General features: G+C 39.3%; 1 protein-coding gene across 1 annotated transcript; it reads left to right on the top strand.

The window, feature by feature from the left end:
- The first annotated feature begins 23,981 nt into the window (after positions 1-23,981).
- On the top strand, positions 23,982-52,697 carry LOC126184533 (hepatoma-derived growth factor-related protein 2-like). Its single transcript, XM_049926938.1, has 3 exons — positions 23,982-24,136; positions 34,768-35,716; positions 51,025-52,697. The coding sequence occupies exons 2-3, from the start codon at positions 34,772-34,774 to the stop codon at positions 51,517-51,519; spliced, it is 1,440 nt and encodes a 479-aa protein (XP_049782895.1). The 5' UTR covers positions 23,982-24,136; positions 34,768-34,771; the 3' UTR covers positions 51,520-52,697.
- The last annotated feature ends 19,392 nt before the right edge of the window (positions 52,698-72,089 follow it).

Genomic DNA, 72,089 nt, shown 5'->3' with positions numbered 1-72,089 from the left:
AGGGAACATTTTGTAAAGGTTATTCTTGCTGCAGGGAGACAGAATGAATCGGAGGTTGTAATTAGATTCTGAAAGCTCACAAAGAGATTGTTAACTTAAATAGTATCATGTGTGAGTGAGTTCAGGTTAGTTTAATGATTAAAATTGTTGTAATATCTTGGGCATTTAATTGCGGAGCACTCCAACTCTGATTGTAAAGAATAAATTGCTCCATATTTGGCTCACATGTCCGGGCCATATTTAGAGAGTGAATGTCTGTGTGAATCGGTGTTTGGAAGGGGCTCCCTGGGTATGGATGTGTGATGTGAGTGTTAGTGTTCCATATTAAGAAGGTGAAGTTGGCTACATCATAAATAATCCTCCCTCTATGAGCTGCATTTTTCAGTTGCAGTGATTTTCTTTATAGAGTGCGGCATGTGCAGCCAGTTTGCGAGATTGTTCTTGGGCGATTGACTCACTACCTTGCTCCTAAGTGAGCCAACCGCTCACCAATTACAATCTAAAATGGCGTAGGGGCTATGAGAGGTGGCATGAGCCCCCTCTCATATTTCTATCTTACGATTCTCCTCTCTAATTGCATGCGGTGGAAAGTTGCTATTCCTTCACACGCGGACTTCCCACGCAGCGTCTCTCGTCACCCGGGTGGTCCAGTGACAGGCGGGCTCTGTTGACTTTGAAAGGGTAAGCCGACAGGTGTGAGGGAGTCGAGTGAATGCTTTCCAGACGCCGACATTGTCAAGAGGCACGCCCGCAGGGCCTGAAGTAGCGGCTGGGCTAGAGGTTCCGTTACTTCGCAGAAACTTAGCGAAAACACTTTCTGGCGTTCTACCAGCGAGGCGTGGGAATGACTTGTGTACCCAGGCAGCTGTGGCGGGAAAATTCCCGCGCTTTCTGCAAAATAGTAACTGTGATTGGCTTGCTCAGGGCATAGCTCCGTGACGTAGCAAGATCGGCGCAGAAATTGGCGCCAAGAATCTCCATTGGTGGAATGGTAGCGTTCCGGCAATAGAGTTGAATTTTCCGCCGGTTTTCGAGTTGCTGATTGGAACGTTTAACCACGGCCACTGTCGTGGGGGCGGGAATGTTCTGTGTTCGGTTTTGTACGGGTGCTCTTGTGGGTAGTCGGCTCTCGCCTTTCGGTCGAGGACGTCGAAGCAACCAGCCATTGGCTCCGGTACGCCAGATCGTTTTCTGGCAGTTAAGAAGACAGTTTGGTAAGGTATGTCCGCAGCACTGGCAGACAGGGATTTTCCTAGGTGATAATCAGAGCTCAGCAGAGCGCGCCTGTTCGTCTTTTTCTAACTTTGTTCTGTCTTGGGTAGCAGGAATTAATGTTGGGTTGGCTATGTGTTTTCTCTAAGATTTGAGTTGCAGGGAATTGGCTGCACATACCACTTCGTCATAATCCTCACAATCTAGTTTAGGGACAACTTCACATTCACAGCGTTTGTTTGAGTCTCCAATTTGAGCCAATTTGATGTATTATAAATGTTTCATGTGTTTTTGTTTATTATTTTGTGTTTAGTCTTAATAAATCATATTGTTATTTTGGACAGAACTTTCATTCTGTTAATCGGTAGAGCAACCCCATCATTCCTCACTATGTTAATGAAACCTTCGTTTATTGAACTTATTTATCAAATTAAATTATTGCAGGTGCCAAACTCTCTTCTACTCCACTGGCAGGGTTGATTAGAGTCAGTTCGCGTATTTTTTTTATCCTTGTGCAACAGCAAAAGTTGGAGTTAGAATAGGGGGGCCTTAGAGCATCATGTACATATGTAGATTCTAGAAGAATTGAGTGTTAAATACACTGCTAGCCCCGGCACCTCGCAAGTTATGGTGCACTTGACCGCGAACATGGTGCTTAATCGACTGCAAAAGTCGCCGGTAAGCGAGGGCCACTGTGCAGTGTGTGGAGCTCGTAAATGCGATAGCCAAGTAACGAAGGGTGGTACTGACTGGGAGTGGGGTTGGCACCATAACCGGAAGGCCACGTCCAATGTGCATCAGAGTCGATTTGCGGACATTAAGAATGTTACCCGAAATACGTCCATGCTGGTGGATCCATTGGATGGTGTCATTGAGTTCTGTGGAGGAGCATAAAGTGAGGCCCTACAGTCTAGAGGTAAGACCAGTGGTGAGGGGCTCAAGTGCAATGGTATATAGTAAAGTAGACATAGGGCATCCTCAACACACAGAGCGGCGTATTGGAATCGGTGCTACAAGCCTCCCATTGACTTGTACCATCAAAACCATGAGAAGTAGTAACCGGCGAATGGTATCGACAAAGAGTAATGGGAAACCCATACGTGTCGCCACCATGAGGAGGAATGGGTGTCGAACACGATCAAAGGCACTCGTGAAATCGATGGATACCAGTGCTGCACGAAGGCGACAAACTGAAGCCAGTGCGATGAGGTCACGGCATTCTCCTAGGGCTGTTTGTAGGGTGGCCCCACGACCACATGCAGTCTGCTCCAGTGAAAGAACCGTAGGTAAGACAATGCGTATGGGCGCTGCCAAGAGGCGTGCATAGATTTTATAGTCTGCATTCATTAATGTTAGGGGGCGATATTCAGAGACATGGGACTCTCCCTTTGGCTTAGGCGCAGGTAGAAGAATGCCAGTGACGAATTCATGTGGAATTGGGAAGGACGGAGTAAAGAGTTCCTGAATCATTTCCGTCCAGAGAGGAAGCATTAACGTGGTGAGCGCCCGGTAAAACTCCACGGGGAGACCATCCGGTCCTGGTGAATTGTTCTTGGCCCCCTAGTTAATCGCATCTACCACCTCTTCTGCGGTGATTGCAGACATCACGGACGTTGACTCCGCTACGGTGAAGGTCCAATCAGGGGATGATGGAGATCATCAGGAATTGGCGTTGCCATCGGTTCGTCGCCATAAAATTGTCGATAATATTCAGCAACGGCAGACACCACTGCCGCTTGTGTTGTGTGGTGAACACCATCGGAGGTAGCGATGTTGGGGACGAAAAGTCGACGACGACGACGACGACGATGGTCGGATGCGGCATGGATTATGGATGGCGCTTCGTCATGGAGGAAATCCAGTCGTCGGGAACGCACCACGACACCATACAGTCGTGAATGTTGGAGAGAGAGTAGACGAACTTTAGTACGCTGTCGTTCCCTATGAGTGTCAGGTGATGGAGGGAGCGCATCGAGCTCACGGAGGACGGCGTAGTGAAAATTTGTGATGTCTCGATGCCATGCTGCTGCTTCCTTGCCACACTGCATGACGACCTTTCTGATCGCAGGTTTGGTACATTTGAACCACGAATGGAATGTGGATGTATACTGCAGGAGGCGTCGTTCGCAAGACGCCCATGTAGTGGCAATACATTGTCGGCAGTGTGGATCATTAAGGAGGGAGGCATTAAGCTTCCAGTAACCTCTGCTGCGCCATACTGACTGATGTGGCAAAGCCAAGGGAACAAATGACGGTGCAATGGTCCGAAAATTCAAGGGGCCATCGCTCTGCTTGGAAGAATTCGTTGCCAAGGTGGGCAGAGTCATAAAACCGGTCCAGTCTGCTCGCAGAATGTGCTGTATAATGGGTAAAACCGGAGGTATTGCCATGAATTTTCTACCAAACATCCACTAGATGAAAATCTACGATTAAGGTGAACAGCGCCGAGCATGGCGAATAACCAGGCATTTGGTCTTGTGGATGGAGGACGCAGTTGAAATCGCCTCCCATGATAAGGCGATCATTGCGTCCAGAAATCAGGGGCGCCACGTCATGTCCGAAAAAGTGGACCGCTGCCGACGGTACGTGGAGCCAGACGGAGCATAGATATTGATGACGCGCGTGTCGACGATGGTAACAGCCATGCCCCTACCAGAGGGAAGGATTGTTGTGTCCGTGAGTGGGATTTCTTCGCGTATGTAGAAAGCCACTCCACGCCCTGTTTGATCACATGTGGACGTGTATGAGTCGCAGCCGTAGATCTTCCTAAAGAAGTGCGACGTCGACATCAGAGACTCGAAGCATGTCACATAGGAGCTGCAGCTTGGGTGCAGTGCCGATCATGTTGGTGTTCAATGTAGCGAACCGGTACATCTGTTTCAGTGGTGGTGGACGCGCATCTACCATCACCAGGGGAGTATGAGGAGGGCACCGACAGGAAGTCCCGTCCCAGCTGTTGCAGTGCCTCGCTTTTGATGTTAACAGGCAGCCTCGTCCAGGGGAGACAACTCATCCAGAGGAGGGGGCGTACCTTCCTCAACGTCGTTGGCCCATACTCCTGAGCCGTGGGTCTGTCCAGTGTCCATGGGAATGGCATCATGGTGAGAGAGATCTGGAGTTGTCAGTGGGGAGACAAGCGTCTCAACCTGCACACCGATCGTTTCATTGTGTGTGGCAACCTCCATGGTGGTCCCGTCCTGCAAAATGTCTTGTTCATCGCGAAAGCTGTCCTCTGACCTCTGCGTGGAAATGCCAGCTGGTGGGGTGTCGTCTTCGTCGTCTGGGGTGGCGACGCATTGAGAGCCTGTGGGTGAACGGCGGCGGCGTCTGCGCCTACGTGGCGAGCGTTGTTTATGCACGTGTTCCTCAGTGTCGGACGACGACAAGGAGGAGCGTGGACCTGGCTCGAAGGCGTCGGTGGGTAGAATGAAATTGTCAAACAGGTGTTGTGAAGAAGTACTGGTCTCCTCAGCGTCCGATGCAGGAGCCTGTTCAGCGACAAGGTTGTCCGGTGGGACGTCTGCACCGTCCGTATGTGAATGGGATGGTGGGACGTGCCGATCGGAGGGACCGGGCGATGGGCTGGACGAAACTGTAGATGTGGCGAGAGCGGCTGCGTAAGTGACTGGTAGGGAGGTCATCATAGGTGTGATGGACGCTTCCGACAACGGGAGCTGTGCGACACGTCGTTGAATGCTTTCAGACCGAAAATGACCTCCTTTCTCGCAACTGGAACAGGTGTGAGGTTGGCCGTCTTACATTATAATGGCACGGCAGCCGCTGGTACATAGATAAGAAGGAACGTGTTTCTGCAACTCGATGCGGACCTGTCTGACACCGTTTAATACGGGATAGGTTTGAAATTGTACCCATCGTTCGGCGATATGTTCCAGAATATTGCCATAGAGACAGAGCGCCGCGATGACGACGTCTGCAGGTAGGTCGAACGGCAGCTCGAAGATCCTTATCGTTCGTGTGCCGAAACCTGCGTGATCGACGGTAAAGTGCCCGACGTTGCCGTCGGAATGACAGAAACGCAGTCCTCGTTTTGCCTCTTGAAGCATATTGTCACAGGCCGCATCGTTGATCATTTTGGCGTATACAGTACTGCTAACTATGGGCAGGTGGTTACTAATGAGATCCGTTGGTGGCATTTTAATTTCGTCACGAATAAAACGTTCTACCTCCAGGGCTCCGGGTCGGGCGAAGTCTGAACAAATGCCGAAATTTATTGTCTAGTTGTACGCCATGGTGGTCTAGAAGGAAAACGGCACTTACAGAGGCCGAAGTAAACACAAACACACGGTGCGCGCCTCGCCTGCAGCGCTCTGGTGACCACGTCACAGCACTGCCGGCGGCAGACTGCTTACTAGGCAGATGCGCTAACCACAACACCACCACGTCACTGTGGCTACCAAACTTGCAAGGAATACCCTAGTCCATTACCCTCCCTTACTGAAACTTCAGTTCACATCTTCAACCCATTTTCCCCTTCTTAAATCCCCAGTATTGCCAAGGCTATCCGATATCGGAACAGCACCCCCTCTTTGTACATAATGGCGCACCTGCCTGTACCTCAGCCTTAGACACTCTATTTATCTGATGGAATTACAATTTAAGAAGGAGGAAATGGGCCTAAAGCATAAACTGAAGTTTGGTTTAGGGAGGACAATGGACTAGAGTAGTCCATACAGCTGTGGCAGGCACAGTGCCATGTTGGTGTAGTGGTCAACACATCTACCTGGCAAACAGGAAATCGAGGTTCAAGTTCTGGCCTTGGCCCAGATTGTAATTCTTTACTTCAGCCTCTATACTTATTGGTTCATCAGATAAATATATCATCTATATCTACGGTCAGGCAGGCTTTCCCCATTACATATAAATTATTTTTTTGTTGATTAACAATTTTGTCCTTACAGAGCTGTTTAATATACATATAGTGGGTTTTTTCACAAAGCAATATTTTTCTTATATACCTTAATTTCCAGTTTTTTGGCGTATTACACATATATATTCATTACTTACAAAGTTTTTCTTCTGAATACTTACAACTAGCAGGTACAATAACTTAATTCCTTTATTTCCCATTTTGGTCCTATATAAACTTTGATACAATGTTTATATCTGCTTTCTAATTTACTTCTTTAAATATTCACATTTCTTAATCAGCTCTTTCCATTTACAATATATACAATTCTCCCAATACAATCAGTATTTAATCAATCATTTTGGTCTATATACATAGGAACTGGGGACTAGCAGCAGCAGATGAAGAAATAACCACATATGCACACCTATATATATATATATACAAGCACACATTGTGTGCAGCAAATATATTTGCACATATAGCACACAATAAAACATTCATACACACATACACACAGACAAAACTATGAGAAATGGCTGATCAAACTATTCCATGCATACACATCAACTATTTGCACAGCCACACACTCAATCACTTCAGAGAATAGTGTGAGTGCGGGAGAGTCCCAAACCTGACCCCACAGATGAACCATCAGTAATCATGATGGGACAGCCCTACTTTCAGTTGCAGTGCAGTACAGATCTCAGGGCCTCTCGTAACAAAGATTACCTGGTGGGCTCGAGAAGGCACCTCTTGTAATTCTCGATCACAAGAGCCTTTGAGGCTGAACAGTGCATAATTTTTGCTCATGTCTGGGTGGCACCTACATCGATATGGCAGGTGTACATCTTGGATCCAAGTCTCACAAAGTCTACAATCTGCAAACCATTCACCTTCTCTTTCATCAGGTCGATAACCTTTTTGTTCTCAAGTGTTATCCCAGGAGGTTTATTGGCTGCATAACCAGACATATTGAATTCTTTGCGATTGTACCTAATTACTTCATACTGACTGCAGCCTTTCACCCAACAGATGAAAATGTCTGTAACAACGAGCAGTAAGTGGGTATGTTGTGTGCACTAAGAGATTATTTCATGATCAAACATACCCACCCAGAAAAATAAGATATAAACAATTAAATCAATATACAATTTATTCAAGCAATGAACTCCAGATCAAAAAATTCGTTTTCATTATTTTTTGCTCTCTTCATTCCTTTATACTTTACATTATTATCATTTTCGAAAAAGTCCCAGTTACTTATTATTTCATTAAACCTATCTGGCAAAATAATTTTAAATTTATTATCAAGTTCCATACAAATTTTCCCTCTACATCTGTTTTTAAAAGTTTACAGCTTGTAATGTAAGACAATTTATTTACTTCTAGCTCACTAATATTTCAAACAAATTAGAATTGTTTGCACTATTTAGCTTCTTCAGTAAAGTATCCATTTATATAGAATAAAAGAATAATAGTATTAAAAATTCTAATTCTATATAAATAAGACCAATGTGTGGGACGAATTTCAATTTGATACTTTTGTTGACAGAAACAATAAACCAAGAGAGATGCAAGTTCAATGTAATATTTGCAAATAATATTTTATATATGTAATTACAGAAGATTTGAGAAGTGAAGTCCATACTGGAACTATTAATATATTAAAGCAAATTTATGAAGAAGAATATGAAATGAGATTTAATAGTTATGATGAAACTGATACAGAAATATGAGAGGAAACAGGAAACTCAGATTATCTCTTTTTTATGACTCTAAAAAAAGTAGTGTATTATAATTTACCAATAAGTAATTTACCAAAAATAATACAAAAATATATTAAATCGTATGCATTATTTTCAATCGCTTCTCACTCAATAATTAGAGATTGAGAATCTAGATAATACAATGTAAATCAACTAACAAATTTATATTACTGGTATGAGATGTGGTATGAATTTTATTTTTACATTAGCAGATATAGATAAAATATTTTAATGTTATTAAAATTTATTAAATATTACATAATTTTTAATATTTATAAGGCACTGTATCATAATTTCCTAGAACTACTCTTTTATCATACTGAAATGAGAATTCTTTCTTATCCTGTTTGTTGACTAGATTTTTAGTATAAACATCTCTAGTGATTAGTCTGTATTCTAATTGTATGTTTTCCTTTACTTCACTCTCAATTAATCTTACTGTAGATTCGCCATTCAGGTTTTGAATATTCTTATAGTTTAAAGTGAATCCCTTTACTTTCATCTCTGTTTTTTTATCATTTTTCTTATAATAATAGCTTTTCTGGCCAGTTGAAGCCCAATCCATTTATTTCCTAATTCATCAGTCCACTCGCCTAACATACAGCCTGTTTCCACAGTATTTTCACCATCATCAATATGTACTACAGAATCAGTATAAAATATATAACAGATTCTCCTCTTTTATGTAACATGTAATACAATTTAAGCCTTGCATTTGATGTAGTGAATGCGGCTCTAAAAATATTTGTAGCTGTATTATTTTCCACATAATAATCCTTGAAATTGAATTTCATCTGAAACATATTGTCATTAAGAAAATTTATATCTATATTATATAATCGATTACCCAACAGTATCTCATAAAATTGCTGCAAATCTGTTACATATTCTGTTTGACTCATATTTTGCTTTGTCCAAATTTCCCCCCTAATGTATTAAGACATATCTTAGTAACAGCTCGTTTTCCTGGATTTTCCTTTATGCTATCAGGATCTAAGTCAACATCTCATTTCTCTTTAACTATTTTGGCATACAGTATTCAACAATTTCTTTCTTCATATTGAACACATAATTTTCTCTAACTCTTGAGCTCTGCCACTTGAGAAACACTTCTCAATCTTTTGACTTCATAATGTTAACACAATAATGTCGAGTATCTGGAATAGGTCCTATGAAATTTTCATTTTCTTGTGTATTGAACAAATGTGGGAAGTATCCCTTCTTCAATTCTTTCAAATCAAATGTTTTTGGAAAACTACTAAGAGGGCCTTCTACAAAATAACTGCCATCTATAATTTTTAGTTCTAAATGCTTTATCTCCAACAGCATCAATTTAGTTCCTGTATAGATGGTATACGGCTTAATTGTATTTTCAGCATAGTACTTCAAAATGAATTGTGAATCATAACCCTTAGGGTAATGATCCATGAATTTCTAATTCCTGTTTTTATCAGATATCAGCCACATACAGAATTCTTCATTTGACTTAAATTTATAAACAGTATCTCCATTAAAATTGTAAACTATTATGAGATTTGGAATACGTATACCAGCTTCTTGTTGAGCTTCATAATCAAACCACATGTATCTTTCAGTATAAGTGCAATTCACTCTCTTAGGGAATCCATCTTCATAGCATTTAAACTGTTTACCAGCAACTATTTTACAGCATATGAAATATAAAAATCTTTGAATTCTCCATTAATATAACAACCATCTTCATTACAATTTGGGCAACCTTGCACTTTAAAATCCTCAGCAAATTTCCTTTCACAAATAGCTCCTTTTTGCAATCTGTATTGCATATAACATTTTCGCTACTAGTTTACAATTTCTGCAAAGTTCAAAGGCTCGTTTATGTTCTTTAGATCTCAAACAAATCTTTTTACATCATTTACATTTATATGCTGTATGCCTCTGTACTTATTTGGGTCCATTGGGTCTCCTATACCTTTGTAGAGAACTTTTATTGTCGAATGTCCCCATTGTGTCGGAATTCTTCCAAGTTCCAGGCATTTGTTAAATAGTTTGATCTATATGTGTTGGACGGCCTCTTTTGCATCTTTTATATGTTCATTATATATATTATCGGGTCCTGCTGCTTTCTTGTTCTTCAGTGCTTTTATTACATCTTCTTCATTTAGAGGTTCCCATATATTGTCTTTTTCCTTAGTTTGATGTTGTTTCTCGTTCTTTGGGGTGTTTTGATTCCTCAATTGTTCAGTATCTTACTGAAGAGGTCTTCTTATTCCTTCATGTCTATATTTCCTGTATGAGCCAATTTTCTTGGTCTTGCAGCTATGTATGGGTCTCTCTCTGCTTCATCCACTCCTCTTTTTGCCTCTCTTTCTATGTATTCTTTTTTCTTCTCTTCTATTAGTTTTTTGTAGATTCTCCTCTCTTCTGTGTACAGTTTGTATGGTTCCTCATCGTGCTGGTTTCTTAAACGGTGGAGTGTTCTTAGAGCAGTGTTCCTTTTGCTGTAGCATTCAGTATCGAACCATCTTTTGCTGTCCTTGTTTTTGGGTTTGTTTGTATCACTGAATTTGTTAGGAAGTTTTCTATTTGGTCTGTTGCTTTTTCAAGGTCTCCTTCGTCTATTAAAGTTTGTATTTGTGTTGTTTATTCTTGCTGGTTTGTTAATTTTTCTATATCAATTTTTCTTTGTGTGATTTGGTGGGTCTTTCTTGCTGGCGGTGACATGAGGATATTTATTTTTATCTTCATTGTAATGTGCTTTCGTATAGGAGTAATGAAGTCATGCCATATTGGTTGAATACTTCCTTCTATTTCTCCTCTTGTTAGTGTGATATCAATGGTGCTTTTCCCATTGTGGCATATGTATGTAGGTATCTGTCTATCGTTCAGTAGGGTGAAATCATCTTCTTCTAGAGTTTCAATGACTAGTTTTGTTTTATATTTCTCCGTGTCTATTCTGCAATTGAGACTGCCTGTAATAATGGTGAGTTTGCTGTCGTATTGTTTGATGAGTGTGACTATCTCATCAATTATTTCTACAGCATTTGTGTGCAGTTTAAAATAGGCTGCAATTATATTTATGCTTGCTGCTTCTACTAGCATACTATTTTCTTGTTTTATGTTTTTTTGTGGGCATCATCCAGGGTTTCAGTAGCATAGATATTCCTCTCATGGTTCGTCCTCTTCCTCCCTTCTTTGCCATTAGATGATAATTGTAGAAATACTTATGTTGCCAGTTGTCTATCAGGAAGGTTTCTGTTACAACTGCAAGAACTATCTGGAAGATCAACACTTACGGCAGTCAGGCTTCTTCTAAACAACATCGACGAAGTGCTACAAAAGAAACTAATGTTCTACACAGTGTTCATAGACTTTACCAAAGCCTTTGACCTACTGGAAAGAGATCTCATAGTCTGAAAACTGGAAAACACAACTGGAGAAGATAGTGAATGCGCAAGAATAATCAAGTCAATCCTCGAATACAACTTAATCACAGTATCAGATAACCTCTCTTTTTCGAACCTCATTCTGCAATTGAACGGAGTCTTACAGGGTGACCCAGTGAGCCCTTTGCTGTAGATTCTTGCCACTGAAGAAGTACTCCAAACTGGAGAAAATGAATACGATGTATATGTATATGCATACGCTAATGCCATAGCCGTAGGTTCAACAGATCTACAGAAGCTGCAGAAAATCATTGAGAAAATAGACAAATGGTGCAGTGAATGCAAACTACCCATAAACATAACAAAGACAGACAAAGACAGACAAGGAGGCAAAACACACAAGAATGTGGAAATCAGCATCAGAGGACAAAAAATAAAAATCTCATCAGACTTTAAATACCTAGGGGTGGCATTGCAACCAGCAGCCAAATGCTTCACAAAACATACAACAGAACATACAGCACAAGCAGCAATAGCAATACAGGACATCAAAAACATTCACCTACTCAATCTAGAAACAGCTATGAAATTATTGAATGCACAAATCTTGCCAGTCTTGGCCTATAAGATGGGGGTTATATGGGACCACCTGGAAGAAAAAAATCTAGAAACGCTAGAAAAGGTGAAATCGACTTATCTAAAAAGAGCACTAGGTCTCTCAAAGACAACAAGATATAGACTAGTGTACCTGCTAGCGAGAGAGACATTGCTAATTGACGTAATCAAACTTCGATATATGATGCCACATACCAGGGCTTCCAGAAAGCAACTGAAGATCATGGAGGGCAAACGAGAAAAAATATGGCCGGAGTTCTACGGCCGGAGTTCTATGGCACGAACCGCTCATGGACAGCGCCAAACTTCGAGCTGCGGCATGTTGTAACTAGACTTTCTGTTCACGGCTTCATCATCTAACTTGCAAAAACAAAACTTATCACGACCCAACCACAACATGTGTATGTGAACTGTGTAACGAAGCCTGTGAACGATATCACATAGAACTTTGCAGTAAAAGAGTGAAATCGATGAATGAATATGGAAAAATGTAATTTTATTAAATAAATAAAAAGTGAGAAGTCTTGTTAAAGTAGTAATTAATTAAATTAGACCTTCAGTTAATTCTATATGTTGGGTGACTGTAAATGTCTTTTGGGAGCATTTGTATTCATTTCATTTCCACATTTACACACCATTTTTCTTTTTAGCTTATCTTCTCGTTGGCAAACCTTACATTTACTTGAGAGATTGATCCTCGATGAACAGTTAAAATGAAAACAACTAAAATCTTTAATTTCTTGACAGCCAATTCATTTTTTAAAATTAGGGCAGGTGGCTTCAGCTGAAACTGCAATAGTTTCTTTTTTCAACATTTTAGTATACTCATCACTTGGAATATGTTTTTAAAAATTCTTATAATTTCAGGTATAATTTTTAGAAACAAGTTTCTTATTTTTAAACATATTTCTTTTATAAATTTTTCACATTCTTTGCAAATATGCGAATGCTTATCCTTTGTATTCATGTGTGAATAAAAATTATCAAGCTGATTCTCTTCTTCGTATTTTTTACACTTCTTGAACATCTCCATTTATAAAGACCATTTTTTCATTAGATTAATTCAAATTATTCCTTAATAAATAAACATGCTTCCATGTTGCTGAGGTATAGATAGTTCTTAGATAAAGTATTTACACTCGTAATTTTCTTCGTATCACTAGCATTTTTACTGTGTGTTTTTTATCTCATTTATGAGTTTGCAGCGCAATACACATTTCATGAAAAAGAAATTGTAGTCCATAATGACACATTATTAAGAAAATTACAGAACTAAATTTTAGATGGAGTACCAGGTGCCAAAGATCTGACGCCTGAAAAAGTTAGCAGAGTGCTATAGAATTTTATTATATTTTTATTCTATATAAATGGAGTTGATTACAGCGACATCAAATACATCCACTACTGTTGCTGAATTATCTATCATGAATATATTTGAATTTATTAACCACAATAGCTATCAGCTAAATTAGGACTCTTGGTTTAAAGGTATTTGGGTTCCATTATTCGAAGACAAAAATATATTGATAACAAACGAAATTATGTGTTTTCTATATGGAATTCCAGAGTCCAAATATTAGGACCCTGCAACTTTAAGAAGATATAAGGTCCATTAACTCGAATTTCTCAAATAAAATGATATCCCACATACAGAGTGCTATAGAGTTTTAATTTATCTACTATATATATATATTCTGTATATATATAAGTTTTCCATTACTTAATAAAAAAGATGTTTTGATTATGAATCACATTTTTTATTTCATGAAGTATGGAATTTCAGTGGCTTCTTAGAGGATCTACTACAGATATGATAATTAGAATTTAGTTAAATATTTAAATAATTATAACTTAGAATATACAGAAATTGAACACAATGAGCCTTTATCATTAGAATACGAATACATCCAAAATGAATAAAAATATAATATCAAATAATTTAAGTAAAAAAACTTGGATTTTATTACCAGTAACAAATTAAAAAAAAACTTATAATGAATTTGAGAACTAAAGTATCTAATGATATTAAAGATTACTATATTGCCCTTGAAGAAATATTTCATGATTATGGTGACTATGGAAAAGATAATAAAGCCATTTAATCTAAAAAATTATTGATAACAGGCTAAAGAATTAAAAGAAAAGGAAAAAGAATGCCTTCACTTGAAAGATGGAGTATCTGATGTAGTAGAGATGAAGAAAGAACAAATTATTTACATTGTCACATCTACACTGTATGCCAAAAAAACTATTTCAGAGTTGGTGGTGTATTATCTGCAAATCATCTATCCAGGAGAGTATCCAATTATAATAATAGTAGACCTAAAGATGGTAAAATACTTTATGTCATAAGATACAAATCTACAGATTACAATTTAGTAGAGAATATGCTTAACACTTTGTGTACACAGAGGTGACAAAACAAAACAAATGTATAATATGCAGTTCAATAATATATCTTATTTTGTTGATAAATTATGTGGCCAGTCCAATGATGAAATAAAGAGAAGAGAAAAAATATTTATGAAGAAATTTTGAACTTGCCCACTGTAGAGCTTTAAAATATTGATGAAGAAGATAAAAAATATTGGAGAATTTAAATGCATTCAATTTGTACATATTAAAAGGCAATGAAAAATCCTTTGATGATGCTATATTTTTGTAAACCACTCCTGTTCGTTCGCTTAACAAAAATTCAGCTTTTTCCATGGTCGATTTTTTAATCATTGTGGAATTACAAAGATGGAAAGTTCACCCACTAGAGGAATCTGATTATTCTCGTGGAGATATGAACTAAACATCACTTACCATTTATAAAATAAAATTATCATTACTTACCCAACTCTTGTGCAAGTTATCGAAATCCAACAACTTAACATAAACTTTATCTCCTCTCTTTCTCAAAACTTTTTCAACTAGATAAACATTTGGAAAATTTGTTTTCATTAGTTTTAGTTCATGCAAATTTACGTCAATATCTTTAAATTTATATGTGACTGGATTGGAGAGAATAACATTTTCAATTTCGTAAATATCTGTTGACCAATTGACAGTATATCCTTTCAGAAAAAGTCCTTTCATTTTGCTTATTCTCACTTTGTCACCTATTTCAAATTAGCACTCATAATCTAGCAAATTTGTTACATCAACAGTTTTCAATGTGATCTTTTCAGCATCTTTATTTACAGCTTTTGGAGCCACTTTTATAGATGATTGTCTCATTATATTGTATTCCTCAACTAATTTAGAGACTGATTCAACTGATTTCTAATTTCCTTGAAAAGCAAATTTTTTCCACATTTTTTGTTTAAGTGTTCTGTTAAATCGTTCAACAACAGATGGTTTTAATTCAGTAAAAGTTGAATAATGATTAATGTTATATTTTTTCATCAGCTCATGAAACTCGTTATTATAGAATTCTTCACCATTATGTACCTGTAAATTTTTTAGAGTTCTTTCTCTAAATATTTTATCAAAAACCCTTGTTACATTCTTACCTGTTTTATCTTCAACTGGAATAGCCCAAGATAATTTTGAGAAGACATCAATAACACTTAATAAATATTTATATCCTTTATTTATTGTTTAATTTCCTTTCAGAATACCTGAGTCCATTTCATTAGCTCCCCATAAATCATCTATACCAAGAGAAATAACATTTCCTCTTTTATAATTTTCCCTTATTGGGATATGTATTTCATTAATAATTTGTTCACGAATATAAAGGGGTTCTAGTGTCCCCCCTTCACCAATATAAGTTTTTTAACTAATTTACTCTTTTGGTTTTACATACTGTAGAAAGAAATTCAATTCTTTGCCTCCCAATTCTATTTGTTAATCAGTGACAAGTATGTGTTTCTGTAAACTTTTTACACTTCAAACTGTAGATGTGATTAAGACTATCCATTCACATAGAGCAAAAAGTTATTTAACTTTTAATTTATTTCACCAAATATAGATCAACTGGAACTGTTTTCACAAATTCTTTTAATCTTATGGTACGAAAATTTGATTTGTTTACCATTATTGATTGATTACTATTATTCATTTAGTATAGTTTATCCGAGACACTTACAGTGATGTTGAAGTTATCAGATTTTAAAACTCTGTTTATATTATTGCTAACAACAATAATTCTTTTAAGCCTGAAAGCATATTCAAAACTGTGCACTTTTTGTTCACCTCCTGCCATAAATGTGAATACCATATTCGTTTATCATATACTTTCTCTTGAAGATTACTTAAATCATTCAAGTATGGAGAGTAATCTGATTTTGAAAAAATTCCTTTAAAATTTGCTCGATATCTTTATTGTAATAATAATTTAGATACATAGTTAGGAACTTTACATATCGTCGTTTAGGTCCTAAAAGCCAATTTTTCAAAATATCTTTTGGTAACTGCATCCAAATCATCTAGTGGAGCCTTGGTATTAACAATTATTCAGTTTTTAATATCACTATAACATACAGCTACTTTAAAAATTCTATTTAATTCTTTGTGAAACTGTTTAACTAAATTTACAATTTTTGGATCTATTGATGACTGAAAATCTTTTACTTTTGATTGAAAATATTCAAATTTTGAAATTAATTCATTATTATTGTTTGGTTCAAAATCTAAATCGTTACTGATCTAATTTCCAAAAATGTCCATCTAATGTCAAAATATCATTAAACTTGTAATTATCTGACAGCAGTTTCAAAGCAAATAGACATAAATGTCGACAAATTACCTCATTAAAATTTTGCATTCTCTGAGCATTGTAATACAGACCTTTTTCCCAAAAAGTTAACTAGTTTAATTTGTATATTACCGACAAATGAACTAAAAACAAATTTTATATCTTTATTCTTAGAATAATAAATCCAATGAGAACTAACATGATAAGATGTATCTAAATTAACTATTCCAAATTCGTATTCTCTAGGATGATTAGGAATATCATCAATCATAAAAACGCTACGAAAATCTTTAATTTTTAAATCTTTAACTAATTTTTCTATATCAAAATTTCTTAACGCAGTAGGATAGAAATAAGTTATTATTTGAATTTTTTTCTAGATCTAGTGCCTTTCTTTTCCACTGCTTGATTACATCTTTTCTCTTCTTCCAACTTTTTTTTCTTATTTATTACTGTATTTGCAATTGCTGCAGATCCACCAGCATGTGAATAAATAGTTGCAAAATAAGTTAATGCAGCCAAAAGTACTGATAAGAATCCACCTTCATGTTTTGTTAGTCCTTTTCCTTCCTTCTTTTTTGTTAAATATGCAACAATCTTTTCACAACAGGAATACCTATTGTAATGAGTAAATTACCCCCAGTCTTTTTCTCTTTCTTCCTTTTTTGTACAGCAATTGAAGATGATTCAATACTATGTAATTGTTCATTATTTTATTTTATTTTAATTGATTTAGGTTTAGTTTTGTCACTTGGTATCAAAGTATAATCAATAGTAAAGTTATTCATTTATATAGATATAGGATTTATATTTTTTACACTCCCCACCCATTGCCATCCACACCTAAACCACCATCAGTTGAAGTAGGCTACAGACTGCATCACATTCCTAATTTTCTCTTTCCATGCATAATTCCTTGAATTACAGTAGCTGCTAATTTTTCTCCTAATGAAGCATCACCTGGATTCACTCTTTCTTTTGCAGCTAATTGAAGTTTTTTTTATCAATTTTATGTCTAGAATATAAATCTTTATGACCACGATAGGCGATGTCTTGTTATTTGCACGCTTCATCTAATTTACTTATTCCTGGAACACCTTGTGTTAATTTATCTTCTAGTTTAGTAAAAGGCCCGCAGTACAAATATCCTGGTAGATGCATTTCTGGCATTGGTAAAGTATTTAAGGCCCAGATTACTAATCCTTTACCATGGTTTTCACTTTCCCAAAATGTGTGAGGAAGATTATTCAAAATTCTGATCAAATATGGAATTCCTTTTGGATTGTTGACGACGAAATCACTAAATTTATTTCTCAACATTTGCATTATTTCCACTTTTTGATTGTGGTAATTTTCATTTCCACCTAATTCTTCTTCATGTATTACAGCTAATCTATCAAATAACTGATGGATATCATTCATTCAGAAATATTCGACTGGTTTTTCTGAATACTTTTTTACCAAGCCTTATCCAACTTATTCTCCACCACTTTGCAATGAACAATATAATTTTTTTGTCTCAGTGCTGTAAAAAGTCATCAACAATTGCCTTTATCAAATATTTATATTTATTTCCTCTACTCGAATTTATTTTATTTGGATTATTATCAGAATATAATGCTCCCAAATTGTATAATATATCTGCATAATTAGATAAATCAGAACCTGTAAATAATGTATTCATGTCTTCCATAGTTATCTGTTTTTCACTTAAAAGACTCATTAATACATCTGTACCTTCATATGTTGTGTCACCAATAGTTACTTTATCTCCATCAAATTTTACTGTAAATTTACCAACGAATTTAAATGATCCAACACGTCTTAATCCAAAAAATTGATCTTCACTATGATTAATATATTTTAACATTGTGTCACTTAGATTGACTTTTTTGTCATTTTTATCCTTTTTTCTCTCTTCTCCATACTTCGTTAATAAATCTTGTATTTCTGATTCACTTTAAGTATAGTCACACTGTGGACTTTTGTATTGTTTAATTGGTGGTATATCATTAAATTCTTCTAACTGATAAGGAAAATAAGGATCCATCTGCTTTTCAGCTTCTCTGTTTTCTTCAATAGCTTTCAAAACGTTATCGCCTAATCCTTTGATACCTTGTTTAAGTATTTCAATTGCATCGATAACTGGTTGACCTTCGTTTTTAAATTTTTCATATTCTTTTCTTGGTTATTTTTCCGTTTTTTCAACTCTTCTCTTAACTGTTCTTTTACTCTTCTATTTCGTTTAGCTTTTTTAACATTTTCTGGGTCGTATCTTGAAAACATTTATTAGAGATGAAAAAAACAATAATTTAACATTTTTAACATTTGTGTTGAACGTTTTATGTTTATGTTGAACATCGTATGTGTATATTGAATGTTTTATGTTTATGTTGAACGTTTTAGCTGAATGTGTTTAGCTTTTATGTTAAACGTCAAAAAGGAACGATTTATTACACTTATGTTGTAAAGAAATCATTTATTTGACTGTATATTGTCCTTTGTTCGCTTTTCTAGTCATGTCTATCGTAAAAAATCCGGACTAATCATTCCAACATTTACTACACATATCATTAAAATCATCAAACTTTAAATCACCTCAATGAACTCATGGTAAATGTGATTGTGTCATCTTGTCTAAAGATATTTTAAAAAAGTTTCATCCCAAATTGAGACACTGCTGGAGTTTTCTGTTACGTATAACATAAAGATGTTTGTCCCCATTGTTGTCAGCAACTTTGGGATGCAACTGTTGCATGGGACTAGGTGCTCCTGATACAGAGGCAATCCATTGTGCTCATCTTGCAGATCGATGGGGTATTCTATCTCTACCTCCAGAACATATCTCTCACCAGCATCTTCAGACACATCAAGGGTCTCTCCTTCCCTGAATCTGTCGATTTCTGTTTGGACAGCCATCAGAACTCTGTGCATGCACTGGGAAAGTCCCCCACCAACCCTCATTCAAAGAAGAGCAGCATGTCAACATTGGTCACAAGTTTGATGTTGACATGTGTCTTCCTTAGCACTGCATCCCACATAAGCCTAGTGTGGTGAAATAGAAGACAGGTTCTAGAAAATATGTTACCAGTCATACACTATGGATTCTCAAAGATGTCCAAGAGCAAGTGGACATCAGTGTTCATGTATACTCTGGCATATTCAATTAAATGTGTTATATAAAACTCCTGCCAAATTTTCTCTGCATCCTCATATCCCACATTCGATATGGCAGTGCCTGTTAGTTTACTGATGACTGCATATATGTCGAATAAGGTTGTTTCTTTGAGTGTCTCCACTGAATCCAGGCATTTGTGTGGAAAGACACGCTTCCTCATCACAAGTTGAAACTAATTGGGATATGCGGCTCTGGTGATATGCATATCCTCTGGACACATTGTCTTAGTAAGCTCCTGAAGACACACATGCATGAAGCAAATCAAATCCAGGAAATGGAGCATTATTCTTGGCGTGATTTCCTATGAGAATGAGATGCACTTCTCAATGGTATCACAAATGACACTGACATTATCATCCTTCAACCCAAGATCACCCAAGTGTTGAACTAGAATGAGGGCATCACCTACTTAAATTAAATGGAAGGTTTACTTAAATCAGAGGAGATAATGCAATTTAGAGTTGAGATTTACAGCAACATAAAGGTAATATACTATAGAAAAAGAAGAGGAACTAAATATGATTATTACAAAAATAAGGTAGGCATATAAGCTAAGGACTGGTTGGCCACACAGATATACTGCAACAAAAAGATGTGCAAAAACGCAAGAGTAAACCTTATATGCAGAAAAATATGGTTATAATAGAAGGAAACATTCCATGAAGGAAAAATATACCTAAAAACAAAGATGATGTGACTTACCAAATGAAAGTGCTGGCAGGTCGACAGACACACAAACGAACACAAACATACACACAAAATTCAAGCTTTCGCAACAAACTGATGCCTCATCAGGAAAGAGGGAAGGAGAGGGAAAGACGAAAGGATGTGGGTTTTAAGGGAGAGGGTAAGGAGTCATTCCAGTCCCGGGAGCGGAAAGACTTACCTTATGGGGAAAAAAGGATGGGTATACACTCGCACACACACACATATCCATCCACACATATACAGACACAAGCAGACATATTTAAAGACAAAGAGTTTGGGCAGAGATGTCAGTCGAGGCAGAAGTGCAGAGGCAAAGATGTTGTTGAATGACAGGTGAGGTATGAGTGGCGGCAACTTGAAATTAGCGGAGATTGAGGCCTGGTGGATAACGGGAAGAGAGGATATGTTGAAGAGCAAGTTCCCATCTCCGGAGTTCGGATAGGTTGGTGTTAGTAGGAAGTATCCAGATAACCCGGACGGTGTAACACTGCGCCAAGATGTGCTGGTCGTGCACCAAGGCATGTTTAGCCACAGGGTGATCCTCATTACCAACAAACACTGTCTGCCTGTGTCCATTCATGCGAATGGACAGTTTGTTGCTGGTCATTCCCACATAGAATGCATCACAGTGTAGGCAGGTCAGTTGGTAGATCACGTGGGTGCTTTCACACGTGGCTCTGCCTTTGATTGTGTACACCTTCCGGGTTACAGGACTGGAGTAGGTGGTGGTGGGAGGGTGCATGGGACAGGTTTTACACCGGGGGCGGTTACAAGGGTAGGAGCCAGAGGGTAGGGAAGGTGGTTTGGGGATTTCATAGGGATGTACTAAGAGGTTACGAAGGTTAGGTGGACGGCGGAAAGACACTCTTGGTGGAGTGGGGAGGATTTCATGAAGGATGGATCTCATTTCAGGGCAGGATTTGAGGAAGTCGTATCCCTGCTGGAGAGCCACATTCAGAATCTGATCCAGTCCCGGAAAGTATCCTGTCACAAGTGGGGCACTTTTGTGGTTCTTCTGTGGGAGGTTCTGGGTTTGAGAGGATGAGGAAGTGGCTCTGTTTATTTGCTTCTGTACCAGGTCGGGAGGGTAGTTGCGGGATGCGAAAGCTGTTGTCAGGTTGTTGGTGTAATGCTTCAGGGATTCCGGACTGGAGCAGATTCGTTTGCCACGAAGACCTAGGCTGTAGGGAAGGGACCGTTTGATGTGGAATGGGTGGCAGCTGTCGTAATGGAGGTACTGTTGCTTGTTGGTGGGTTTGATGTGGACAGACGTGTGAAGCTGGCCATTGGACAGGTGAAGGTCAACATCAAGGAAAGTGGCATGGGATTTGGAGTAGGACCAGGTGAATCTGATGGAACCAAAGGAGTTGAGGTTGGAGAGGAAATTCTGGAGTTCTTCTTCACTGTGAGTCCAGATCATGAAGATGTCATCAATAAATCTGTACCAAACTTTGGGTTGGCAGGCCTGGGTAACCAAGAAGGCTTCCTCTAAGCGACCCATGAATAGGTTGGCATACGAGGGGGCCATCCTGGTACCCATGGCTGTTCCCTTTAATTGTTGGTATGTCTGGTTTTCAAAAGTGAAGAAGTTGTGGGTCAGGATGAAGCTGGCTAAGGTAATGAGGAAAGAGGTTTTAGGTAGGGTGGCAGGTGATCGGCGTGAAAGGAAGTGCTCCATCGCAGCGAGGCCCTGGACGTGCGGGATATTTGTGTATAAGGAAGTGGCATCAATGGTTACAAGGATGGTTTCTGGGGGTAACGGATTGGGTAAGGATTCCAGGCGTTCGAGAAAGTGGTTGGTGTCTTTGATGAAGGATGGGAGACTGCATGTAATGGGTTGAAGGTGTTGATCTACGTAGGCAGAGATACGTTCTGTGGGGGCTTGGTAACCAGCTACAATGGGGCGGCCGGGATGATTGGGTTTGTGAATTTTAGGAAGAAGGTAGAAGGTACGGGTGCAGGGTGTCGGTGGGGTCAGGAGGTTGATGGAGTCAGGTGAAAGGTTTTGTAGGGGGCCTAAGGTTCTGAGGATTCCTTGAAGCTCTGCCTGGACATCAGGAATGGGATTACCTTGGCAAACTTTGTATGTGGTGTTGTCTGAAAGCTGACGCAGTCCATCAGCCACATACTCCCGACGGTCAAGTACCACGGTCGTGGAACCCTTGTCCGCCGGAAGAATGACGATGGACCGGTCAGCCTTCAGATCACGGATAGCCTGGGCTTCAGCAGTGGTGATGTTGGGAGTAGGATTAAGGTTTTTTAAGAAGGATTGAGAGGCAAGGCTGGAAGTCAGAAATTCCTGGAAGGTTTGGAGAGGGTGATTTTGAGGAAGAGGAGGTGGGTCCCGCTGTGACGGAGGACGGAACTGTTCCAGGCAAGGTTCAATTTTGATAGTGTCTTGGGGAGTTGGATCATTAGGGGTAGGATTAGGATCATTTTTCTTCGTGGCAAAGTGGTACTTCCAGCAGAGAGTACGAGTGTAGGATAGTAAATCTTTGACGAGGGCTGTTTGGTTGAATCTGGGAGTGGGGCTGAAGGTGAGGCCTTTGGATAGGACAGAGGTTTCGGATTGGGAGAGAGGTTTGGAGGAAAGGTTAACTACTGAATTAGGGTGTTGTGGTGCCAGATTGTGTTGATCGGAATTTTGAGGTTTTGGAGGGAGTGGAGCTGGAAGTGGGAGATTGAGCAGATGGGAGAGACTGGGTTTGTGTGCAATGAGAGGTGGTTGAGGTTTGCTGGAAACTGAAATGTTGATGATTAACAGATCAGACAAATAAATAATAGAAGTCTTTGAAATGTGGTGCTAGAAGAATGCTAAAGTTTATATTGGCATACATATGTTTTTGGATAGTTCCGCCTTTAGAAAAACACAATTTTGTTTTCTAACCGAAACATGTTTCACTGCAGTTCCAGTGTCTTCATTGGGCTTTTATTTTATGGCTGTTAAAGATAAAGAATGTTCTTTACTGTTTGTATAGTTGTGACTATTAGTTTTTAAATCGTAATTGAATATATTCGAAATTGGATCGATTGGTAAGACAAAAAATTATAGAAGGAGAAATAGGCGTGAACGGGACAAGCATATTCAAATGAACGTGGGTTTCAGCAGTCATTCAGAGATGGAGTGGCTCGCACAGATTAGATTACCGTGTAGAGAGTTGCACCAAACCAGTCTTCGGACAGAAGACCACAACAACAAAAACAAATATATAGCTTCTCTTCTAGAAGAAATCGAATGGAAAACCAAATATAAAATAAAGGTTAAGAAGATGAAGAAAAACAATATCCACTACTACACCATGTGTAAGCGCGGCTAAAATAAGTTATAACTTGCAATGTTTGCATAAGACGACACCGCACCAACGTTTAAGTAAAAATTTTCTTTCCTAGAGAGTTTTTTATCTTCAAGTCCTATTCCGTTCTGTTCAGCTGGCGCCCTGTCTGAATGAAGCTATTTGAAATGTATTGTAGTATATTTTACGCTCCGTTGCGTCACGTTCCGTTCAGTCACATGTGAATCACCCGTTATTCTGTTCGATACGCACTAGAATTTCACTCGTTATGTCTTCCATCGATACTCATTGCAGACGCCAAGGAGTTGAAAAATACCCGCTAATGTTGTTCGCATAGGGTGTCTTGAGTTAAGACGCGCCATTGGTAGGGCGAATGTGAAGTGGTTTTCTGGAGGGTGTTTGAGATCGCAATTCTGTTGGCCTTTATTTCGGATATTTTGTAAAGGTAGGATTTTTTTTAAACTCTTATATAAGTAAAAAATGCTCTGTGGCATTTGAATATAGTAGCCCTTTAACCTATAAATTGTCAAGTGTTGGTGTTGTGTTTAAATTTTGTTTGGTGTTACAACTATTGAACGCTGGTTGGCAGCTAATTTGTTTGTTATTTTTCTGAAGTATTTGGAATGAGTAGTAGTTATGTATGTTTACATTAATATCGTCCGTACCGCGAAATTCACTTTTTAGTTTTATGCTGCACTCCTTATGGTAAACTGTGTTGTGGATGTATATATTTATAATACCATGTGATGCTTAATGCACAGAGAAAAATTCTTTGTATGTAGGTGGTATACTTTTGCAAGTTTGTTAAAGTTTCTTGCACGTTTATAGTTTAGGCGCGAACTTTGTGTCAAGGCTATACAATTCACCAAGGCAAATTAACTTTGATTTCCAACATTTTATTCATGAATAGATTCGTTGTGTTTGTTTATAATGTGTGTATTTCATATAAAGAAGATTGTTACGGGCCTAGTTACTACTGCAGGATTCTGAAACTGTGGACAATGGCGGCATCTTGTATTATTTAGGATGTTAGTATAGCTATATATATTTGTTGATTGCAGTGTTTATTGTTTACCCATTGAGCGTATTTGTTATTTTTGTTATTAATTTCATTATCATCCCACGGCCGATGTTAATGGTGATATCGCAATTTATTAGTGGTTATTACATTCTCTAGGGCAAATATCTTCATGTGGTAAATGTAAAGGACTAGTAAGATACTGTTGATTTCCATAGTATATTGTTTTTGATTGGGAGAAGTTGTACAAATTGTTTTTCATTATTTATTGGGGTGTTTGTGGAAGATTTCGGTTATTGTCGTATTAGTTTACCCCTTTTTGCTTGCAGTGTAGAATAACCTTCAGTATATAGAAACAAACTCCGAGAATCGTGACAACCCTCCTATGATATACTCAACCCAAACACATTCACCATAGTTGATATAGCTAACTATTTTTTATATTTGATGTAAGGAAGTGGGACACACAAGTTGATTTTTAATAGGTGGCTGCTGGTAATGTCTTATATAGAAAATAAGGTGCTCATGAGATTTATTCTTCTAGTAAGCTCATACACTCATCATAAACTTGTAATTAAGCTGAAAATTTGATTCTGGTCAGCTTGTCACATCATAACCAGTAAATTATTGAGTTGGAGCCACAGCAAATGGTAAACTACAACACTCTGTAAAAATACGTGTATTTGTTTTATACATGGATATGTTGGTCGAATTGGTGTAGCTTGTCTATATCAAAAATTTGGCGATTGTGTGTGCTGTGTGATCTTTCTCATTAACTGCATGGTGTGTGTGTTGGGGAAAAAAAAAAAAATTGACGAGTGTTAAGATTTGTGGACTAGGTAGTTTTTGATTATGTAGATTTGTATGGACAGTGTTTTATATACTAGAGATGAGTTGCAGTGGCAACATGATGTTTTAGTAACATATTTTTTTTCCTTTTTACTGGACTGGCTTAATGACAGGCAGGCGGTATTTTTTTATGGTGTGGAAGCTGAGTTACTTAATTGGTTCATGGCATTAGGAAAGGTGACTGCTGTTTTAAACTGAGTTTAGTCTGGTGGAGAACTCCCAGTGTCTCAGTTAATTAGGTATTGTATTCAGTCTTTCATCCATTTTGCAAGTTCTTTCTATACTTTTGACATGGAACATTGTGCTGCTGCAATTATAAATGTTAAGTTTTATGCAACAGGGTGCACTGCAAAACTTAGTAGATACAGCAATAGCCCTCACAAATAATTGCTTATAACAGCTTCATTTAGAATGTTAATACGCCAGCTTGCATTATGTCTGAGCAACTGTTTCTTAGCACAGCATATGTTTTCTAATGGGTATAGAACGAATTGTTTGGTAAAAGGCTTAGTGCTTGGTGTCTAACTGGCAGTACACACTTACGAATTGGAAAAGTTTTACTTGGTGTTTACAACAAACAAATACTCTGTATTGTACGAAAGTGGAATGCGATTCTTGGAGTGTAATACTTTTTATGGTGTTTTTAAATGTTTATCTCAAATCAGGTGTTTATTCCATGTTTTACACAGAGTTTTTCTTTCCTACTTAATGCGCAAATAAAATTTATTTCTACTTGTGGATATAAAATGATTTATTTTGAATATAATGCTGATATTTATGGTCTCTTAGCTATTTCCAAATGGTTATGCTTGGCACATTATTTTGAGTCTCAGTAAGACCACTTGTTACGAACTTTGTTAATTTTACTTTTATCAAATGAAAGCCTTGGACGCAGAAGGAAACGACTTAGCTTACAGATACCCAATACAGATTCCTTGACTTTATTACTCAAGGAAAACCTGTTACAATGCAAAATAATGAGCTTTTAGAACAAAGTACTAGTCAGCCGCAGTATTATCGCGGAGTACAGTGATTCAGAAAAACGCTTCACACTGTCAGTGCTTTCAGGCTTGTTGTGCATGTACTATCAACACTATGTCCTGAGTTGTGATATGCTACTGAAACTCCCTGACCTCAAGCTGTAACAATATTGCGGTCGAATTATAGTCACTTTGGACTGTATGGTAGATTGTTGCACATTATAAAGTGATGTGCAGTATCAGCAGAGAATTATTTCTACATTTATTTGTAAACTAGTCAGTCTTCAGAGTGTTTTGACACCTGCCAGTTTATTCAGAATTTCAACAAGCTGAAGTGCCTCTGCAGAGCAAAATAAATATCACACTGATGTCTCTCATCTCGGGTTACGGTGTCTTCATGGACATGTATCTCTACTTCACAATACCTCTACATTTTGTATATTATCTCCTCACATATTTTTTAATTTTCTTCAGTAGCAACACATTTTCATGTTTCTAGTTTTCCTCTGAATTTCCCTTTATCTTTCCTTCCGTATGTTGACATACTGTGCTCCTCGCTTACACTTTCATGAATTTCATTCTCAGTTTCATATTGGTGATGTATTTGGTAAAAGTTACGTTATGGAGCCCACTGTCATTTTTCGTAGTTCATGTATGATGAGTCTGCATAATTTGCATCAAAAGACTTGTCTGAGATTTGTCCATTGTGTAATACATGTTTTCTGAACTCAAAGTGCAGTTTTAGTTTTTATAGTGGAAAGTGGATTAAATATGGCACAAATGTAAAAATTAACTATACTATACATAAATCTGTCACCACAACCTCTGTGTTTAGCACTCATTTCCGTTAGTTACCTACTGGCACCCAAACTATAACTATTCGACCTAACAAAGACCTTGGGGCCACATTACAGATCAGCCTGTCATCTTAACAAAATTTCTGAGGGACGTAGGATAGAGAATCTCATTCTGCCTCAATATAGACCACTTTCACAAAAGAAATTTTTCTTCTTCTCTGCCCCTCTAGGCTTCCATTTTTTACACACTTGAGAGAATTCTACCCCCTTTTCTGTTAGTGGGATCATTGTCAGTTGCACTGTTTTCTTTCCACTACTCTGCATCACCTTCAACTTACTTCTGTTTACCCTTATCCCATAATCTGTGTGAAGCATGCTGTCTGTACCATTCAGTATGTCTTACTACAAGTTTTCCTTACTTTTTGCCAGGACCGTTACATCTACAGACCTTATCATTGCACATACATTACTCTCAAAAAATTTTCTTTGTTTTGTTTCCTCAATTGCTTTTTTTAATGTATAAGCTAAAAACTGATAAATTAAAATTTATTCTTGGACCCTGCTTAACCCGAACTTGCTTTCTTAATCTTTCACATTTATTTCTCTAACTGTTTGTAAGCATGTTGTACATCACTGTTTCACTGAACCCTTAATCATCTCAGGATAGTGAACATCGTATTTCACTGTTCACTTCGTAAGTATTTTTTAGGCAGAGACATAAGTTATTTGTTAATAGTATCTTCAGTGCCATCCCACTTGTTTGTCAAAAGGATTGTACCAGTTGTGACTGAGTATCTGGGAATACTTCACTGAGGGACTGTGTGCCCTGTGAACTCGATGTTTGTTGGTAATACTTGTTGTGACTGATCATGAGAGATTATGTTGGGGAACAGCTGATCGTGTAACCAATGATGCAAAGGCAAATACACACAGATGTGTGATAAATAATTTAACGCTGAGTTTTCATTTTCTACTTTTGCCACATCTTGGTGTTTTTGTTATTGACATGTATGCTGCATGACTCTGGACACAAGGAAACAGAAAATAACAGAGCGAAACTTAACCAGCTTTGAAACTAACATAGACATCCAGCTGCACTACAGATCAACCCGTATGTTAGACGTCAGACTGATTAGTTTGTGGCATATAATATCACAAATATTGCTGTGATTTTTCTTTTGCATCTTAATTGTGAATACTAAAAATAGTTTTGGATGATGTCCTGTTCCTTAATTGGTTGTCCCCATGTTGTGATTTTTGTCCTTGGACTTCTTAATTTGACTTCTGCAGACAGGTCAGATCTAAATATTTGTGTCAAATACGATTATAAGATTGAGCGATTGTCATAGGCTAATATGTGCCATCACCTGATTGGCCCCAGGCAGTAATAATAAATTGTCAACAGCACTGCATAGTGGAAGAGCCGCAGTACACCATAAGTGCACTTCAGCCATACTTTTCTAAAATGTAAAATGCTCTTGTACTTCTGTAATTCTCCAGTTTTTTCATTTCCCTGTACATGTAGTAAAATTTAACCAAAGATCCTGTTTCATACTTTTACATTTATTTATTTTGTTTTATATTAGTTCTTGGGCAACAGCAAGTAAATATTGACTGAAACTAGTGTGAATGTGTTAACATTAGGAGTACCACATGTCATTTTTTACCTACGGGAGTTTGTTAAAGGCCATAAACCCCCCCTCCCTGCTTCATAATCATCACTGGATCAAACACTCTACTGACTTTTAATCATGTATGGGGCTGTTCAACTCGTCAAACTTTCACCCCCTATAACCCACGGAGAAGAAAAATTTGTCAGTTACCACATGGATCACTGTTGACCGATATCAGTTTAATGCAATTTGATATCAATAATACCAGTTTTCAGACTCTAAAACAGTTTCTGAGCATGCCTCGACATTATTCATGAGATGATGGCATGTATTACAACAGTGTAGGACAAAAATAACCTGAAATGCAAAGAATTCAGGGTCAGACGAAGCATGGCTTTCAGGCCCCTATGGAGTGACAACATGTAGTCATGTTATGTTTGATTCTGTGTTATCAAGGAGACATTGCAATCAAATTGATAGATACTACCTTGCTTGAAAAATGTGAAATCAATTTACTGACAGTTGCACTGCATGCTAAAAGCAAGACGAGAACAGACTGTCGACTAGCAGTTGTATCCTTGAAAGTGCAGGTGCCCATTCATACAGTACATGCCTAGTAAACCTGATAAGTATGGGATACAATACTGGCTTTTGTGTGATGCTGACTAGCGCTACTTCCTGAATGGGTGCCATTGCCATGTCACCTGTGAAACTTGTTATCTAAGTCTGGGGTCACCATGTCATTATGAAGTTGGTGCAGCTATTCGTCAACTGTGGCCGTAACATCACAACTGACAACTTCACTTCCGTGAAACTGGCAGGAATTAAAAAGGAACAGGTGCAGTTGACACCCTTCAGAGAGCACTCAAAGACATCCCTCCCACGGTGTGAAGAGGAGACTTTTTGACGCATTGTATGCAACACTCTTGTACAAGTCGGGTGACAATCTTCTCACAGTGTACCAAGGGAAAAAGAAACACAATGCCCTTATTCTGTGTATGTGTGTCCTGGATGTCAGGACAATGAGAGTACTGACAAGGGAACATCCCCATCGCACCCCCCTCAGATTTAGTTATAAGTTGGCACAGTGGATAGGCCTTGAAAAACTGAACACAGATCAATCGAGAAAACAGGAAGAAGTTGTGTGGAACTATGAAAAAAATTAGTAAAACATACAAACTGAGTAGTCCATTTGAAGATAGGCAACAACAAGGAGAGTGGGAGTGACGTGGTCCCGTGGTTAGCGAGAGCAGCTACAGAACGAGAGGTCCTAGGTTCAAGTCTTCCCTCGAGTGAAAAAGTTTAATTTTTTATTTTCAGTTTATGTGACAAACTCTTATGTTTTCATCACTTTTTTGGGAGTGATTATCACATCCACAAGAAAACCTAAATCGGGCAAGGTAGAAGAATCTTTTTACCCATTCGCTAAGTGTACAAGTTAGGTGGGCCGACAACATATTCCTGTCATGTGACGCACATGGCGTCACCAGTGTTGTATAGAATATATCAGACGTGTTTTCCTGTGGAGGAATCGGTTGACCTATGACCTTGCGATCAAATGTTTTCGGTTCCCATTGGAGAGGCACGTCCTTTCATCTACTAATCGCACTGTTTTGCGGTGCGGTCGCAAAACACAGACACTAAACTTATTACAGTGAACAGAGACGTCAATGAACAAACGGACAGATCATAACTTTGCGAAAATAAAGTAAGTAAAATTTTTAGTCGAGGGAGGACTTGAACCAAGGACCTCTCGTTCTGCAGCTACTCACGCTAACCACAGGACCACGACGCTCCTGAGCTCACATTTTCCTTGATGTTGCCTATGTTGGCATGGACTACTCAGTTTGTATATTTTATTAATTTTTTTCATAGTTCCACACAACTTCTTCCTGTTTTCTCGATTGATCTGTGTTCAGTTTTTCAAGGCCTATCCACTGTACCAGCTTATAACTAAATGTGAGGGGGGTGCGATGGGGAGGTTCCCTTGTGAGAAGGATCATCCGGATACTCTGAAGTTTTATAATGAAACAAAGGGTTCAGTCAATATAGCTGACCAAATAACTAGGCTCTACAATGTTCAAACTGACACACCAATGGCCTGTATGTGTATTTTATAACTTTTTTTTATCTTGCCGTGATCAATGTTCACACAATTTTTAAGTTACTTACTCTTAAGATGATTCCATTTCAAGACTTTATCCTCAGAGTAGCAGATGAGCTTGCTGGCCCCTGCAAACAGCTGAGAGGCGCCATTGTCCTCTTGCATGCACTCAGCATAGGTGCTGGCCAACCTGGAAATAGAAAGCGGTGTTGAATTCAGGTTCCCTGCAAAGAACAAAAGGGGACTAAAACATCACACATATGTTTAAAGTGCAACGAGTATGTGTGCAACAGTTACCAAGCCCAAACTTTTGTCGAATGTGTGTGCACATCCCAGCTTAGACAATTCTGTCCACTGTGTTGTTCCTACATATTTCCAAATATTTATAATTCTAGAGTGAAATTGCTTGTTTGTTCTTATGTTTCCATTCCTTGATTACAATAAGCAAGAAAACATGCAGAGTCTTTTTAGTCACATCCTGCATTTTACAATCTTTTTGCGAACATTCCGATCTTGCGTTATATATCTGTAAAAGTAAAAATACTATTATTCATATAAACAGTATGTTTCACTCGTTTTTATAAGGAAAAACCATGTAACATTGGTTTGCTAACTTCTTTTAATGATGTTTGATGAAACACTGGGGAATTTATTCTGTAAAGTTTAAAATTAAAAAAAAAAAAAAAAAAAAAAAAAAAAACATTATTTCCGAAAATTTATTTCTTGCAGTGTACTATTCATTTTAGAGACCAAATTATCCTTTGATTACTCTTTAAGAGTATTCCTAAATGTACTGTTAACATGGAAACATCCAAAACACCGCCCAAATACCAATAAAGTGTTGGTTTCCTACAGTGAGTCAAAAATTTCCCACGTCGAGCTTGTACTGTTAAGTTTAACATTGGACCAAAAATACTTTGAAATCGAAGTGTAAACCACCAATATTTGATAGACAGTATTCTTCTACAAAGTGATTACTGTAGCATTCCCTTCTGTGGGAAGTGTGATATTTTAGCCAAATATGTCTCATTCTGAACAGTCTCCCATTCGTTTAGGTTGCTGCTTGCGTACTGTGTATTTTCTGCCACATGAACACACACAATTTTGTTTTATGTCAGCAGTGAAATGTGTTTATCGCATTTAGTATACTCCATGAGTAGAAAATAATCCTGTCTCACTCTTTGTGTGCCCCCCCCCCCCCCCCCCCCCCCCCCCCCCCGCCCGCCCTGGGATTGCTCTACAAACAAAGGTTTCAAATTCTCTTGTACAGTTTTGCCTGGAAAATGACATGGTGTGCATATGTCGGACTGTGTTAGTGATGACAACAGGCTGCATTCCTGTGATTTATTTGAACATTGTGTACACTGGAGGGAACCTGGGTCTCCCTTTCATAAAATAGTTTGTTCATATAAGTATTTGTATGTATTGTGAATCATCTGAGGAGTATGTTGCCATATGCTTGTTGTTGTCATGTGGCAAAAATATAAAATAGTGAGTAAATACAAATGAAATAAAAATTTCTATTTTTAAACTGTTAAGTAGTGATTTGTGTATCAAAGCCACACAGAGGTTTTTCTCATTGCAGTTGGTCTCCAAAGAACAGTTAAGATAACAAATCTTTGTTACAGACTTTAGGTAGCAGCTGTGTGAAATGTCATACTATATTTGATTAAAATAACTTGTTGAGATATGCCATATGGCACCACAGCATTGCCACATAGTATATAGCTGTGCCTCAGCCTAGTCTTTGATAACATGGAATGGTCTGCCAACAGGTGATACAGCTTGGTTTTGCCCACTTCTATAAACAACACTTGACTGAGCTGCCAAGCGGTGCCAAATAATGTATTACTCATGTACTCCACAGTGATCAAAAAATTTAAATCAATTCACTTTTTCTTTTTTTTCCTCAATTATTGGAAATTAGCCTGTTACATCCTTTTTTTCCAGTGCTTGTCTTGTTGGTTTGATTTCCCCACCTCTTGCTTTGTGTACAGATTGATCTTTTCCTCGTTGGTCAATAATTTATTACTATTTAGATGGTCTATTTACATTCCTTCTGGTGACATGGCCTCTCCATTTATTACTATACTGCTTAATCTTCTCATTTATGCTTTTAGCTTCTTATCTGATTATTGTACTCCTTGTCATATCATCTATACTACTGTATAAAGATAAGTTGTTTTACACTGTTACCAAAAACCTCAAAGTTCTTGACCAATTTACTTCAAGTTTTTGAGTGATACACGAATAAACATTCAGATGTGCATATGCTATACATTTTTTAAACAACAATGTGCAGATTTTCTATTGACTCCCACTGTGAGAAAGCAAATGCTGTGCTGTGAAATGCAGCTTAGTTTTCTTTCTTGCACTCAGTTTCAACTACGATAACAGGGCATGTAAGCCATTAGACAGATTGTTTCTTCCATATATATTAGGTCTCCCTATATCAAATAATGTAAAATCCTAGATGGAATAATTACAGTATTATAAAAAGATCAAAAATCTACCCACCAAGCAGCAGCAGAACAAACGCCCATAAAAGCCTGTTGTGATAGGCAAGCTTTCGAAGCAAGTTGCTCCTTCTTCAGCCAGAAGGGTTGAAGAGTGAAGTAAAAGGCTGGAGAGGTCTAGGGAAAGGGTAGATTTTGGGAAACCCTTCTGGCTGAAGGAGGAGCAACTTGCTTTGAGAGTTTGCCTATATCATAACAGTCTTTTTATGTGTGTGTGTCCTGCCGCTGCTTGGTGACTGGATATTTTTATCTATCCGATTAAATAATTTTATCAATAATTGAGTGTTCCAGTATTATGAAAAGGATAGACTGCTACTCACCATATAGAGGATATGTTGAGTCACATATAGGCACGCCGAAAAGACTGCTAAACATGTGAACTTTTTACCTAAAGGCCTTTTTCTAAAGTAGACAACACAAATATTCACCTAAGCACAACTTGCACAGACACGACTACTCTCTCTGGCCACGGAGGCCAGGCTGCCAGCAACTGTGCATGACGGGAGAAGCAATCTGGATCTTGGGGGTGGGAACTGTGAAGGGGAAGGGTGGCAAGGTAGTGATGGAAGACAGTAAAGTGCTGCTTGTGTGTGTGTGTGTGTGTGTGTGTGTGTGTGTGTGTAGGTAATTTTGTGAAGTTTTATTGGAAGGCAGTGTAATCTTTTTACTCATGGCAGGAACCAATTTTTGATGTAATGGTGGTAAGGCATTGGACTCCTATTTGGGAGGACTGCTGTAAAAATTCCTGTCAGGTCATCCTGTTACAGGTTTTCTGTGGTTACCTTAAATTACCTAAGGCATATGCTGGGTAGGTTCCTTTCAAGACTAGGTAGCAGAAGTCCTTGTACTTCCCCAAGTTAGAGCTTGCGCTCTGTGTCTAATGACCTCATCAGTGACAGGATGTTAACTTTTAATCTTCCTTTTTCATCTCTGCACATTGGGCTGACTGAGTATACTTACGGTGTGTACTTCAAGTTTGACATCAGGTAATTGTCGTGTAGTTACAGTGCTTTTGTTATGTGACCACTGTTCAGGAAAGAAATAATGGAAGAATATTTTTCTAGGCATATGCTGTGGAGTAGTTGCTGTAGCTTAGCTTACACAGCTTTTTTCTAGTCAATATCAAACTGTGTGCTTTACATTTAGTTTATGTGCTACTCTTTTATATGGTAACCTTTTGTTTTCTTTCTTTCTTTCAGACAAATGGGTCAGGAAAAAGAAAAGGAGAAAGCCGTTCGGACATTTACTGTTGGAGATAGGGTCTTTGCTAAAGTTAAAGGTTACCCTCCATGGCCAGCCTATGTTATTAATGAAGAAAAGGTTGCCAAGAACAAAGTGAAATACCATGTAATATTTTACTACACAAATGAAAATGCTCTTTGTAAGCCAGAGGATATGTACCCATATGATCTTTACAAAGATAAATATGGCAAACCTACTAAGAAGCCGTATTTTAACCGTGCCCTGGAGTTAATTGAGAGTGACATACCACACTTGGCAAAATATTCCTTAGCTGAAAAGATGTCTGCTGTTCAGGCAGATGTTGAAGAAATACAGAAGCATACAAGGAAGCGTGCTCTTGAGGAAGAAGCTAACTCTGATTCCAGCAAAGATAATAAGAGACGTAGGGGTGTTTCTGAAAGTTCTGAGCACTCTGTACGTACCAATTCCCAGAAGCAAAAGGCCCCTAAGAAGCCTGACAACATGGACTCTCCCGATAAAGGCAACAATAAAGAAACTGATGTGTTGGATGAAGCTGGTGACAGTTCACCAGACAAGAAGAAAGAGAGTGTGAAATCAAGTAAGAAAAGAAAAATGTCTAAGCCAATGAAAAACACATTTCGACCAAAAACTGCTTTTGGAGAGAATCCAGCTATTCATTTTGAAAAAGCAAAGAGCTTTGGACGTGTTAATGATAGAGAAACAACAAAGGGTAAAAACGAAAAGAATACAGGACAGGTACAACAGAAGAAGACTGCTCCAAAGGGTGGTAAACGCGAAACTAACAAAGAGAGACAGGAAAATCAGCCTAAGGGGAGAAAACAGAAAGTTAATAAAGAGAATGAGCAAAATGAAGACAATGCACTACCAGATAACGATCCTGGGATAGGCAATAACTCTTCAGCAAAGGGTAGCAGCAGGTTACGTGTAAGTAAAATTCTAGGCTATAACACTTCCACAAAATTAGCAGCAGGTTTAGTGTAAGTAAAATCCTAAACTAAAAATGTGTAGTTATATATGGAATGTAAGGAGGAGGCGGTAGAAGTAAGTGTCTGGGATGAATCAGGCAGGGGAAATTCGTGCTAAAAGTGAAGAATGTGATTGCAAAAGCTAAAACAGAAAGACTGACAGTAGAGCTAACATGTGGTCAGTTAAAAAGAATGTAAATTATATATTTTGGGTAATGCTGAATCTGTACGAAGTTCCCAAAAGTTGTTTGGAGGTCTCTCTGGAATCTTGGAAATGACTACTAATTTATGGAGTAGTAACTAGATGAGAGGAAAGCTACAGATTGGGGTATGAAAGTAACACTGGTTTGGAACAGCTAATAGTAGAGTACTGAGAAGGAAATGTAGGTAGGTAGGTAGTCAGTGTATTAAAGATAAGTGTTGGCAATATTTACATTATGCACTGTAGCTGGAAAGAAAAGATGAGGAAAAAAATAGTGTCTACGGGAAGAGGTCGGCAAAATTAAATTAACAAAAAAGAAAAGGATAAATGAAAACAACCAATATGTAACATACTCTGAAGGGGAGGCAAAAGATGACTGAAGGAAAACAATTAGTAAAGGGAAATGATAGACACGTAACCATGTATCTTTCACATTAAGAGACAAAGTTCTGAAAGCTTGTCATAGTTTTATGCTTAAAATACCAGTTTGATTTCTAGTTGTCTTGAATGTTCATTGCATATTTTATGAAGTCTGTGTTTGTTAATGTTTATTAGGCTATGACTACTGCAGCCAGCTTGTTACATTTTGCTATTGTGACCTTCCTTCTTTTTTTCCCCTCTTGCTTAGCTTCTGATAAAATTTTTCTGTAGCTGCACAATTGACTTTGAATGTCTTCCAATGCTGATAATTAGTTTGGAAATTTTTGTTTCATTAATAAGAGAAATAAATAATCCACCCACATAGCCGAACACATTAGGGTCATTCCATGTCGGTTCAACCAGGGGCTCCAGCTCATAGTCTCAGATTTGACTGAAATTCTTTACACTAATTCTATCGTGTGTGGAACACTCGTGTACAAAGTATTAGTTTCCCCTGCCAATTACTTCCAGAATTATGACCCCCCCCCCCCCCCCCCCCTTCCACACCTCTTTTGTGGATACGTGCGTGGCAAGCACGGGGCCCCAAGCTATTGCAGCCTTCCTTCTTTCCAGGGCTGCATTTCCTTCCGCTTCCCCTCCTTTCCTCTCCTTGCTCCTTCCCCCTCGCCCTCTCCTCTCCCTCTCTTGGTGTCCTTGCTTATGTTGCCCCTCGCTATCCTCCTGGTAATGTTGGTTTTGCAATTTAGCTTTGTTGTGTAATCACCTCCTCCTTTTGGCACTCCCTGGTCCCCCTCTGGGGTTTGACCTCCATTACTAAATTTCTCTACCGTAGTGTGAGCCATTTGGGGAAGAGCACCTTACCTAGTGTCTCCGACGTATGCCCTCCTAGTTCATTCCACCTTTTCTTTCATGTTGTTTTCTGATGCTAGGGTGCATAGCCAGCCCGTGTGGTGGGGTCGCTATGTACCCTTTTGGTTGAGCCCCCTGAACACACAGGGATCACACTTCTGATACCTGAGCTGTGACCTCCTCATGCAAACCTTGGAGTGGTTGCTCGTCATCCTGGAGCATCGGAACTCCTGACAATGGCCGCCGTGCCAGATGGCCCTTGCTGTGGCTGGGTGGTGCTTGTGAGGAGAGCCCCTGATCGGAGTGGGTGGTATCAGGACAGATGCTACGCAAATGAAACGCATACGGGTCCAGAACTCTGGCCGTTCTTCTGCAGCCGTCTCTGTGTGGAACTGATTCTTCTAGTGCTGCTTCTCCTGCCCCTTTGGCCCTTCCATGGCTATCCCCTGGGAAGAGGGTCAGGCCCGTCGGCTAGGGCAAAGCCTTTCTCCCGCTATCTGGTTTGCACCAGGACTGATGGGGATACTTTCACCAATACCAAACCTTTATTCTTTGTGGAGCACACTGAAGACAAGTTTGGCGAAGTGGACTCCCTGAGCAAGATGTGGTCGGGTTCGTTGCTGATCAAAACTGCTTCAGCTGCCCAGTCTGCGGCCCTTTGTGCCTGTACCCATCTTGGCACAATTCCTGTGTCCATTACCCCCCACCAGTCTCTAAATATGGTTCAAGGTGAGATTTTTCACAGGGACCTCATCCTTCAAACTGATGAGAAACTTTGGGATAATTTCAGACGGCTGGGTGTTCACTTTGTTCGGTGTGTTCAGAAGGGTCCTAAGGACAATCGCATTGATGCTGGCGCCTTTATCTTGGCCTTGAAGGGGATACCCTCCCTGAGAAAGTAAAGATTATGGTTTATCGATGTGATGTGAAGCCGTACATCCCACCTCGTATGAGGTGTTTTAAGTGCTTGCGTTTTGGACACATGTTCCCGCTGTTCGCAGGCCCCTCTCTGTGGTGACTGAGGACGTCCACTCCATGAAGGGAGTCCCTGTGTTCCCCCTCCTGTGTGTGTTAATTGTCATGGCAATCATTCTCCACATTCACCAGATTGCCCAGTATATAAGAAGGAAAAGAAGATACAGCAGTATAAGTCTCTTGATCGTTTAACCTACACAGAGGCTCGTAAGAAGTATACACGTCTTCACCCTGTGTCCATGACGTCCGGTTATGCTTTAGTTAAATCTTCACCCCTTCCCTACCCCAGTCCTGGACACGTCTCCTCCCCCCCTCCCCTGTGGCTCCCACACCTTCTCTGGGCGCCGCTCCCCCTCCCCAGCCAGAGAAGTGTCCCACTCCTTCGGTGTCTGTGGTCAAGGGCGCCCCTCCTGGGATGCCCCTTCCTGGCATCTTCCAGGCCAAAGGTCTGTTGCCGCGTGACGACTGCGAGAACTGCGGTTTGTCAGCCCCCAGGTCGCCCGATCTCTTTCTGTTCCCGATCTTGCTGCAGCTGGCTCCTGTATGCCACACAGCCCTCCTCGATCTCAACCAGAAAAGAAGAAGAAACATAAGTCCCGGGACAAAGAGACTCTGGTGTCACCAGAGGTCCCATACCCGGCTTCACAACCAGATTCTGACCTGTCGTTCATGGATGTCACCCACTCCATGTCGGTGACGGGTGACCCAGCGGTATGACTGACTTTAGCCTGTTCAACCCCCATTTAAATCATCGTTCTGTGATTATCCAATGGAATTGTAATGGATACTACCGTCACCTTCCGGAATTGAAATCCCTTATTTCGTCTTACTCTGCAGCTTGTATGGTTCTACAGGAATCTCATTTTACTGATGATCGCTCACCAACCCTCTGTGGGTTCCGTGTTTTCTGTCGAAATCGGGTCGGACCCCTGCGGGCTTCTGGTGGCGTTTGTACGTTGGTCCGTAGAGACATTGCTAGCACGTGGATTCCTCTTCAAACTACATTGGAAGTGGTTGCTGTTAGGGTCCATCTGGACTTTGAGGTCATGGTTTGCAATCTTTATCTCCCCCCTGACAGGACTCTTACACCTGCTGCCTTAACTGCCCTTCTCCAGCAACTTACTCCTCCCTTCCTCCTTCTCAGGGATTTTAATGCTCATCATCACTTGTAGGACAGTGCATTTGCATCTAGACGAGGTCTTCTCATAGACCAGTTTATTGCAGACCACGACTTGCGCCTTCTTAATGATGGCTCCCCTACTCATTTCAGTGCTGGTCATGGTACCTTTTCTGCCATTGATCTTTCTCTTTCTTCTCCCTCTCTCCTCACTTCGTTACACTGGTCGCCACATGACGACCTTTGTGATAGTGACCATTTCCCATTGATTCTCTCTCTCTCCCTTCCCGGTCCCCGATGGACAGGTTACCTCGTTGGTCTTTCCAACGCGCCGATTGGCCTGTATACACTGCACAGGTCGTGTTTTCTCCCTCTTTGTCGTTTGTCGGGTTGTATTGATGACATCCTATGTGACGCGATTGTTCGCGCTGCTAGCCTTGCTGTACCACACTCGACTGGACCATTTCGTCGCCGGCAAGTCCCATGGTGGAGTATGGCCATTGCCATCTGTGATCGCTGTCGAGCTTTGCAACACCTTAAGAGGTACCCATCCATTGCCAGCCTTATTACCTTTAAACGCCTTCGCGCTAAAGCCCGTTATTTAATCAAACAGAGCAAACGGCTATGTTGGGAACAATTTGTTTCTTCCCTAGGTTCTACTGTCCCTCTTTCACAAGTATGGGCTACACTTCGCTCTCTCCAAGGTTGCCATCGGCAGTCCACCCTCCTAGGTCTTCGCCTCCCAGGTGGCCTTTGTGCGGACCCGTTGATTCTTGCGGAACATCTTGCGACCCGTTTTGCAATGGCATCAGCATCAGACTCCCATCCGGCTGCTTTCCTTCACTGGAAACAGCGGGCCGAAACTTCCACCTTATGTTTTACCCCTTGTCAGTCAGAATCTTACAACGAACCTTTTACTGAATGGGAATTTCTTTCCGCACTTTCTTCTTCTCATGATACAGCCCCTGGCCCAGACTACATTCATAACCAACTGCTTCAACATCTCAGTGCTCCACAACGGCAACATCTTCTCCAGTTGTTTAACTGTATCTGGCTCCAGGGTGACTTCCCTTCTCAGTGGAGGGATAGCATCGTGGTTCCTGTCCTTAAGCCTGGTAAGAATCCCCTATTTGTTGACAGCTATCGGCCACTTAGTTTGACCAATGTTTTTTGCAAGTTACTTGAACGGATGGTAGCCCGTCGGCTCAATTTGGTTCTCGAATCTCGGGATCTATTGTCCCCTTACCAGTGTGGCTTCGAGAGGGACGGTCTCCGATCAATCATTTACTTCGCTTGGAATCCGTAGTTCAGCAGGCTTTTTTCCAGCGCCGCCATTTGGTTGCAGTATTTTTTGACCTTCGCAAGGCCTATGACACGGCCTGGCGCCATCACGTCTTTCTTACACTTCATCAGTGGGGTCTTCGGGGCCCACTCCCGATTTTTATCCATCAGTTCCTGTTCCATCGGTCATTCAGTGTTCAGGTTGGTACTGTTTTTAGTTCTGCACGGACCCAGGAGACAGGCATCCCGCAGGGTTCTGTCTTGAGTGTACTTCTTTTCCTCATTGCTAACGATGGACTTGTGGCCTCAAGTTTATGGTTTGGCTGCTCCTTCCACACTGCACGTGCTGGATCCAGTCCACCATCGTGGTAATCGTTTGGCCACCGGTGCCTGCCTTCCCTACTAGCCCTGTTGATAGTCTCCTGGTTGAAGCTGGGATCCCCCCCCCCCCCCCCCTTTCTGTTCAGCGGTCCCAGCTTCTGGTGTCCATTCCTCTCCCACTCATCCTTCCTGTTCTATCCTATTCCAAGACCATGGACGTCGCCCACCTGATTCCTGCTCTCGGATGGGTTTACCGGTTGGGCTCTGCCTTGCGTCTCTTTGAGATGATTGCTGTTGTTTTTTACACTGGTGGCTCTAAATCCGCTGATCATGTGGGATATGCTTTCATGTCCTATGTTGAAATGGAAAATCATCTGCTGCCACCTACATGTGGGGTGTTTACTGCGAAATTGATGGCAATTTCCCAGGCCCTTGCCTTTATTAAACAGTCCCAACACAACCGCGTTTTGTTATGTATGGATTCAATGAGTGGCCTTTTGGCTATTGACCAGTGTTTTTCGCACCATCCCTTGGTCTCTGCCATCCATGACCATCTCGCTAATATTCACTGTGCTGCTTGTTTCATTGACTTCCTTTGGGTCCCTGGCCATGTGGGTATCCCGGGTAATGAGCTCGCTGGCCGTTTGGCTGGGGAAGCAGTCACTTACCCCTTGTTTTCTGTTACCCCTCCTGCAGCAGATTTAAGATTTCACATCAAATCCCACTTCGCACAATCATGGGCCAACTCTTGGGAGGCTACTTCCCTGTCTAATAAACTTCGTGCGATTAAGGTGACACCAGGCCCATGGCGTTCTTCCTTTCGCCTCTCCCGAAAGGACTCGACCACACTGTGTCGTCTCCGTATTGGCCATACAAGGTTGACCCATGGTTTTCTTTTCCGCTATGAGCCACCCCCACTTTGTGGTTGTGGAGCCTTCCAGTCAGTAGCTCACATCTCACATTTTGGTTGACTGCCCCCTTCTTTTGGCTCTGCGTGCTAAGTACAGACTACCCTGCACTTTTACCTTTGATGTTGGCTGACGATTCCTGGATGCTCGACCTGGTTCTCGGTTTCCTCCGGGAAAGTGGTTTTTATTCTCAGTTCTAAGGTTTTTAGTCTCTCTCTGGTGTTGGGGCAGGGCGGTGAGTGTTGGGGTGTCTCCCACTGTAAGCCGTGTTTGGAGATTCCCGACTCCCCTCCCTGGCCGAGATCCTCTTTTCTTCCCCTTTTACTCTGTTTTTATCATTTTTTAGGGTTCGTTAGTCTCCTTTTCCGATACGCACTTCTCCATTTTAGCAGTTGCACCTTTAAGTCGCAGGTGGTCTGCTGCTTCCGATGTGGGATGTTTCCTGCCTTTAGAATAACGTTGGGTTCGCTCTCTTGCTAACTTACCTCATTTTGTTTTTACCATTGACAACATGACTGCCCTTTTATATTTTTTAGCCTTTTCCCTTTTATCGTTCTGACTTTTCTGAGACGTCACACTATCAGAATGGAACACATTTGAAACAAGGGACTGATGACCTTGCTGTTTGGTCGCTTCAACCCCAACCACAACAACAACAACAACAACAACAACAACAACAACAACAACAACAACAACAACAACAGAATTATGACTTTTGAAATAAGGTGGCGTGACCCGGAAATTGCAACCCCGCATCTGGCAATCTATCTTCAGACCCAACTTCAGGTCTTAATAACTTTGGAACTATTCCACACAGTCCAGTGAAATTTTTACAACCCAGTAACATCCATTGAGAGAACGCACTCCATAAATCAAAACACAAACAACATATTTCTGAGGGGAAAATAAAAAATTCCAAAATGTGATTAAAAAATGTAATACATTAAAAGGTACATATTGTAGGTGCCCTCTGTGCCAAATATAATTCACTCAAAAAGGGTATAAATTTTTTTGTGGTAAGCTTAATGTGGCCTAAACACACACAGAACTCATCAGGCCCATATCAGTCACATAAACTGAGTTACATGCACACGAAAATACAAAAATTTGAAAAATTACGTGAAAAACGTGTATTTTCAAAGTGTGGTAGCACAAAAGGGACAAGTGGTAACCAAGCCAAATTTCACACACTGCATAAGTAGACCATAATGATATATATCTCAAAATTTCAGCATGTTATTGCAAGACATTTGTGTACAATGGAAGTTGACAGATGTATTTGGTGATGTGGCCATTGTTCCACAACACAATTTTGTAAAAACATATCGTAAACTGTTCTGCCTCTTCTTATCCTCTCCCACAGCTGTTTATTCACTAAGCAACAGTATATAGACAGATTAACACAACTTATCATTAATGTTTACTGCACCTAAACTGCTAAAAACCAGTCGATTGTGCTTCGAACAGAAGTTCTCCCACACTTCAGCTACTGTACTCTGTACATTGAGTGGCAAATTGTACTGTCTTCCTGACACTGTGGTAGGAACTGGAACTGTCATAAGAATACCGGGTGATCAAAAAGTCAGTATAAATTTGAAAACTGAATAAATCACGAAATTATGTAGATAGAGAGGTACAAATTGACACACATGCTTGGAATGACATGGGGTTTTATTAGAACAAAAAAGAAAAAGAAATACAAAAGTTCACAAAATGTCTGATAGATGGCACTTCATCTGACCAGAATAGCAATAATTACATAACAAAGTAAGACAAAGCAAAGATGATATCCTCAATATTTCCACCATCATTCCTCAACAATAGCTGTAGTTGAGGAATAATGTTGTGAACAGCACTGTAAAGCATGTCCGGTGTTATGGTGAGGCATTGTCGTCGGATGTTGTCTTTCAGCATCCCTAGAGATGTCGGTCGATCGCAATACACTTGCGACTTCAGGTAACCCCAAAGCCAGTAATCGCACGGACTGAGGTCTGGGGACCTGGGAGGCCAGGCATGACGAAAGTGGCGGCTGAGCACACTATCATCACCAAACGATGCGCACACGAGATCTTTCATGCGTCTAGCAATTTTATTTTTTTTTAGTGAAACCCCATGTCATTCCAAGCAAGTGTGTCAATTTTTACCTCTCTATCTACATTATTCCGCGATTTATTAAGGTTTCAAATTTATACTGACTCTTTGATCACCCGGTATGTTCAAAAGGAATCCAACACCTGTCTGCCAAACGTGGGCAATGAAATGATCTTGCTGGTCCTGCTGGTGCCATGAAGTTCACAAACACATCACCTTCTGCTTCACAGCACTCTGCAACACATCCTAAGTACCATTTGTCATCAAAAACAGCAATAACTTAGTAACCTGGTTGTATGTTGCTGCTTTTGCTTCTGAATCCTGAGTCAGACACACTGTGAAGACACATGTGCATGAACCTATAGTTATAACCGAACAGTCTGCTCATCTGCACATTGTCGGAGTCCACTGGAGAGAAGTGATGATGGCTCCTTGTGCCTGCAACAGTTTTAACATGTTCTAGTCTGGTTTTTAGCAACTCTTCGACTGATTTCACCTCATCTTTCGAAACATAGAATGATTGTATGCCAGAGATATTTTTCTGTACCCAGGTAATAATTGAAGAGGTGTTAGAATGTGACCTTCTGTAGGGTGCTGCAGACTAGCTTGTGATGCCATGCGCTTTATGATAGCACCAATACCATCACATACATTTTTACCATGACTTGTTGCGAAAAAACTCCATTCTACGTGAATCTGAAAATCATGGTAATGCATGCATAAATTTGTGAGATTTTTACAGTTTTTGTACTGACTAGCTGCCCCATCACTGAAGTATTTCACAAAATGTATGTGAGGCACCTGAGTTTTTCACATATGCCATGACAGTGCGAATGTGGGCATGAACTGCAATGGCATCATGAATTAAACAAACACTAAAAATGCGCAGGTTCATGACAGACACATCACCTGATTCACCTCTATAGTAAATTGCAAATGGCTGGAGAGTTGCTTGACTGTTGTCCCAATAATATCCTTGGATGGCATCTTTAACTATAAAAGCATAATTTTCAGAAAAGTCTAGTATTACTATAATTTCATCTTGTTTCAAATTATCCTTACAAAACTGGAGATAAGCTGAGTGTGCTGTTGCTGTGAAGCTGTGTGTGGCCAGTTTGTCCGTTTTTTGACAACACATTTCAACAAAATCTTCCACTGTACTGCTTTGTTTCAAGACTTGTGCGATCCATGTGTGTCCATTGTTCATAAGAAAAAAGTTCATCGTCATCCATAAGGAGTTCACCATATAGTTAGTTATTCATGTGTTCTGCAAGGTTTGCCTTACCAGGACACTTTTCACACCTGTGTATCATGCACTGGTAGGAACTGATGTCACACACTAGCAGCTCCATTGCACCTTTGTAATCCAGACCAGAACCCTTTATAGCAGGCAGCAAACATCAGCTTAGCATTTTGATGGGTCTCACATACACAAACATTGTGTGTGCCCTTTGCACTTACACGCACAACCCATTTTGGCCAAAGATTGAAAAAAGATAATAAACCTACTTTGGTATTGGGATACTTTTCCTTGAATTCTACATATAGTTCTGATATGTTGCATAGAAACAGTCTTTTTTGCATATGTACACATACATTTCCCATTTTCACCGTTACATAGTCTTTTTTTTCCAGGCGTTAATCGGCTGTAGTCATCATTTTCATAAAACTCAGACACTAGCACCTTTATTTCTGAGCTCAATTGCTTACCCTGAGCCTGCTGAAGTTGTGGAAGCACTCCTTGGGTTGCTTTTATTTTCCTAGCTTGCTTTATCATATATGTAGAAACATTGAATTCCTTTGCAGTGTAGTCAGTAGACCAGCTGGAAGGTGCAAGGGTAAGAATAGCTACTTTTTCTGGCGTGTGAAATGCACTTTTTTTTCAGATAGTTCTTCCTCTTCCACCATTAGTGTGTCAGCTATTTTGTGTTTTAATTTCATTTGAGCTGCTTGTAGTTTTCTTCTACCATAGCTGGGTCTGTCTCTCTTCCCAACTTTGTGTGTCTTGATGGGAGACAAACCAAGAGCAGTTACTGAAGTATTTAATTGCTCATCCGCTGTGGTTGTAGGTGGCTTATACTCTTTCGTCACTGTCATGTAAATTATCAGAATATTATTAATTTTTTAGCAGTGTAACACACCTGGACCATAACTTTTGTCCTGGTTTCATGTTAAGTCCCATGCACGGATTCACTTTCAATACTGATTTTATATCAATTTCTCTGAGGCTACACTTCACTGTCTTCTTATGAATCCTAAATTGATCAAAACAACTTCTTTGTAGGAAAGGATACTTATCCAGGAACACTTTCGTATGTTGATAACATACGAAACAAACACTTAAGTTTCCTGGAACTGTACTACTTGTGCCCACAGGGTGTATCCCGGATCTCCATAGCAACAAATCTTGGTCCGATTCATCCAGATCATACAGTACAAAGCGAATGCCACATTTTGTTCCGTATGTTGTTTTATGACATTCAGATGCTTGTGCTCTACCAATACTGCAACTTGTTTGAACAAAAGCACCACTAATACACTCTTCTGCCTCCATACTGACTTTCCACAACAGTACTGACCAGTTTGAACTAGAATCTTAAAAGCATGAGTAACCTGTAATTGTTGCTCGTTTCCTTTGTTGTTCCTGCCTAACAATGACTCATTCTGTCCCTGAAAACTGTCATTGTTCAACTTTCTGTTGCCTAATGGTTCCCAACAATTTCTGCAGCTTTATCTGAAACAAGCTGTCTGCATCATCACTATTACTTGCTAAATCGTGTTAAAAGAAACTTAACCAAATACATCTGTCAACTTTCATTGTACACAAATGCCTTGCAATAACAAGTTGAAATTTTGCGACATATTATATTATGGTCTACTTATGCAGTGTTTGAAATTTGGCTTGGATATTACTTGTCCCTTTTGTGCTACCACACTTAAAAAATCCATGTTTTTCAGGTAATTTTTCCAATTTTTGTATTTTCGTGTGCATGTAACTCTGTTTGTGTGACTGACATGGGCATGATGAGTTCTGTGTGTGTTTAGGCCACATTAAACGTACCACAAAAAAATTTATACCCTTTTTGAGTTAATTATATTTGGCATAGAGGGCACCTACAATACGTACCTTTTAACGTATTACATTTTTTTAATCACATTTTGGAATTTTTTATTTTCCCTCAGAAATATGTTGTTGGTGTTTTTATTCATAGAGTGTGTTCTCTAAGTGGATGTTACTGGGCTGTAAAAATTTCACTGTGCGGAGTAGTTCCAAAGTTATTAAGACCTGAAGTTGGGTCTGAAGATAGATTGCCAGATGCGGGTTGCAATTTCCGGGTCACGCCACCTTCTTTCACAAGCCATAATTCTGGAACTAATTGGCAGGGGAACTTTTGTACATGAGTGTTCCACACTTGGTAGCATTGGTGTACTAAATTTCAGCGAAATCTGAGACTATCAGCTGGAACATTTTCTCAAATTGGTTGAACTGACATGGAATGACCCATTAGCAGGACACTTCTGGGATTCATGGAGGCGCCACTGACTCCAGACTGATTCTACCTAGTGAATTAAAAATGAGGGCTGATAGGCTTGCCAGGCTGGATGTGGTTCTCATGCAATTTCCCACATCTGACTAGGTGACTACTGGACTTGTATTCACATCGTGCCACATTCACACGGGATAACACTAGATGCAGACAGATAAGTACACAAATTATGTCTGGGGGAGGGTGAAGGGGTGGCAACAGGAAGAGCATGTGGCCACTCTATCACTAAAATTGCCAAATCGGATAATTAACAAGCTAGCCTTGTGATGATACAGCATGAAGACCCATAAAAAGAAAGAAATATTCGTAAGAAATGAACAAGGAGTGTTAAGGCAACATATTGTTGTTAAAAGTTTAGTTTTGGGGCCAGTGTTAATAATTAAGTTTTATGGTTACTTTCTCAGATTTAATTGAGGCTGACACACTGCATAGAGAAAATAAGAGGAAAAATACTTCATACTGTGGGACCTATTACATTCTTGGGTGGGGTACTGGTAAAGTAGTTTTCTCTGTTGGGCCAACAAATTGGTAACAGATTCAGTGCCAGATGTAGCAAAATTGTTTTCTAATAAACAGATTGCCAGCAAAATTAGTCATCTTTCTACATCTGAACAGAATTTTGCATGCAGCTGTAGATTTGTCAGTATGACTAAGTAACTCTGAATGTTGAGGGATGGTTATTGTAATTTTTATCAGTTGGGAAGATAAATCATTATTTCCTGTTTGGTTGTTCAGTTCTTGGGCAAGGTAGCAGGAATAAAGACACTATTAACAGGAAGTTGTGCTGATGCACAACTTATAGTAGTATATGAAATAAATCACATGTTGTCAGCAGAATAATGACTCATTGAGTGAAATTACTGCCAAATAGTGTAACATTTAAGAACCACATAATAAGATATATATACCCTGAAACTCCCTGAGAAAACCGTTATTTTTCTAGATCATGGCTGATTAAACTGTTGTACTGGATGAGCTACTGTGATACTGGTATATTCTGAGAGAATCTGGTTCAGGCTTTACTAATAAGGGCAACATTAATAAAATATTTTAATGTTAAGAAACTTCCTGGTAGATTAAAGCTGTGTGCCGGACCGAAACTCGAACTCGGGACCTTTGCCTTTTGCGGGCAAGTGGTCTACCATCTGAGCTACCAAAGCACGACTCACAACCTGTCCTCACAGCTTTAACTCCACCAGTACCTCATTTCTTACCTTCCAAACTTCACAGAAGTGCTCCTGTTGTCAAGTTCTTGCTGGTAAAGGGGGAAAAGATAAGATTATTGTGATCTGTGGATAAAGTTAACACGTTTCTCGTATTGGAATAAATGAATAAATGAAGGGTTCGATAACTTCATGTTTAACAGGTGGCTGTGACTGTTGTAACAAATAACATAAAGACAGTAGCATGTTTATGGCTAGCAAGAAGGTGTTAAACTTACAAATAAACTGAAATTTAGAATAAGTAAGTGATACAAAAGATAATACACTGATGTGCAAAACTTGAGGACAAAAGTAACTTTTGCATGATGTCACTGTCAAGTAACATAGCTTAATGAAACGTGGACCATATGTAGAAAGAAATACTGCAGTAAAGTACAGATGGTAACTGAAGGAAGTATGTAATGAGATGGACAGAAATGACACTCTTATTTAAGACAGCAATTACACTGAAATCACTGCAATTTGTGATTGTTTATGGATAGTTGAACAGGTGGGATACAGTGCGTAATAGGGCGCATGATTGCCGTGTGCACCAATGTTTGCCACCAGGTTGGTAAGGAGTCCTTGTGGTCAGGTGTTCCATTCCTTCTCAAGCATGGCTTGGATGGCTGGATGGTCATTTGTGCATGTTCTACAATATGTCTCGGGGAACGGGCAGACCAGTCTATTTGCGATATATCCCCTCTTTCCAAGAGGTCCTCCACCTATGCTGTTTGAACAGTCTTGCTTTTTCATCCATAAAACAGAAGTTGGGGTGGAATGCACCCCTGAAAAGCTGCACATGGGGAAGGAGTACAGTGTCTAAATAATGTTGATCAGTGACTATACGTTTTCAAAGATATGGAGGTCATTATGCCAGTGACCGTATTCAACAATGTTCCTGGGTGCATTACGTATTCTCACCTCTCGCTGTACACGGGTGTGTCCAGACTCATACTCAGCCTGAATCTGCTCTCATCTGAGGAGGCCCCATGACCCCACTCCTCCTCAGTTCAATCCCTATGTTCTTGGCACCATTGCAAACGGTGCACCAATGTACAGCTGGTCATTGGGCAAAGAGCCTACTTCCATGCAGTCACCATGCCAATGTGGAGTGAGATATTGCAAATCTTACAGTCCTATTGAATACTGTTGCAGTCGAACCTGCTGTTTGGTGTGGTTTCCTTTCTGGACTGGTTCTGAGTGCTACCTGTGCATGTGAAACAGTGGTGTGAGTAGTACCATACTATGTGGGCTACACTTGTCAGACTTAATCCTCATTCTAGTTTTCCGACAACTCTTCCCTGTGTGAAGTCATCCAGATGTCTTTGGGCCATGTTGTGAAGGACACCACCACAATGCAACATAACTGCTCACTGATTGACACACACTGTCTTCTCCCATTCCTAGGTTGTGGGGCCAGCCCCATTTGGTGAAATAGTCACACTGACATCATGCCATGTGACACCTAGCTTTCTGTGCATAACTGGGAGATCTGTGACAACGTGCTCCCACACTTTTTCAGTTCCACAGAGTTGTTAATACGTTTTGGTACTTTATCTATCTTGTCCTTAAGTTTTGCTGAGCAGTGTAGTAACGGGACACAATTTGTGATTTAGTGAAGACATGCCATCATTTTATGGAGGAGGCCAATCGGATATGAATGTAATTTATTATTAGTACTATTGTTACTTTTTAGGTGACAGGAGGGGGCAGTGAAGCAAGTGGATTAGCAATTGAAGCAGTTGTCATTGTAACAGAAATACATCTTGTGGAATACAAAGTTACATAATGTAGTTTGTAGTTTCATAATGTTTAAGATTTTGATAAATCTGTCGCAGAATCTGCGTCAAAAGACAACTAAGACCCTATTTCTAATAGGCTATAACTTTAACTTGTGGGAAGTGAGCTTTAGCTTTGATTCTTGTATCACTGGCAGATTTTTCTTTCTATTTATAAATTCACACTAAACTAAAACCTGTTTTAAAAATGATAGTTGTGTGTTGAGTTCTGTTGATATATAGTTTAGTTTTCTGGGGAAATATATTGGTGACAGAAAATGTTTGCTGTGTGTGCAGTGATAGAAAATGTTCGCTGTGTGTGCATGAGATTTTCTGGTTTATTATCAGTGCTAGGGAAAATTTTTTAATTTCTGCAGTGCAAGATTTGTCATGATTCCTCATGCTTCCAACATTTTGTTTTGTCTTTAGCCTCTATTGTGGATTGTAACTAAATTTTTGTTGACATTGAAAGATTTAAAATAGAGCCCTGAATTAGATGGAAATTGGCTACACTGAATGTTTAATTTTTGTAAAATAGCTTTATCATTGTCATTTAAATTATGTCTCAATTGGATACATGTTAAATTATTGTTCTCGCTCTTTCTCACTAGGGACGGAAACGACGTACAAGAGAGCAACATGATTTTACGAGTTTTGAAAGAGGTGATCAAGTGTTTGCGAAGGTGAGAGGTTACCCACCGTGGCCAGCTGTAGTGACTGCTCTTGCCAATGAAACTGGAAAGAAGAAAAAGTATCATGTAACATTCTATGCTAGTGATCAAAGAGGTGTCTGCTCTGCTGAACATATTTTTCCATATGAACTTTACAAAAGTCAATATGGCTCACCTCATAAGAAAAATTCTGCATTCAATATGGCTCTGGGCCTTATCAGAAAAGCTGCTGGAGCTAATGCAAGTAATGGCACTGGTACAAAAAACAGATCTGCTAAGCATCAGAAAAATGAGCCTTCAAATGGTGATTTATCAGATAATGATTCTCCACTTGGAGATGAACATAATGACGAGAGTACAGAGGAAGAACCTCCAGATGATAAGCTTGATCGTGAAAAATCTGAGGATACAGATGATGATGCTGAGGACAAATAATTTGTGTTTATCTCAGTATGATGGATATCAGGAAATGTTGACAAACAATGCAGATTGTAAGACAGTTACAAAGTCATCTGCCAAAAGAATGAGTCAGTGTCTTGTGGTGACACTGAAATGTTATGTTTCGTACCATTTTTAATGACTTCTTTATCATTGTAAGAATCATAATCATCATTTTCTGTAGTTAGTCTTCTGGAGGTCAAATATTTCATTTATTTTAAGTTGTCCCAATTTTTTATGCTTCTCAGTTATTCCTAATCTCAGTTATATTTAACCTGTTTCAGCAGCATGTTTCTTAATTGTATTCCTGCACATAGTTTTCAGAGAATTGAACATTTCATGTGATTTTTAGCTGTCCAGTTTTCCATAGTGTGTGACTATAATCTATTTCATGTGAATTTAAGCTATACTTTTTTATTCTTTTCAGCAATTTTTTTAATGTTGCAGTTATATTTTTAAAAATGTCTCAGCAACATGTTCTTTACTTTTGTTCACACATATGCTTTGTGAGGATCAAACATTTTATATGATTTTAGTTGTCCAATTTTCAATGTTTTTCAGTTATTTGTAATGTCTCAGTTTTATTTAAAAAAGTTTTATTTAAAAAAATTGTTTCCTTAAGATTTCTCAATTTTATTTGTGCATGTAGTTTGTGAGGATCAAACATTTTATATGATTTTAGATGTCTAGTTGTCAGTGCTTTCTGTTTTTAGTTTCCTACATGTTTCAGTTAACATTACAGACGTTTAAACTGTGTGTATCTTAATTGTATTCAAGCATGCTTTGAATAGCTTCAAATTTAAGAGAGAGAAAAGAAACTGTAATGTTGTCACTTTTCAGTACTTTATATTTCTGTTTCAAAGAATGTGTGAGAAGATTATACAAATATGTGTTTGTCATATGCTCAAAGGCAAATATATTCATGTAAAAACTAGATGTCAATAGAGATAAAATGTGTTTGTTTTTGTGTTGATGTACAGGTGCTTGTTAAAGAGACAAAAGTCCCTAAATTAACATTATGTGGCGACATTTGTATTGAGTTGTTAAGCAAAGCTAGATGTACCATTCCACAAAACAACAGGTAACAATATTGATTGTATGTTTATTACGAAAGTACCTGTATATTGCTGCTAAAGTTGTACATGAAGCCAATAAATATTTTTTTTAATAAAAAAGTATTCTGTTATTCATGGCTGTAATTTTCAGCAATTAGTAAATATTTTTCAGAATTAAATTCATATGTTGAAAACAATAGACTGGCTGGGTGAGATTAAGATATGTGAACACAAAATAAGCAGTCTTGCATATGCGGATGACTTAGTTGTGATGGCAGATTCGATTGAAAGTTTGCAAAGTAATATTTCAGAGATAGATCAGAAATGTAAGAACTATGGTATGAAGATTAGCATCTCCAAAACGAAAGTAATGTCAGTGGGAAAGAAATATAAACGGATTGAGTGCCAAATAGGAGGAACAAAGTTAGAACAGGTGGACGGTTTCAAGTACTTAGGATGCATATTCTCACAGGATGGCAACATAGTGAAAGAACTGGAAGCGAGGTGTAGCAAAGCTAATGCAGTGAGCGCTCAGCTACGATCTACTCTCTTCTGCAAGAAGGAAGTCAGTACCGAGACTAAGTTATCTGTGCACCGTTCAATCTTTCGACCAACTTTGTTGTATGGGAGCGAAAGCTGGGTGGATTCAGGTTACCTTATCAACAAGGTTGAGGTTATGGATATGAAAGTAGCTAGGATGATTGCAGGTACTAGTTGATGGGAACAATGGCAGGAGGGTGTCCACAATGAGGAAATCAAAGAAAAACTGGGAATGAACTCTATAGATGTAGCAGTCAGGGCGAACAGGCTTAGATGGTGGGGTCATGTTACACGCATGGGAGAAGCAAGGTTACCCAAGAGACTCATGGATTCAGCAGTAGAGGGTAGGAGGAGTCGGGGCAGACCGAGGAGAAGGTACCTGGATTCGGTTAAGAATGATTTTGAAGTAATAGGTTTAACATCAGAAGAGGCACCAATGTTGGCACTGAATAGGGGATTGTGGAGGAACTGTATAAGGGGGGCTATGCTCCAGACTGAACGCTGAAAGGCATAATCAGTCTTAAATGATGATGATGATGATGATGATGATTAAATTCAGTTGTTGGTTGCAAATATATTTTCATTAGGCCCCACCAGTTTTGACAAATTAATTTGTTATCTTCAGAGGCTTAGTATTGGTTTAGCAGATGTCAATATCTTCTTTGTAGAAGCATAATAGCATGATATGTCCATAAATGTACATATTGTCATATTGTATGTGATAATTGTAAACACAGATTGATAATTTACAGTATCTGAGTGATATCTATGTATACTAGCACAACAGCTCGACATACACACAGATGTGATTCAGTAACTGTAAATTGTCAGTCTGTGTTTACAATAATCACATGTACATGTCTGGACGTACCATGGCATTATGTTTCTATGAAGGAGATATTGACATCTGCTGAACCAATACTAAGCCGTGCATGGATGATGTGTTAAGTAAGGGCAATTCTTAGTGATCCACTGGGCAACAGTTAGAGAATCTAACTAGCCTGTGTGTTTTTATTTTATTTAAGAAGACATAATTCGTGCTTCTTGGATGTTCCAAATGTGTGTTTGCCACTTGTGTACAGCATGGGGTTAGTTTTAGTTGGAACCTTCTGTCTGTACAGCCTCATTTGGAGGAATAACTAACTTAAGAAAAACCTGTGTTTACTAGTCAGTATGTTTTCGAATATTGTTATAACAGTGTTGGATTTTAATCACTGAAAACTTAATAAGTGATGGATGAGAGAACCTCGTGTGAAAGTTGTAGAATGTTTTTACAGGAACTACATTAAACAGATGGTCTAGACTCCTAAGACCCATTGTCTTTGAGGATATTCATACAAAGACAGTTTAATGAGCACAACACATTCATAGCAACAATGGGCGCCAAAGTACTAATTGATAAAATAACTAAACAGATAAATTTCCGTGGACAGTAAAGTGATAAGGAGAAGGTTATCAGACTATCAAGCAGGAGTGTAAAATCATTTGATTCAAGCAGTGAGCATCTAAAGGAATGGTGGATAAAGTTCAAACAAGTAGTTAACCAAGCTGTAGGAAAGTATATTCCTAGTGGTGTGATTAAAGATGGTTGACATTCCTCTTGGTATATAAAATTTAATAAACTCCAGGGTAAGGCCAGGGCCATTTCTGGTTTCGTCATCATTTCTTCAGTCTTCACACACTGCTCTCGCCCCAGGATTTATAATCCATTGCTAGTTTTGAAGATCTTTGTTGCAGCATATGAAGTATATGTTCTCTCCATTATCCTGTGTATTGGATTGGCTTTTGGTTTATCAGTTTCATCCATAATTCTTCCCATATTGCTTCGTTTTTGATTGTCTTCTCTAGTGTGGCCTTTCACAGATCTTAGAAATGTCATTTGTGATATTTCTTGTTGCCATAAATATTTATTTCAGAATGTCCAACTTTCTGACCCCCTGTACTTCATTTACCCAATTATAAGACAAAGGTTGTTGCTCAAATCTGTCATTCAAAAAATACAGGGTGGTCTTATATTCACAGATGAAGTGACTGCTGCTGAGGTCAACACTCCTACATTGTTTAATATAGTATATGGGAATTGTCTTGCATCTACAGACGAATGTTTCACTTCTGATGTCATGTGCAGATTCATTTTGAAGTACATTGGAAGGGCAGAGTCGGGCAAAGCAAACAATACTTGTGTTAAAACATGCTCGAGATTTCCAGATACGCCAAAGCGGTAGATACAGTATCAGACAACCAGTGACACTGGACTTGTGCTGCACAAGCGCAAGGTATATGAGAGAAACTACAAACTAGCCACCATAACAATATATTGCTCTGCACAAAATTTGACAATTTTGTGAAACACAGAAGGAAATAGCATTAAATTGTATTATCTTACAAACTCTTGTACTTGAACTGGTTCGCAATAACAGTTCCTGTACATGTATGGATAACATGTACAACCATTTATGCTGCTTTTTAAGCAAAGGTAACATTCAAAGCTGAAAACGTTGTCCTTCAAAAAACGTTAGCTATTTGATTCTGAACCCAAGTCAATATGCTCTTTATTTGCTTTAATAAACTGATTGTAATTATCTCGAGAATAAATTACAGGGGCGAGATCTATCGTGGAGATAGTACCAACAAATGTCACTACATTACAGGGCAAGTGGAAGTTTCAAGAATTGGACTGAATCGTGATTGCAATCTTTTATGTATTAGTTGCTGTTGGCACATATGACTGGCACTCTAGAGGATATTGCAGTCTGTGTTTCACAGTTGCTCAAGCACACCACTACAGAAGGCTTGGAGGGTCAGCAGTGTCACCAGCTTTGCTGCGAAGTTTGACGTGCAGGGACTGGAGTAGTGAGTGGGCAGAAATTACATCTTGTGCCAACCATGGGAGTCTATGCCGTTTCCTTCAGCTTTTTACTGTTTAAACTGCAATTTGCCTGAATCCATTTGTATTTATTTATTCTTCATGATTACAGCCTTTTATCTGAAAAGTTAAAAGAGGCCATACAAATCGCACTTCTGTGGATAGTAGTAAATTTATATCTAAGCTATTTATTTCTGATAATTTCTTTTAAATACTAAAACTACTTGTACTACTAAAATAAAATCCTTATCAAGTTACACAAGTAGCAATACTATTATAATCACCACAGAATCTGTTCTCTGTTTGCTCATTTATCTTGGTGCGTTTAACTTGTGAATGGTTCATTCTGCTTACTGGATCCACCATTATACTGCCCCAGTCAACAGCCATTGTCTGCTGGATTCCTTGGGTGTCAGGCAGCATGTCAGCAGCATTTCCATGATAGCAAACAATTCCACTCATCAGTGTTATGTCTTAGTCCACACTTCCATGATCATTTGCACCAAGACGATGTAGAGTCTTGGGAAAACTATTTCGTTTCGGGGTTGCTGACATCAGTTATCTTCTCCATCTGCTAAGTATGTCATGTAGTCTGGATCGCAGCATGCTGGCTTGTGGTCGAATGCCACATGAAGCTTTCCTGGAAACTGTTGCTGCAGTATCACCCAAGATGCGCCAGATCAACTTGCTCTTCGGTGGTGCTTTGGAATCCAAAACCCTTAATACCTGATGCCCATTACCTGCCGCATCTTCATAGTGTGTGCAGTCCCACAGTGTGTGTTGATATCCTGTGCCCACACTGCCGCAGGCACAGCTATCATTCATCTGTCTTTTGATTTTTATAGATATGTAGCATACAAGCCGTGACCAAGTAATACAATGTATCAATCCACTTGATGGGTTTAAAAATCTCAGTTTTAATATCTCTGTGATGTTAGTGATAAATCCAAGGCACCAGCTCTCAAGTTCATGAAGTGGCACAATGAACAGAACGTCTGCAAATTATACCAGACCACTTACGTTACTGCTGTCATGTAATTTCTGTAGTATGGGCTCCAGTGATACATTGCAAAACTGTGGACCACACACTGATCCCTGCTGACAGCCTTTTCTTATTATCTTTATTATTTTCTTTCCTGGGCCTGTGCGAATAATCTCTCAGGCAGTTGAACAGCACTTCCGCATACTCCAAATCCCTAAGGCAAGCACAGAAAGACTGCCACCATAAGTTATCAAAAGCATCAGCAATATTGATCGTTATCACGAGATGGTATGCAGAATGAGCATTTCTTACTAACAAAATTGCCTTATTAATTGTGTCTTCAGTTGACTTGCTACTTTTAAACCCATACTATTGAGAACACATCCGGTGTAGCAGTCTGTGAACTTTTAATCTTTTGCATAATAGTTTTTCAAATATCTTGCCGAGAACCTTCAAAACACAAACTGGTCTGTAGGATTTGGGTATCATTGGATACTTATCTTCCCCCTTACCGATCACTGTCACTTCAGTGTTCTTCCATGGTGCAGGGAACCTGCAAGAGACACTCATTGTACAGTTCATGCAACTATCTAATTGGTCACATAGGGGTTCTATTACTCCGACAGGGATCCCATCTGTTCCTGTGTAATTTCTTCTTGTGTGAAGGGGTACACAAGTTTATTGTTTTTATAGTCTTCCCATAACATTTTTTGTAACATATGCTTATCATCCATCTCAGCTTCTTCTCCATTGTCAGGAATTAGTGTTTCCATTAGCAGAGCAGCTGACTGGTCCCCATTTTCTGTTAGCATCCCATCATTATTTTTTAGTGGGAATAAGGCTTGGTGATCATATTTTCTCACAGACTTTTTTATATGATACATCGTAGTTTCTAAGTTGTTGTTTGTTGTGGTCTTCAGTCCTGAGACTGGTTTGATGCAGCTCTCCATGCTACTCTATCCTATGCAAGCTTCTTCTTCTCCCAGCACCTACTGCATCCTATATCCTTCTGAATCTGCTTAGTGTATTCATCTCTTGGTCTCCCTCTATGATTTTTACCCTCCACGCTGCCCTACAATACGAAATTGGTGATCCATTTCTAAGTTAGCCTCCATGAATTTCTTCGATCATTCCATTTTTGTTTTCCATAACTCTTCCTTAAAACATTGTTTAACATACCCCTATATATATATATATATATATATATATATATATATATATATATATATATTCAAACTCTTTCTTTGTGGGTCATATTCTGCTCTGGTATAGCTTCTTGGCTCTTCGTGCTCCACACCTTAATTTCTGCAGCATCTCAGTCCAGATGCAAGGTACTCCTTCACACTGACCTTTCTAGACAGGTATTGATGCCTCTATTGCTCTATGTGTAGCCATTGTAATGTCTTGCACCTTAACATCTACATTATCACCCAGCAATCGACTTCCCGGACACTGAAGCATCTTTCTTAGTTCTCCCCTGTTGGTGTTCTTGATGTATTTTGGCCTTATGTGCGCGTTTCCTGTGGTGTCTTGGTATTTCCCTTCCAGTGATGGTATAGTATATGATACTGTGGTCATTCAATGTCATTCCACTCTCAATCTTTCAGCATTTCACATGGCGTGCTGCTGTTGTATTTGCTAAAATGAAGTCAGTATGTGACGTTGCTCTGACTGTCCCTTCATAGGTTGGCAGATTAGGAGGTGCATTCAATACCTGTAGATTGAGTTCCCTGATGGCTTCTTCTAGCTGTCTACCACAGTCTGTCAGGTGGCTATCCCACAAAACTGACTTCAAATTCGCATCAATGGAGTACACAGGAGGCTTAGTTTGTCCTAGGTGACTAATATCCATCAGTCTTAGCAGATACTTCTCTATCTTATCAATAAATTCAAAATACATGGCGACCAGGATGCAACTGTCCCTTCATGTTAACATTTCCACACAGATTAGTGTTCTGCACAATGCTATGATAGTTTTGCCACTGTTATGGCCTTGTTAAACGCTATTATTGATGCCATAGGATGATGCCCTTGTGTAACTATCTGGGCAGCTGTTGGCATACTGGGGCTCTTTCTTCTACCATCATGCAATATGTAGACGTTTCTCATTGCATTAAGGTGTGTTACTCCATTGGGGATGATGGGAATATATATTCGACAATCGTGTCTGTAATCCCATGATATAATACCACGCATCATCACAAAGTGCTTCTAAAACATATCTAAGGAAAGGGATTAATTTCTTCTCACAGAAACCTGCTTCAATAAAGTCTCCAGTTTTCTCACTCCAGTTGGCAAATTGTCCACTTTGAGATGGATTGTATCTACGAAATCAGGTGTAGAAAAATCCATTTGTAATTGAAAGTGCAGTGACTTCAAAATTTGACAAATACTCAAAAGTTCTATTCATTTCTGCAGGAAATGAACTGAGATAGGGGCCTGTGACGTACTTACGTGTTTTATGCTGCAATGTTTTCAACACTCACCGTGATATTTGACAGGAACAACAAAGGGTGTGTCAGCTGGGGGTTCTAATGTAGCCAATGATAGTGGCAGGCAGAGGATGTATTTGGCAGCAAGAGACTTTGTAAGATTCTCAAGTCATTATAGAAGCAAAAGCCAACATGTATTTGGAGAAAACAGCTGTGTTCTCAGGTCGCCCTATAACTACAACCTCAGAAATAGCAACATATTCAGAAGAGACAGTCAGATATTTGTGACAATGAAGATATAAATGTCACTGCTGTGATTATTATTATTATTATTATTATTATTATTATTATGTCTTCCCTTTCTCAGACGTTATGTCTGGTTAGAAATGGAAAGTGATGCGGACCTTGATCAAGCGTGACTTCCTTTTAACTGTACGGTATATGTTACATCGCATTTAGGAACTTTCGGGTAATTGAGCATGTATCAATAATTACAGATTTCTGTAGTTGTATATATACATTTGGATGTAGCTGTATTGCATTGATGTACTGGTGGATATTGTGTGGTATGACTCCTGTAGTTGATAGTATAATTGGTATAATGTCAACTTTATCCTAATGCCACATGTCCTTGACTTCCTCAGCCAGTTGGATGTATTTTCAATTTTTTCTCCTGTTTTCTTCTGTATATTTGTTGTATTGGGTATGGATATTTCGATTAGTTGTGTTAATTTCTTCTTTTTATTGGTGAGTATGATGTCAGGTTTGTTATGTGGTGTTGTTTTATCTGTTATAATGGTTCTGTTCCAGTATAATTTGTATTCATCATTCTCCAGTACATTTTGTGGTGCATACTTGTATGTGGAGATGTATTGTTTTATTAGTTTATGTTGTATGGCAAGTTGTTGATGTATTATTTTTGCTGCATTGTCATGTCTTTTGGTGTATTCTGTATTTGCTAGTATTGTACATCGGCTTGTGATGTGATCTACTGTTTCTATTTATTGTTTGCAAAGTCTGCATTTATCTGTTGTGGTATTGGGATCTTTAATAATATGCTTGCTGTAATATCTGGTGTTTATTGTTTGATCCTGTATTGCAATCATGAATCCTTCCGTCTCACTGTATATATTGCCTTTTCTTAGCCACGTGTTGGATGCGTCTTGATCGATGTGTGGCTGTGTTAGATGATACGGGTGCTTGCCATGTAGTGTTTTCTTTTTCCAATTTACTTTCTTCGTATCTGTTGATGTTATGTGATCTAAAGGGTTGCAGAAGTGGTTATGAAATTGCAATGATGTAGCCGATGTATTTATATGAGTGATTGCTTTGTGTATTTTGCTAGTTTCTGCTCGTTCTATAAATAATTTTCTTAAATTGTCTACCTGCCCATAATGTAGATCTAAAAACAAAGATGATGTGACTTACCAAAAGAAAGCTCTGGCAGGTCGATAGACACACAAACAAACACAAACATACACACAAAATTCTAGCTTTCGCAACTAACGGCTGCTTCGTCAGGAAAGAGGGAAGGAGAGGGAAAGGCGAAAGGATGTGGGTTTTAAGGGAGAGGGTAAGGAATCATTACAATCCCGGGAGCGGAAAGACTTACCTTAGAGGGAAAAAAGGACGGGTATACACTCGCGCGCACACACACACATATCCATCCACATATATACAGACACAAGCAGACATATTAAAAGGCAAAGAGTTTGGGCAGAGATGTCAGTCGAGGCGGAAGTGCAGAGGCAAAGATGTTGTTGAATGACAGGTGAGGTATGAGTGGCGGCAACTTGAAATTAGCCGAGATTGAGGCCTGGTGGATAACGGGAAGAGAGGATATATTGAAGGGCAAGTTCCCATCTCCGGAGTGCAGATAGGTTGGTGTTAGTGGGAAGTATCCAGATAACCCGGACGGCGTAACACTGTGCCAAGATGTGCTGGCCGTGCACCAAGGCATGTTTAGCCACAGGGTGATCCTCATTACCAACAAACACTTTCTGCCTGTGTCCATTCATGCGAATGGACAGTTTGTTGCTGGTCATTCCCACATAGAATGCGTCACAGTGTAGGCAGGTCAGTTAGTAAATCACGTGGGTGCTTTCACACGTGGCTCTGCCTTTGATCGTGTACACCTTCCAGGTTACAGGGCTGGAGTAAGTGGTGGTGGGAGGGTGCATGGGACAGGTTTTACACCGGGGCGGTTACAAGGGTAGGAGCCATCAGATTCACGTGGTCCTACTCCAAATCCCATGCCACTTTCCTTGACGTTGACCTCCATCTGTCCAATGGCCAGCTTCACACGTCCGTCCACATCAAACCCACCAACAAGCAACAGTACCTCCATTATGACAGCTGCCACCCATTCCACATCAAACGGTCCCTTCCCTACAGCCTAGGTCTTCTTGGCAAACGAATCTGCTCCAGTCCGGAATCCCTGAACCATTACACCAACAACCTGATAACAGCTTTCGCGTCCCGCAACTACCCTCCCGACCTGGTACAGAAGCAAATAAACAGAGCCACTTCCTCACCCCCTCAAACCCAGAAGCTCCCACAGAGGAACCACAAAAGTGCCCCACTTGTGACAGAATACTTTCCGGGACTGGATCAGACTCTGAATGTGGCTCTCCAGCAGGGATACGACTTCCTCAAATCCTGCCCTGGAATGAAACCCATCCTTCATGAAATCCTCCCCACTCGACCAAGAATGTCTTTCTGCCGTCCACCTAACCTTCGTAACCTCTTAGTTCATCCCTATGAAATCCCCAAACCACCTTCCCTACCCTCTTTCTCCTACCCTTGTAGCCGCCCCCAGTGTAAAACCTGTCCCATGCACCCTCCCACCACCACTTACTCCAGTCCTGTAACCCGGAAGGTGTACACGATCAAAGGCAGAGCCACGTGTGAAAGCACCCACGTGATTTACCAACTGACCTGCCTACACTGTGACGCATTCTATGTGGGAATGACCAGCAACAAACTGTCCATTCGCATGAATGGACACAGGCAGAAAGTGTTTGTTGGTAATGAGGATCACCCTGTGGCTAAACATGCCTTGGTGCATGGCCAGCACATCTTGGCACAGTGTTACGCCGTCCGGGTTATCTGGATACTTCCCACTAACACCAACCTATCCGAACTCCGGAGATGGGAACTTGCCCTTCAATATATCCTCTATTCCCGTTATCCACTAGGCCTCAATCTCGGCTAATTTCAAGTTGCCGCCACTCATACCTCACCTGTCATTCAACAACATCTTTGCCTCTGCACTTCCGCCTCGACTGACGTCTCTGCCCAAACTCTTTGCCTTTTAATAAGTCTGCTTGTGTCTGTATATGTGTGGATGGATATGTGTGTGTGTGCGCGAGTGTATACCTGTCCTTTTTTCCCTCTAAGGTAAGTCTTTCCACTCCCGGGATTGGAATGACTCCTTACCCTTTCCCTTAAAACCCACATCCTTTCGTCTTTCCCTCTCCTTCCCTCTTTCCTGAAGAAGCAGCCGTTGGTTGCGAAAGCTAGAATTTTGTGTGTTTGTGTGTCTATCGACCTGCCAGCGCTTTCTTTTGGTAAGTCACATCATCTTTGTTTTTAGATATATTTTTCCCACGTGGAATGTTTCCCTCTATTATGTCCATAATGTAGGCTTTTTATGTCGATAAATCCCCTTCCTCCTTCCTTTCTGCTTAATGTGAATCTTTCTGTTGCTGAATGTATGTGATGTATTCTATATTTGTGGCATTGTGATTGTGTAAGTGTATTGAGTGCTTCTAGGTCTGTGTTACTCCATTTCACTACTCCAAATGAGTAGGTCAATATTGGTATAGCATAAGTATTTATAGCTTTTGTCTTGTTTCTTGCTGTCAATTCTGTTTTCAGTATTTTTGTTAGTCTTTGTCTATATTTTTCTTTTACTTCTTCTTTAATATTTGTATTATCTATTCCTATTTTTTGTCTGTATCCTAGATATTGATAGGCATCTGTTTTTTCCATCGCTTCTATGCAGTCGCTGTGGTTATCCAATATGTAATCTTCTTGTTTAGTGTGTTTTCCCTTGACTATGCATTTTTTCTTACATTTGTCTGTTCAAAAAGCCATATTTATATCATTGCTGAATACTTCTGTTATCTTTAGTAATTGGTTGAGTTGTTGATATGTTGCTGCCAGTAGTTTTAGATCATCCATGTATACCAAATGTGTGATTTTGTGTTGGTATGTTCCAGTAATATTATATCCATAATTTGTATTATTTAGTATGGAGGATAGTGGGTTCAGAGCAAGGCAGAACCAGAAAGGACTTAATGAGTCTCCTTGGTATATTCCAAGCTTAATCTGTATTGGCTGTGATGTGATATTATTCGAATTTGTTTGGATATTAAGTGTGGTTTTCCAATTTTTCATTACTATATTTAGGAACTGTATCAATTTAGGATCTACTTTGTATATTTCCAATATTTGTAGTAACCATGAGTGGGGTACACTATCAAAAGCTTTTTGTTAATCAATGTATGCGTAGTGTAGCGACATTTGTTTAGTTTTAGCTTGATATGTCACCTCTGCATCTGTTATCAGTTGCTCTTTACATCCTCGGGCTCCTTTGCAGCAGCCTTTTTGTTCTTCATTTATAATTTTGTTCTGTGTTGTATGTGTCATTAATTTCTGTGTTATGACTGAAGTTAATATTTTGTATATTGTTGATAGGCATGTTATGGGGCGATATTTTGCTGGGTTTGCTGTGTCTGCTTGATCTTTAGGTTTCAGATAAGTTATTCCTTGTGTAAGTGTATCAGGGACTGTGTATGGATCTGCAATGTAATTGATAAATAATTTAGTTAGATGTGAATGTGTTGAGGTGAACTTCTTCAGCCAGAAATTTGCTATTTTATCTTTTCCAGGGGCTTTCCAATTGTGCATAGAATTAATTGCTCGGGTGACTTCATGTTGCAAAATTATCACTTCAGGCATTTGTGGTATCATCTTGTATGTGTCTGTTTCTGCTTGTATCCACCGTGCATGTCTGTTATGTTGTACCAGGTTTCATCATATGTTGCTCCAGAAGTGTTCCATGTCTGTTATGTTTGGTGGATTGTCTATTTTAATGTGTGTGTTATCTATTGTCTGGTAAAATTTCTTTTGGTTCGTGTTGAATGTTTGGTTTTGTTTCCTTCTGTTTTCACTTTTTTTGTATCTTCTAAGTCATTTGGCCAATGCTTGTAATTTCTGCTTCTTTTCATGTAATTGCTCTATCGCTAATTGTTGTGAGATTTTACCTAACTTTTTCATTTTTTTCTGATATTTCATTTCTTATAAATTGTGTTAGCTGTCCGATGTCTTTTCTCAGTTTTTCTATTCTGATCTGTAGCCTGTGTTGCCATGCTGGTTTTGTGGGTTTCTTCCATGTGTTGGTTGGTTCTGATCTCTGCCTAGTGTGTATATTTAGTGTAGTGAGTGCTCCTATATAAACCAGTAGCTGTAACTCGTCCATAGTTGTATTTTCATTTATTTTGTTGTGTATGATTGTGTTGATAGTTGTTATTGTTGTTTCGACTTGTGGGTTATTTGGGGGTCTATGCAAGAATGGTCTAATGTCTGTATTTGTGTCTTTTTTTTATTCTATATATGTCAGCTGAAATTTTTCTTCTATATCTAACATGTGTGTCACTTCGTGTTCTATTTGTGCTTGTTCTGGTGGCTGTCTTAAGACTTCGTTTTCCTCTGATTGTTTAATTGATGCGTGTTGTTCTTTGTTTGTTTGCTCTGGGGTGTTGTATGTTACTGTATTTTCTTCTTCTTCTGATTGCACATTATTTTGTTCCAGTATTTGTTGTACTTGTTGTATGATGTTTTCTAATTCTGACTGGGGTATCCTGTTATTTTTGATTATTACACGGATCTGATCAGCTAGTCATTGTTCTGTTAAAAATTTTAATTCTGGGTATCTGGTAATAAATGTTGTGTATACTTGTGATCTGTATCCAGTTGTGTTGGTTCCTAAGTTTGTTGCTTGGTAATAACAGAACATGAGGTGTCGGTTAACTTCATCTGACCATCTCATCTTCTGTCTTTGTTTTCCTTCCAGGGTGGTTGCAGGAAGCATATCCTGCAAAACACCTCTATTTGGATTTAAATCATTTTCCGTGTGGCTAGCAGTGTCGTTACCCTTGTGGGCGTGCATAGGGTTCAAGCGTCGTCCCCGAACATGACGGCGCTTGTCCGAGGCTTCTTTAGTGCTGTCCTGAACCAACTAATCACACTAAAAGGGGGTTAGCCCTATTAGTGGTTTGTTCTTTTCGTCGCCTTTTATGACTGGCAGAACATACCGGAGGCCTATTCTTTTCCCGGGCCTCCACGGGGTTTATTATTATTATTATTATAGTGGTGCTGGTGGTGGTACTACAGACAGCATGATTAGTGGTCTGCAAATTAATGTAAACCATTCCTTTCCATTTCTTTTATTTCCCCTTTTATTATAAAAATGTAGTCAATCAATAAATGGCAGAAGTTTAGAATAGGTATAATGTTAACTTTTTAGGCAGACACTATGTCAAAAAAAAGTTTGTAATTCTGATTACTAAAAATGTTAAAAAAAATTCTCAAGGAGCCTCTTAAAAAAACATGTTTTTATTGTGCCACATGTATGTTGGTAAGTATTAGTTTCTTTCTGTATGTCCACATTTTGGTCATACATGTCACATCCTAAATATCTGCAGCGGGCTACCTGTTCTATTGGTTTATTATTGAGATGTATTGTTGTTTGTACTGGGTGAATACCTCTAAATAGGCCATATTGTTTTAATGTGTGTGTGTGTGTGTGTGTGTGTGTGTGTGTGTGTGTGTGTGTGTGTTTTGTGTTTGTGTGTGTTTTTTTTCCGCTCCTAGTATTTATGGCTGATTGTGTCCTATTTCTTTTCCATTCTCTGATTGTGTCATCTATGTAGATAGATTCAAAAATACAGAAATAAGTAAATATTGTATTGACAAGGATATAGATGGCTTATAATTTAATACTGGATAGTATAACATTTGTTGGTGTTGTTAAGGTATAGCCCCTAGATGTTTCCACTGGGTGAACAGAAAGTTTCGTGGAAAAATTTTGATGCCTTATTAAGCTGTCTGACAGAGAGAAGTATTACTGCTTTGTTTTGAGTTTACTGAAAATTCCTTAAAGGATTCTGGCAGTAAAGTTGATTTAAAAATATTGCCAACCACTTATACTTTAGTATCAGCAATAAATTTACATACTCCAGTAGTCCCAGATAGCAGATCACTGATACATAAGTCAATCCAAATGAAATGGTCCAATAAAAATTAAGCTGATTGCTTGACCATTTTTAAATATTTTAATTTTGTTATATGTGATTACCCTATAATTGAGAAGTTCAAAACAGTTTTTTAAAAATTTACCTTTCACCTTTACTGAATGGCGGCCATTTTCGTTTGTAAGTGTGCAACGATATTTCAGTGTAGAGACGGTAGCAAAAATATGAATACCTCTGCAATGGGTTAAGTTACAATATTGCAACTAACATTATTGTTTTTAGAAAAGTGTCCTTTACACCATTGTCTATTACACAAAATACCCAAAATTCAAAAATAACCAGTCAAAATGACCTCCAAAGTTTGGTATCCAAATCTCCAAAAATCCACTTTTTAGGCCCAAAAATAACAAACGAGGAGTGATTTATGAGAGAGTAATTTTCCCTTGTTGTTGTTGTTGCGGTCTTCAGTCCTGAGACTGGTTTGATGCAGCTCTCCATGCTACTCTATCCTGTGCAAGCTTCTTCATCTCCCAGTACCTACTGCAACCTACATCCTTCTGAATCTGCTTAGTGTATTGATCTCTTGGTCTCCCTCAACGATTTTTACCCTCCACGCTGCCCTCCAATGCTAAATTTGTGATCCCTCGATGCCTCAGAACATGTCCTACCAACCGATCCCTTCTTCTAGTCAAGTTGTGCCACAAACTTCTCTTCTCCCCAATCCTATTCAATACCTCCTCATTAGTTACGTGATCTACCCACCTTATCTTCAGCATTCTTCTGTAGCACCACATTTCGAAAGCCTCTATTCTCTTCTTGCCCAAACTAGTTATCGTCCATGTCTCACTTCCATACATGGCTACACTCCATACAAATACTTTCAGAAACGACTTCCTGACACCTAAATCTATATTCGATGTTAACAAATTTCTCTTCTTGAGAAACGCTTTCCTTGCCATTGCCAGTCTACATTTTATATCCTCTCTACTTCGACCATCATCGGTTATTTTACTCCCTAAATAGCAAAACTCCTTTACTACTTTAAGTGTCTCATTTCCTAATCTAATTCCCTCAGCATCACCCGACTTAATTTGACTACATTCCATTATCCTCGTTTTGCTTTTGTTGATGTTCATCTTATATCCTCCTTTCAAGACACTGTCCATTCCGTTCAACTGCTCTTCCAAGTCCTTTGCTGTCTCTGACAGAATTACAATGTCATCAGCGAACCTCAAAGTTTTTACTTCTTCTCCATGAATTTTAATACCTACTCCGAATTTTTCTTTTGTTTCCTTTACTGCTTGCTCAATATACAGATTGAATAACATCGGGGAGAGGCTACAACCCTGTCTCACTCCTTTCCCAACCACTGCTTCCCTTTCATGCCCCTCGACTCTTATAACTGCCATCTGGTTTCTGTACAAATTGTAAATAGCCTTTCGCTCCCTGTATTTTACCCCTGCCACCTTCAGAATTTGAAAGAGAGTATTCCAGTCAACATTGTCAAAAGCTTTCTCTAAGTCTACAAATGCTAGAAACGTAGGTTTGCCTTTTCTTAATCTTTCTTCTAAGATAAGTCGTAAGGTCAGTATTGCCTCGCGTGTTCCAACATTTCTACGGAATCCAAACTGATCTTCCCCGAGGTCGGCTTCCACCAGTTTTTCCATTCGTCTGTAAAGAATTCGCGTTAGTATTTTGCAGCTGTGACTTATTAAACTGATTGTTCGGTAATTTTCACATCTGTCAACACCTGCTTTCTTTGGGATTGGAATTATTATATTCTTCTTGAAGTCTGAGGGTATTTCGCCTGTCTCATACATCGTGCTCACCAGATGGTAGAGTTTTGTCATGACTGGCTCTCCCGAGGCCATCAGTAGTTCTAATGGAATGTTGTCTACTCCCGGGGCCCTGTTTTGACTCAGGTCTTTCAGTGCTCTGTCAAACTCTTCACGCAGTATCGTATCTCCCATTTCATCTTCATCTACATCCTCTTCCATTTCCATAATATTGTCCTCAAGTACATCGCCCTTGTATAAACCCTCTATATACTCCTTCCACCTTTCTGCTTTCCCTTCTTTGCTTAGAACTGGGTTGCCATCTGAGCTCTTGATATTCATACAAGTGGTTCTCTTCTCTCCAAAGGTCTCTTTAATTTTCCTGTAGGCAGTATCTATCTTACCCCTAGTGAGACAAGCCTCTACATCCTTACATTTGTCCTCTAGCCATCCCTGCTTAGCCATTTTGCACTTCCTGTCGATTTCATTTTTGAGACATTTGTATTCCTTTTCGCCTGCTTCATTTACTGCATTTTTATATTTTCTCCTTTCATCAATTAAATTCAATATTTCTTCTGTTACCCAAGGATTTCTATTAGCCCGCGTCTTTTTACCTACTTGATCGTCTGCTGCCTTCACCACTTCATCCCTCGGAGCTACCCATTCTTCTTCTACTGTATTTCTTTCCCCCATTCCTGTCAATTGTTCCCTAATGCTCTCCCTGAAACTCTCTACAACCTCTGGTTCTTTCAGTTTATCCAGGTCCCATCTCCTTAAATTCCCACCTTTTTGCAGTTTCTTCAGTTTCAATCTGCAGTTCATAACCAATAGATTGTGGTCAGAATCTACATCTGCCCCTGGAAATGTCTTACAATTTAAAACCTGGTTCCTAAATCTCTGTCTTACCATTATATAATCTATCTGAAACCTGTCAGTATCTCCAGGCTTCTTCCATGTATACAGCCTCCTTTCATGATTCTTGAACCAAGTGTTAGCTATGATTAAGTTGTGCTCTGTGCAAAATTCTACAAGGCGGCTTCCTCTTTCATTCCTTCCCCCCAATCCATATTCACCTACTATGTTTCCTTCTCTCCCTTTTCCTACTGACGAATTCCAGTCACCCATGACTATTAAATTTTCGTCTCCCTTCACTACCTGAATAATTTCTTTTATCTCGTCATACATTTCATCTATTTCTTCATCATCTGCAGAGCTAGTTGGCATATAAACTTGTACTACTGTAGTAGGCATGGGCTTTGTGTCTATCTTGGCCACAATAATGCGTTCACTATGCTGTTTGTAGTAGCTTACCCGCACTCCTATTTTTTTATTCATTATTAAACCTACTCCTGCATTACCCCTATTTGATTTTGTATTTATAACCCTGTAATCACCTGACCAAAAGTCTTGTTCCTCCTGCCACCGAACTTCACTAATTCCCACTATATCTAACTTTAACCTATCCATCTCCCTTTTTAAATTTTCTAACCTACCTGCCCGATTAAGGGATCTGACATTCCACGCTCCGATCCGTAGAACGCCAGTTTTCTTTCTCCTGATAACGACGCCCTCTTGAATAGTCCCCGCCCGGAGATCCGAATGTGGGACTATTTTACCTCCGGAATATTTTACCCAAGAGGACGCCATCATCATTTAATCATACAGTAGAGCTGCATGTCCTCGGGAAAAATTACGGCTGTAGTTTCCCCTTGCTTTCAGCCGTTCGCAGTAACAGCACAGCAAGGCCGTTTTGGTTAATGTTACAAGGCCAGAACAGTCAATCATCCAGACTGTTGCCCCTGCAACTACTGAAAAGGCTGCTGCCCCTCTTCAGGAACCACATGTTTGTCTGGCCTCTCAACAGATACCCCTCCGTTGTGGTTGCACCTACGGTACGGCCATCTGTATCGCTGAGGCACGCAAGCCTCCCCACCAACGGCAAGGTCCATGGTTCATGGGGGGCAAATTTTCCCTATAGTGAGATATCATACACTACTAGCTTCATATGGAGCAAGAACACTTACAAACGTTTCCTTAATTTTTATGAATTTTTCAAAATTTCATTTTTTGTAAAGTTTGGGGTTAGTTATCTCAGGTGGGACTGAATATAAAAATATGATTTTTGCACAGTTTTTACACCTATATGATAGCAACATACTGTATAAATTTCAACACTGATATCTGACTATGAATAAAGGTATGAATTTTTGAAAATGAGGTGATAATTCACATTACTCTACAACTGATCTTATGGCTGTTGCATATTCATGTGTGATATTGGTGGGATATAATCAATTATTATTGAAGTTAGGTACTGAATTATATACAAAAAGTGGAAACATCACTGAAATTAACATGTATATTATTTTGACATACTTTAAATAAATATTTTCAATTACCATCCTTCGAGATGTGACTGTTCCTAAACCTGGTGGTGAACGTTAAGAACACTTTAAATGCAAACATTTTTAGGTTAGGCTTTACCGTGACTGTTACTGACATTAAATGAAACAACAAGTTCACTGTTACCAGTCACCGTTTTATTTATTTCCACGACGCGTTTCGAAGGTTTAAACCTCCATCATCGGGTGGATTTACATTAGTAAGTATTACATTTGTGTGTGTGTGTTGTGTTACGATTTTTGGAGGAACTTGTGGCACTGCCTTCAGTGATCACAGGTTCCTTTTGCTGTCGTAACACATCACATGTATACTGCCACATTTGTAAACAAATATTTTGCTGTCGTAACACATCACATGTATACTGCCACATTTGTAAACAAATATTTGTTTACAAATGTGGCAGTATACATGTGATGTGTTACGACAGCAAAAGGAACCTGTGATCACTGAAGGCAGTGCCACAAGTTCCTCCAAAAATCGTAACACAACACACACACACAAATGTAATACTTACTAATGTAAATCCACCCGATGATGGAGGTTTAAACCTTCGAAACGTGTCGTGGAAATAAATAAAACGGTGACTGGTAACAGTGAACTTGTTGTTTCATTTAATGTTAAGAACACTTATTTCTTCAAACAGCTTCTGTGATAAAGAATAAGACCTCCCAGTTACTGTGGTAAGTTCAAGCACTGAAAGTTTCCTTAAAACATTTTTCATTGGTATCCAAACTTTGTCACTAGTAGATTTCTTGAATGATGTTCTTGGGCCAGAAGGGTGGTAAAAATGCACAAAAACATCATTGTTTTCCAAACTTATTCTTTCAACATCTGCAAGCCACCACTGTCCATCATACACACATGCCACTATGTCATTCAGCACTAAGGACAGAGATGTAATTTTACTGACACAATGATCCTCATAAATTTTGGTTTCTGATGTTACATAGCATCGAACTAAGTTTTCTGCAATGCCAAGGAATTTGTGGAAATGCCTTGTACCTTTTATTGCTATACAGTTTTCAAATCTGGTTTGAAGTGTTGTTTTCATATGCAGAACCACTTCTTTCTTGATCAGAAAATAAGTAGTGCCTTTAATATTATCCTTGCAAAAGACATACATGTCCTGTACTGTGAGAATTTGGTCTGTGGTTGGTCTTTGTAGGCTTGCTTTACTTACTTCTCGTTTTGTTGTACCTCCTACGCCATCACATGCATTTTTACCATGGTAAGATGCAAAAAAGTGCCATTCAGC

Source organism: Schistocerca cancellata, chromosome 4 (genome assembly GCF_023864275.1).
Source record: "Schistocerca cancellata isolate TAMUIC-IGC-003103 chromosome 4, iqSchCanc2.1, whole genome shotgun sequence".
NCBI lineage: Eukaryota > Metazoa > Arthropoda > Insecta > Orthoptera > Acrididae > Schistocerca > Schistocerca cancellata.
The sequence above is the reverse complement of the archived record's forward strand: the minus strand, read 5'-3'. Positions and strand labels throughout refer to the sequence as shown.

Coding starts and splice junctions, on each gene's coding strand:
- LOC126184533 (XM_049926938.1), top strand. CDS start 34,772: ATGGGTCAGGAAAAAGAAAAGGAGAAAGCCGTTCGGACATTTACTGTT. Junction 35,717..51,024: donor AGGGTAGCAGCAGGTTACGT/GTAAGTAAAATT, acceptor CTTTCTCACTAG/GGACGGAAACGACGTACAAG.